General features: G+C 48.6%; 1 protein-coding gene across 1 annotated transcript; it reads left to right on the top strand.

The window, feature by feature from the left end:
• The first annotated feature begins 722 nt into the window (after window positions 1–722).
• LOC149994781 (myosin-14-like) lies at window positions 723–41,017 on the top strand. The gene is made up of 19 exons (XM_090259086.1): window positions 723–818; window positions 1,630–1,748; window positions 2,958–3,110; window positions 3,397–3,570; window positions 3,898–4,071; window positions 5,659–5,773; window positions 9,593–9,780; window positions 12,649–12,770; window positions 15,146–15,215; window positions 15,351–15,511; window positions 16,478–16,586; window positions 17,460–17,591; window positions 18,405–18,611; window positions 20,028–20,165; window positions 22,080–22,203; window positions 22,765–22,936; window positions 24,525–24,737; window positions 25,266–25,410; window positions 40,901–41,017. Exons 1-19 carry the CDS (start codon window positions 725–727, stop codon window positions 41,015–41,017), a joined length of 2,727 nt encoding a protein of 908 aa, XP_090115212.1. The 5' UTR covers window positions 723–724.
• The last annotated feature ends 19,931 nt before the right edge of the window (window positions 41,018–60,948 follow it).

Genomic DNA, 60,948 nt, shown 5'->3' with positions numbered 1-60,948 from the left:
AGGCTCACAGGAACCAAACCCTGTATGTCCCCTTAGGAGCACTCATTCGCAGTCACTACGTCAGTGTTCTTGGTGACTTTGTGGAACATTTCTGCAGATGACGAGAATCAACTGTCCTTCCTGTTTTCTGCCTTTTGTACACAGAGTACGCCATGAACACCCTTCTGCACCTCGCACCTTTCACTTGATAGTTCAGAAATCCTTCCATATCGCTCATCCATTCTCAAAGTTCTTCTAAGTCTTATCGGCATCATTTCATGAAACAGACAGTGTGAGCAGACACTGAATGGTCATACCGTGAACCTCGAACACAAAATACAGGATTCACTTATCTGTTCATGTGTTTTAAGTCCTGCCCAGTGTCACATGTGAATTTTAAGCTCAGGATGATGCTGTAAACTGACATAGGATTTTTTCTTTTCAATCCTCACCCGAGGATTGAGGGTATGTGTATTGATTTTAGGGAGAGAGAGAATAGAGAGACATCGGTCAGTGGCCTCCCGTACATGCCCCGACCGGGGACCAAACCTAGGCACGGGCCCTGACCGGGAATCGAACCCGCAGCCTTCTGGTGTACAGGACAATGCTCCCACCAACTGCACACCCCAGCCAGGGCTGACATGGGATTTTTAAGCTAGATTTCTGAAGGGACAGTGAAGACCACACACAGTGTCTGGAGCCGTAGTGATCTCTCCACCCCCCCCCCCTCTGCCGCCCCTTAGCCATGCTGCGGATGGTCTCTGCGGTCCTTCAGTTCGGCAACATCATCCTGAAGAGAGAACGAAACACCGACCAAGCCTCCATGCCAGACAACACAGGTGACACCCCCTGGCCTGCTGCCCAGCCCCGTGACCCTGCATCCCTTGCCCCACAGACAGAGCACCCCCTCCCGGCCGGGCCGCTCTGACTCCCTGCCCTTCGCTGAGTCTTCAGCATTTTCTCACCCTTCTTCTGTTATAAAAATATGTGATCCCTGCTGAAAGTCTGAACAACACCAGCCTGCCAAACAGGGGACAACAGGGTCCCCGGTCGTCCCAGCGCCTTGGAGAGACCTGCCATCAGTGCTGGGCACATCTCCTCCTGGCCTCTGTGCTTGCATATGTGTATATTTTTTCCTTTTCAAAAGCAGGATTATAGTTGATATTCTTTTTTTTTTAATCAAAATGGAAATAGTTCTGCTTCCTAATTATTATAAAATAATATGAGCTGGATGGGGAAAAATCTGACAGACAGAACAGTATAAAGACAGTCCGTTCTTTGATTCAAAGTGAAATACACGTATCATGAAATGCACGCCTCAGTTTAACATGTCATGAGTTTCCAACGTAATGAGGGTGGAACAGCCATTCAAATGGATGAACTCTGCTCCTCTAACCAATCCCCAAGTGCTGGACGTTCAGGTTATTTCCTGGTCATGTCCACTGTAAACAATGCGGTGATGAACATCCCCGTAGTCCAGTTTTGGCTCACCCGGGATTATTTTCGCCCACTGGGGGTCCCAGAGGAGACTTGCGGGCCAGAGGATGCGCACACTGGTAGGACCTGTGCAGCCTCCGGGGGGAAAGGCCGGGCAGCCGCGTCCTGGGACAGAACGCTGACCCCACCCACCTCGATGCCTGTCTTCCTCAGCCGCCCAGAAGCTCTGCCGCCTGCTGGGACTCGGGGTGACGGATTTCTCCCGCGCCCTGCTCACCCCCCGCATCAAAGTTGGCCGGGACTACGTGCAGAAAGCGCAGACCAAAGAGCAGGTGGGCGGTGTGGCGGGGGGTGGGGGGCAGGTATCGGGCTCCCGCCGCCCTCCGACTCCGGCGTCTAGGAAGTGGCTTATGCCGTTTTTCCTCGCTCGCTCACGCAGACTGGTGCTGGCTGCTCAGTTACCGGCTCCGGACTAGGCACCGGGAATAAAAGCAGCAATAGAAACGTGGAACTCAGGCTGTAGTAAGAAAACCTAATAAACGAAGATTAACAGGATGCTTGTAGACAGGGGTCGACAGGGGTGCCGTCTGCCAAGGAGGGGGTTGGGGGGGGGTCTGGCAGGCCCTCTCCCAGCAGGTCACGTTCCAGCCAAGACCTAGACCGTTCAAAGTGGAGGGCATAGCCTATGTAAAGGCCCTGGGGTTGAAACAAGCTTGGCGAGATGGGAACACTAAGGAGGTGGGTGAGGCTGCAGGCGGAGAGGTTGGTAGGGGACAGATCACGCAGGGTCTTAGGGGCCACCCTAAGGAGGTGAGTTTTATTCAGGGTGCAGCAGGAGGCCAGCGAGGGTTTAGGCCAGGGAGCGATTTGATTCAGGTTGTTTTTTTATAAAAACCCCCTTGTCTTCTGCATGGAGGGTGGAGTCCCAGGGGCGCAGGTGGAAGCAGGGAGTTGGGAGGAGGCTGCCGCCATAATCCAAGCCAATGACAGTGTGGCTCAGACCAGCGGGCAGGGCTAGGGGTAGAAAGAAGTTAACATGGGCTAGTGGTTTTCAGGATCCAGCTCTTGGGCAGAGGCCTCTGCTGGGCCCCAGGCCGGGTGCTCGAGGCCCTGGGATGAAGAAGACACAATAGGGGAGGCAAGGACCAGAGACTGGAGGTCACACTGGCCGTGATTCTGCTCTCAGGGGAATTACTATTAGGATCCATTTTACAGATGAAGAAGTTGAGGCACAGAGAGGTTTATTCACAGCCTGAGGTAACACAGCCTCTAAGTGGCAGGAGCAGGATTCAAACTCAGGTTGTTGGGTCCAGAGTCCACCCTCTTAACTGTTATGTTAATTGTTCCAGGAAGTGGGGTCAGGAGGGCAGAGGATTAATGAACTAATGAGCCCTGAGGACTTCAGGCAGTGCCTGGAGCACAGTAGGGCTGAGGAATGGAGGGCTGCTGTTAATGTCATCTTGAACCATGGTGGGGGCCCGGACAGGCCGGGCCACTCATGTGCAGGCTGGACCCTCACTATGCATCCCATCTGCATGCAGGCTGACTTCGCCCTCGAAGCCCTGGCCAAGGCCACCTACGAGCGCCTCTTCCGCTGGCTTGTCCTGCGCCTCAACCGGGCTCTGGACCGCAGCCCCCGCCAGGGTGCCTCCTTCCTGGGCATCCTGGACATCGCCGGCTTCGAGATCTTCCAGGTCTGTGCTGTGTGCCCCGCTGGGGCCTGAGGGCGCCATCACGCTGCCCTGTTCCCTCCCTCTGTGCCCCTGCCCTCCTCACCCCCTCCCTCTCAGCCTCTGTCCCCCTCCCTCTGGGTCCCTGCCCCACTTTCTCCAGGTCTCTGTCCCCTTGTCTCTGGGTCCCTGTCCCCCTCTCTCTGGGTCCCTGTGCCCCCCTCTTTGGGTCTCTGTCCCCTGTCTCTGGGTCTCTGCCCACCCCCCCAGGCCCCTGTCCCCTCTCTCACGCATCCCCTCCTCCCTGTAGCTGAACTCCTTCGAGCAGCTGTGCATCAACTACACCAACGAGAAGCTGCAGCAGCTCTTCAACCACACCATGTTCGTGCTGGAGCAGGAGGAGTACCAGCGCGAGGGCATCCCCTGGACCTTCCTCGACTTCGGCCTTGACCTGCAGCCCTGCATCGACCTCATTGAGCGGCCGGTGAGTGAGCCCGTGGCCACTCCCTCCTCGCAGCCCTCGCCATCTCACCCCGCCCCCTCCAGGCCAGGAGCCAGCCCCTCGCCCAGCTGGCCTCAGCCTCCGCATCAGTTACGTGGAGAAAACGATGTAGGTCTGTGTGACCGGTAGCAGATCAGGCCCCGGGACACGCCCGCCACAGGGCCTGGCTCCAACCACGGGGCTAATCCTGGCTGTTACTAACTGTGGTTCTCCGTCCAAGTGTCGCTTACAAACACTAAAAACCAGCCGCAACCTAAGTGTCCAGTATTTGGGGATCTGACCTACTCTCCCCTTCCTGTCAACGGTCAGGCCAACCCCCCTGGACTCCTGGCCCTGCTGGACGAGGAGTGCTGGTTCCCGAAGGCCACGGACAGGTCCTTCGTAGAGAAGGTGGCCCAGGAGCAGGGCGGCCACCCCAAGTTCCAGCGGCCGAGGCATCTGCGGGACCAGGCCGACTTCAGCGTCTTGCACTATGCGGGCAAGGTAGGGGCGGGGCCCGCCTTGGGGCCTGCGGGTGGGAGTGGTGACAACCTGGCTGCAGATGTGGGGAAGGGTGCAGAGGGACGGCAGGGCCACCGGGTGTCCACTGGGACAGGACACAGCCAAGGCAGGGGCCAGGAAAGCCCAAGGAAGAGTGAGAACTATCTGACGAAGTCAACAAAGGCTTCCTCAAGGAGCGGGTATTTGCAGTAGGCTTTGAGGGATGGATAGGAGTTTGCCTGGAGGACAATTATGTGCATTTTATCCACTCATTCAGCAAACCCGTGCCTTCTTTATTTTCTTTTTTTTTTAATTTTTAAAGTATTTATTTATTTATTTTTAGAGAGAGGGGAAGGCAGGGAGAAAGAGAGGGAGAGAAATGTCAGTATGTGGTTGTCTCACTCACCCCCCAACTGGGGACCTGGCCCACAGCCCAGGCCTGTGCCCTGACTGGGAATCGAACCAGCGACCCTTTGGTTTGCAGGCCGGCTCTCAATCCACTGAGCCACACCAGCTGGGGCTAAACCTGTCTTTTGTGCACTCAGCCCTGTGCTGAGCAAAGTTGGGGACCCAGGTCGGACATGGTTTCTGTCCTTACAAAGTTCCTTATCTGGAAGGGAGGCAAATCCAGACAACCGGGATGTAAGGCCAACAAGCGCCTTCATAGGGGCAGCGAAGGGCAGCGTCAAAGCCGACGCCCAGAGGAGGGAGGAACACCGGGGAAGTGTCCCCAGGGGAGCGTAATGCTTGATCTGAAATCTAAACCAAGGGTCGGCAAACCTTTTTTGTAACTGCTTCCCGCTCTGCGGGCCAGACACTGCCTGTCACAGCTACTCAGTTGTGCCGTTGCAGCGTGAGGGAAGCCACAGGTAACACATAAATAGATATACTAACGGGGGCTGCATCCCAATAACCCTTTACTTACAAAAAGAGGTGGCTGTCTTGACTTGGCTTGGGGGCTCTATGGTGTGAACGATGTGTAACGGGTGCCGGAGAGGCCAGGTGAGGGCGCGAGGGACTCTGCGGGCCCAGGGGACGGTGCGCATCACGGCGAGGGGGCAGGAGCCCGGGTGTCCTGCGTGCGGCTCCAAGGTGCCCAAACATTTGCTGAGACCTGCTGGGGCCCAGGCCTGTGCTGACACGAGTCAGAGCCGGGCCCTGGCCTCAGGGAGCCCCTGTCTGGTGGGCGGGGGTTGTGGTCAAGGCCGTGACGGCGGAACTCTCAAAGCAAAACCCTGCATTCTCCCAAGCAGCCGTCCGTGGGAAAGCGCACAGAGAGGGAATCCCCGGCGGCGGGGACAGCTCGGGGGGAAAACCTGAGGTGGAAATGCGGTTGCACGTGTGAGGAGGGACAGTGGAGAAGCCAAGGTGTCTGGAGTAGAATGAAGAAGGGAGAAAGTGGTGATGGACGGGGTCAGCGGTGGGCAGGGAAGGAAAGGGAGAGGAGTCCCGCGGGCGGAGGGTGCAATTCAAGGTATGGACACGAGGTGGCACCAATGTCCTCCCCCCGTGGTGAAGCCTGGAGCTGGAAAATCAGGGGAGCCCGTGAACCTCCAAGTTCACCACGCTCCAATGCCTGGTTTCATTCAGGTCGACTACAAGGCCAATGAGTGGCTGATGAAAAACATGGACCCTCTGAACGACAACGTTGCCGCCCTGCTGCACCAGAGCACGGATCGGTTAACGGCGGAGATCTGGAAAGATGGTGAGGACTGGCTTTCCCCCGGCCCTGTCCCTGGGGCTCTGGGCATCCCTGCTCCCAACCCACAGTGTGAGCACCTTTGTTTCGGGGGCTGAGTTGTCTGCTCTGACGCAGCACTTCTGCAGGCCAGCCAGTTAGTGTTCCCAGTTAGTGCTGATTGATGGATATCTCAAGCCAGCATCGTATTCAATAATAAAACACTCCTCCTTAAACAAGACAAGGCTGCCCACTGTCAGCACTGCTGTGAAACACTGCTTTGGCAAAACTAGCCTATGCAATCAGACCAGAAAAATAAATAAGCATGTGAGCATTGCAAAGAAAGCGATAACATTATTTGCAGGTGGCATGTGATCCCCTAAAAAGAGATTTGACTGGAAAAGAATTAATGACAAGACAACTCAGAAGGGTGCTGTTTATCAGGTTGGCCAACTTTCAGACTTTTCTTTCTTTGCTCTCTCACAAAGTTCCCCTTAGGGCCCCCAGGAAGAAGAAAGAAACAATGGACTGAGATATAGTTTTGGAGTTGTCTTGCTCCAACAAGACCCATGTGAATTTTTCCCATCAGTCTTTTCAGAATGACACTTCTAAGAGGCATAAGCAGAAAAGCCAAATGCCTTTGTGGTAGAACCCCATACTTTCCAAGCTGCCCCCTATCCTTAGAGGGGGTTTGAGAGATGATTTTATACAGCTGGAAGCACCAACATCTTGTTTTTTTTCTGATTTCAGGTTTCTAGAATCTGTCAGTTTACCTTAATCTTTTGTAAAGATTTTATTTTATTTTTTTCAGAGAGAGGAGAAGGGAGAGAGAAAGAAAGGGAGGGAAACACCAATGTGTGGTTGCCTCTCGTGCGCCCTCAACTGGGGACCTGGCCCGCAACCCAGGCACGTGCCCTGACCAGGAATCAAACCTGCAACCTTTTGGTTTGCAGGCTGATGCTCAGTCCACTGAGCCACACCAGCCAGAGCTTGCCTTACTCTTTGATGGGAGTGAAAAGCATAGTTGTAGATGTGCCAGTCCATGCAACTAGACAAGAGAACAAAATAAGCAAGATGAGTGGTTCCCAAAACCAACTCACAGAGCGAAAGGGCATTGGGTCCCTTGATCTTGTGAGCTGACTTAAGAAAGAAAAGTCTGATATTTGTGTCTCATGGAGTTTACACAGGAGGGATTGAAAAGCAGTGTTTGATGTTTAGCAACAAAACCGGATTCTGCTAGAAGCTCTCCTTCCGAATGAACGTCCCCCCACCCACCCTGCTTGTTTAGAATCTGTGCTTCATTTACATGATGTCCCAGTGACCCCTCACACGTCCCACCCCGCATGTGGCTGACTCAAAGCATTCCAAGAGGGAGAGTGGAAACGGCAAAGCCTCTTGAGTCCTAGACTGGAACGTGGCACAGTGATCCTTCTCCCACAGCCCTCCTGAACGCAGGAGCCCACACTCGAGGCGCTGCAGGTCCCACAGAGGGGTAGGGAGTCGGGGCTAGTTTTGCATCAGTCCCTGTGACAGCTGCCCTGAGCCCAGAGCGGGAAGCCCAGCATCCTGGCAGCCCAGGGGAAAAGGCAGATGAGGACAAGCCTCAGAGAGACCAACGCCACATGCCGGGCAGAAGCCACAAGGTCGTCCTCGAGCTTCCTGGCCGTCAGGGGGAAAAGATACCTAATAGGACATACAGACTCAACCTCGAGGGAGAGAGACCTTTTCCCTCTGGTACTAAGGCTCATGGAGGACATTTGTCCCTTCAGCTGACATTGATGCCCTCAGTGGGTAGGCACAAAGATGAACAGGACAGTCTCCCTGGTTTTAGATGTTTATGGCCAGTATTCAGGCTCTCCCTCCTGCTCTGGCCCGTGCTGTTGACTAATAACCCTCCTCTTTTTTTCCTTCCTGCCACCTCCTGTCCCTCTTCTCATACTGCTCCCTTTGCATCCCCCATCTTTTGCATCTCCCCGCATCTGTCCTCTCCCCACATCTGTCCTCATTCCCCAGAACATGGGGGCTTCCAGCAGTTCTCTTTCCTTGGCTCCTTCCCACCGTCGTCCCCGGGATCTCCAGGGAGGCGCAGCTCTGCCATTTCTCCACCAGGGGGTGGGTGCTACTGTGCATCGATGGGTGAGATTTGCCAGACGAGGCGGGCGGGCCTGTTGGACCGGGAACCTGGTTTTGAACACCCGTCCCCTCTTTTCTCCATGAGGAGGTCTCTCATGCTTCTTCTTCCTCCTTGCCAGCTCTCCCAGCAGTTTCCAGACTCAGTGCTAACTAGACTCTTCTAACTAAACTGCATGCCAAAGTACAATGGGGCTACTACCAGCTGGCATTTATTGAGCACTTACTATGTGCCTTGCATTGTGCGAAGCCCTTTTATGATCATTAACACGTAGAATCCTCTGTATGACCCACTGAGGCAGGTGTTGGTACTAGTACCCCCCTTACACAGTTGAGGAAACTGAAGCACAGAGAGGTTAAGTCGCCAATCCAAGATCACACAGCCACTAAGTGGCAGAGCTGAGATTTGAACCCAGGATTTTGAGTCCCAGAGCCTCAGCTCTTACCTGTTCTATAAGAGCGTAATAAATGGCAGTTATCATTTTGATAATAACTGTAAGGATGGTGGTGGGAGGGAGATGAAACCTGGGGAGGAAAATGCTATATCTGAGCCCCCACCATACACCAGGTCCTGCCTAAGTGCAGATGACCTGGTTGACCCATGATGACCCTCATCACTGGGGACATCAGATTCAGCCCCAGCTGTAGGATCCTGAGAAACCCGGCATGATTTGGTCATCGAATTCTAGAAAAAAGCTTACTGTGAAGGCAGATTGCCTTATTTCACAGATTGCACATAAAAGCCAGACCCTATTGCAGTTTTAAAAATCCTCACCTGAGAACATATTTATGGATTTTAGAACAAGAGGAAGAGAGAGAGAAAGAGAAACATCAATGTGAGAGTGAAACATTGATTGATTGTCTTCCGTACGCACCCCAGATGGGGATCAAACCTGCAACCTTTTGGTGCATGGACTGCAATCCAAACAATTGAGCCACCCAGCCATGGCAGAGACTATTACATTTTTTAAAACATAATTTATTTATTTCTAGAGTGAGGGGAAGGGAGGAGAAAGAGAGGGAGAGAAACATCAATGTGCGGTTGCCTCTTCTGCACCCCCAACTGGGGACCTGGCCCACAACCCAGGCACGTGCCCTGACTGGGAATCGAACCACAGACCCTTTGGTTCATGGGCTGGCGCTCAATCCACTGAGCCACACCAGCCAGCGCTCTATTACATTCTTAATGTGACTCTGTTTCATGTTCCTACAAATGCAGCTGTGCTTGTGATTACCCTTTTCCTTCTCTGTGCCTCGGTTTCCTCATCTGTAAAATGGGAGCGACTCTCACAGGCTTTTAAATCAGCCAGAGTACGTAAGTGCTTTGAACAGGGCCGGGCAGAGACTGCGCGCTAAGTCAGCATTTGCTATTGTTGTCTTCACCTGTCGGTAAGGAGAACGGAGATCATGTCCTTGAGGAGGAGAGGGGTCAGCGATCAGCCTTCGAGAGGACTCACCCTGCCTGGGTTTAAATCCTGCATCTGCAGTTTCTAAGCTGTGAGGCTTTGGGCGCTGCCTTCCACTTTTCTGAGCCTCAGTTTGCCCCCCAGTACAATGGGGCTGGTACTACCTACCTTACCAGGCTGTGGGAGGCACTTTATATATAAGATGCCAAGCCCTGTAAATAGTAAAGCCCTTAACCTTTGGCCAACTCAGCCCCTCCAAACTGACCACTGAGTCCCTTCTCACCCTTCATCTGATTTCCTCTTCACGCAGTGGAGGGCATCGTGGGGCTGGAGCAAGTGAGCAGCCTCGGGGACGGCCCACCGGGTGGTCGCCCCCGCCGGGGCATGTTCCGGACAGTGGGGCAGCTCTACAAGGAGTCCCTGAGCCGCCTCATGGCCACACTCAGCAATACCAACCCCAGCTTCGTCCGCTGTATCGTCCCCAACCATGAGAAGAGGGTGAGTGACCTGGGCCGGGGAAAGGGAGCTCTGGCAGCTGGACTTGGCTGGAGCCACATCTGGGCCCAGCTCACCGCTGACCAGATGTGTGACCCCGAGGGACTTGCCTCTCTCCCCAAATGAGTGCTCTGTTAGGAAAATTTATTTGTTCATTGGACTTACATTTTATTGAGCACCTACTAAGTGCCAGGTACTAGGGATATATTAGATAGAAGCACAGCCAACCCCTATCCTCACAGTCTAATACAGAACACATATGTTCAACTAATCACCCAAAATGAATGACTGGTTGAATTTGTAGGAGTGGTAAGTACCACGTAAGGTTTTATCTGCTCAGTGAAGTCAGGGAAGGACCCCTGGAGGAGGTGGCAACTGAGCTCTGAAGCATACATGGTATTCTGAGCAGAGAATAGTTTGTGCAAAGGTCCTGTGGTAGGTTAGAGCATGGAAGGCACAAGGGATAGAAAGAAGGCCACTGGGACTGGGGATGTCATGCAGGTTTGGGGAGACCATCTCTGGCCTCCCAGGGCACTGAAAAGTATTTTTGTGGGGAAAATCAAAGAATGGGCCTCGTAGAGAAGGGTCAACATGAGAGGAAAATGAGAGCACGAAGTTAGGGTGCTTGAGGCTTACACTGTCCTTGGAAAATAGCTGTAGTTATTGGGTTGGTGGATCTCTGTATGTGTGTGTCTCTTTCTCAGGTCTACAAACACCATATTTTATCAAATCTAAGACACATGTATTTCTGACACTTTAGCATTTCTGAACTTGGGATATGGCTTATAATCAATAGCTTGTCAGAGTTTAATTGACAGGAGTTTTGCTTTCTCGGTGACATATAAAATAGAAGTGTCTCACTATTGATGGGACTTACAGTTGATAAAATATGACATCCATAGACATCCACTTCTCCAAGAAGCCCTGGTTCTTTCTGGTGGAGAATGGTGCTTAGAGTCTAAGATCTGGGTGCTGGGTGTGCTCAGGGCTATCAGGGTGGCACTCCCAGGACCTCTCAGTAAGCAGAGCTATGTTTTTATACACAAATGTATATACAAGCACACACATAGGTTTACACATGCACACACATAAATGTATACACATGTTTACTTCTGTATTTATTTTTATAACTATCTTTATACTTTGCAAACCATGCGTTCACACTATGTCAAGTTGCAGTCCAATGCCATAGAGTTCATTGTAATTCTTTCCCCTGTACAAATTCGTAACTTTTTTTTAGCCACAGGGGAGACCTCGATCTTATAATATAGTACATATTTACCTGTTTTATTGGTCCCCTTTTATGAAATCAATCTCCTGGCCTTGCTGAGTGCTTACCCACTCAAGCCTGCCAAATATCTTGTCAAAGAGTGGGATGGAGGGAGAGAGTGGGAAAAAAGGAAGGAAGTTCTTATGAGACCGTCTTATTTATTATGTCCAATTTCCAGCTGTTTTCAGCTAATTCCTGCGGGCTCTTTCGGTGGTGAGAGAGTGCCAGCTAAGGCAGCCTAAGCGAAAGTGAGAATGTGTAGATTCACGTAATTGACAATTCCACTGTTGGGTTCAGATACAGCTGGATCCAGGTGCTCAACTGGTGGCATCAGGAACCTTTTTCCTTTGCTTGACACTGCTTTTCTGTGTGTTGCCTTCACTTTGAAGGAACCTCTCTGTGGGTCTCTTTCTCTCTCAGCACCCTCAGGGTGGCAAGGCAGCCCCCAGTGGGTCCAGCCTTCTATCTCCCAGTTCAGCAGCCCTAGGGAAAAGGGCATCTCTTGCCTCACAGCCCCAACAAAAGTCCCAGGGCAGGCTCTCATTGGCCCAGGATGGCTCTGTGCCCACCTCCGAACTGGTTACTCTGATTGGCCAGACCTAGGTCACATGACCATGCATGGAGCCAGGATGAGATTCCACCCGGTCACTCTGGACTGAGATCAGAGGGGAAGGCATGGCTCCCTCCCACAACATTGAAGCCTTATTGCCGGGACAGGGGAGTATTATATAGTCACAGACAAACAGAAACTCCCTTTTGCCAGAACACGAACAACCTGAAGTTAGGTGCTTTTATCTCCTTTTTCACTGCTCAGTCCCCAAAACCTAGAGCAGTGCGTGGCATGTGATGGATATTCGGTAAGTGTTTGATGGATGCATGGATATAAAATAATATGCCTAAATGGCTGTAGAAAAAGATCCAGCCCGGTGGTTTTCCTGAGTTAAATCCCACCACCCAGCGGTTCCAATTCTGCCCTAGGCTAGGGCAGGAGCATTGGGTGTGGGGTTTTGTGTGTGTGTATGGGGGTGGTTTTTGTTGTCTTAATTGTTTTAAGCTTCCCATGGGCCCTAGAGTTTAGCCGGGGTTGGGGACAACTAATCTAGAAGGTTCCATAGGAAACGAGGGATTGTGTTGACTGCTCTGGGGACATGGGCAAGGCAAAAGGTCTCTCTTGGAATGTATCATTTAAATTCGTGTACTGTTTACCATTTTTGCCATTCTTACCAAAAATAGTGATTTATGGGCTTTGTTCACACCACACACCTTGACCGACCATCCTCTGCGCTAAGTCAGCGCTTCCCGCTCCTGTTCTGTTCTACTGCGCACTTACCGTTATTTCTTTCTTTCATTTATTAGTCACTTCTCCGCCTGATTTGCTGTCAGTCTCTCCCACTGGACTGCGAAGTTCCCCAGGGCAGGGATTTCTGCCTGGCACGTAGTAGGTGCTCAGTAAATTATAGGTGGAACCATACGCAATGGCCAACCAGGGCTGACCTGCGAAAACGGCCGTTCCACGTGGTTTCCCCGGACGGCTGTCGTCCCGCGAGTGGCGCCCCCATGCGGGCGCCGCTGACCCTGCGTGTCCGTTCCACCGCCCACAGGCCGGGAAGCTGGAGCCGCGGCTGGTGCTGGATCAGCTGCGCTGTAACGGCGTCCTGGAGGGCATCCGCATCTGTCGCCAAGGCTTCCCCAACCGCATCCTCTTCCAGGAGTTCCGGCAGCGGTGAGCGGGGTCAGGGGCGGCGCGGGGCTCGGGTCTGGAAGACACCCTACCTGCATCCAAAGCCTCTCGCTGCTACTTCTGAGCCGGGACAGCGGGCAAGTTCCTGAGGTTTGCTGAGGCTCAGTCTTCCCCTCTGTGATGCGGGCCAGCAGTCACCCGCTCGTGCGCTCCCGGAGAGAAAGGGCAGGGAGCATCATATTGCGATCAACGTGTTGCAATTGGCATTTCTTAAAAAAAATTGCAGTGGAATAGGCTAGAATAGAAAATATCAACTTAGAAAAAAAAGAAAGCAAATAATATGGTAAATATTACAATAAAAATTACGCTTCACACAAGCTGTATATATCAATGCTGTCCATTAGAAATAGAACATTAGACCTGTATACAATTAAAATTTTTGTAATAGCCATATTTTTTAAAGTAAAAAGAGGTAGGCAAAATTAATGTCGACAACATATTTTATTTAACTCACTACATCTAAGATATGGGGTAAATTGAACATGTAATCAGTATAAAAATTAGTGGTGAGACATTGTGCATACTTTTTTTCCTACCAAGTCTTAGAAATGTGGCGTGCCTTACACTATATTTCCATTGGTCAAAGTGAATTATAGTCCTATCAAGACAATGAAGTTGTGTTAAAGAAAAACATATTTTACACTGCTTCAGTTTTTACATTTAAAGTTCAGTTAGTGAAAAGTAAATACAGTTACAAATCCAGTTCAGCTCTTGCCGGTGTGGCTCAGTTGGTTGGAGTATCGTCTGGTGTGGCTCAGTTGGTTGGAGTGTTGTCCCGTACACCAAAAGGTTGTGGGTTTCATCCCCAATCAGGGCGCTATAGGAGGCAACCAATCAATATTTCTCTCTCTCCCTCTCCCTGTCCCCCTTCCTCTTCCTCTAAAATCAATAAACAGCCCTAGCTCATGTGACTCAGTGAATTGAGCGCTGGCCTGTGAACCAAAGGCTGCCGGCTCGATTCCCAGTCAGGGCACATGCCTGGGTTGTGGGCCAGGTACTCAGTTGGGGGTGCATGAGAGGCAACCACATATTGATGGTTCTCTCCAAAAAGAAAAAAAAAAAGGAAAATCAATAAACATGTTTTTAAAAATTCAGTTCCGTTGCCCAGATGACATTACAAGGGCTTGGCAATCACACATGGCCGGGAGCTGCTGTACTGGACAGTACAGGTCTGTAGTTTGCTACTCAAAGTGTGGTCCCCGGAGCAGCAACACCAGCAGCCAGCAGCTGGTCAATATGCAAATTTCAGACCCCGCCCAGGCTTACTGAACTAGGATCTGTATTTTAACAAGACCCCTGGTGATTGAGAAACCCTGATACACACACACACACACACATACACACACATTCTCAAACACCAGTCTTAAAAATGTATATTATATATGACATATAAATGTGCATATATGTGTTTATAAATGGTATAGATAATATACATTATTTTATAGGAAATATTGAAATCTGGGGAGAGGGCACAGCAGGAGCAAGGCTCTGAGGACAGACCATGTATATGTTTATAAAATGTATTTTTTAAAGATTTTTTTTATTTATTCATTTATTTTAGATGGGGGGGGCAGGGAGAAAGAAGGAGAGGAACATCTAAATGTGTGAGAGACATCCATCAGTTGCATGCCCCCTACTGGGACCTGCAACGCAGGCAGGTGCCCCAACAGAGAATCAGACTGGCGACCTTTTGGCGCGCAGGCCAGCTATCAATCCAGTGAGCCACACTAGCTAGGGCTATAAAATGTTGTTGTTGTTTTGACATTCTGAGTTTCACTCAGAAATTGGAAAGAAATTGATGTAGAGCAGCCCAGGGCCTGACCCATAAGAGATTCAAAACATCAACTGCTGTTTAAAAACATTTTTTAAATTGATTTTTAAAGAGAGAGAGGAAGGGAGAAAGAGAAAGAGAGAAACATTGAGTTGTTCTTCCACTTATTGATGCTTCTTGCATGTGCCCTGACCGGGGATTGAACCTGCAACCTTGATGTATCACGATGCTACTCTAACCAACTGAGCTGCCTGGTCAGAGCTCAGCTGCTGTTTTTGTTATTCTTACATGCCCATTCTGAGACCCTCCGTTATTTTCTGTCTCAGTGAAAAGTGGTGGCGAGGTAATAAACGCTCATAGTCAGCATGAGGTAGGTATCCACGGAGCCGGGTCTGCTATTATCGAAGTTGGCGGCGGTGGTGCTAGTGCTCTTAGCTCAGGGTGTGGCTGAGGTCGAACGTCCACTTTTCTTACTGTTCTCGTTATTGTCATTGGTTATTGCTAGCTGTCACTCTGAGCCCAGTGTCCGGCCATGGTGACAGTTTGCTGTAACTCTCGACTCCCCACCCCTGCCCGTCCCCTGAAGGTATGAGATCCTGACACCCAATGCCATCCCCAAGGGCTTTATGGACGGGAAGCAGGCCTGTGAGAAGATGGTAAGTGTGTGTGTATGTGCGCGCGTGTGTGTGCGCATGTGTGTGTGCGCGCACGCACAACCCCAGGAGGGAGGAGAGGGGCTGGGACCTCCCCTCTCACAGTCCCTTCTTCTTATCATCCCCGATCCCTCACAGATCCAGGCCCTAGAACTGGATCCCAACCTCTACCGTGTGGGACAGAGTAAGATTTTCTTCCGGGCGGGGGTCCTGGCCCAGCTGGAAGAGGAGCGGGACCTGAAGGTCACAGACATCATCGTGTCTTTCCAAGCAGCTGCCCGGGGATTCCTGGCTCGCAAGTGAGGCACCACACTGTCTTCTGGGGTCCCGCTGACTAAGGAGGGGGGCGCACATGCAGGGAGGGGTTGACCAGATGGCCCCAGATGGCCCCAGATGTCAAGGCCTCCAAAATAGTAGAAAGGCTGAGAGGCAAAGGGAGGGAACCACCAGGTGCCCACGCCTCTTGGCTCTAAGGCCCCTGGGGCCCCTGTGAGCTAGGCCCAGTGCAAGGCGACACTAGAGACTCGCAGAGCTAGACTCTGTCACAGGGGGACCAACCCTCCCTGTTTGCCTGGGACTGCAGGTTTCCCAGGATGCATGATTTTCAGTGCTAACAGAGAAAGCCCCAAGTCCACTAGGTCGGGGTGGTCACCCTACTGGCCAGTCCCTCGAGGGACTTCAGTCTGGAGGGGGAGACAACAGAGGCACAAAGCAACATAGTCTGGGGCAAGATGTGCTTTGATGGGGGCCGTACAAGTGCATCAGGAGGCCCCGCAGAACAGGGCGCCCCCCAGGTCACACTTGATGCCCAGGGGGGCCAAGCAGGGTGGGAAAGACTCTCTGGGCTGCAGGAATGCAGGAAGTTTGCAGGAGCATCTCCTTCTTGGAACTGGCCCGGAGGAAGGATCAGCAGATAAAAGACCCCCAAATACAAGGCTGAGGGGCGGGGGCCTTGCTTGGGGTGCTAGGGAGCCTCAGGAGTGGGTGGAGAAAGACCGCTCTGGAGGCTGGGGGCCTGGGGAAGGGGCTAGGTGAGGGTGCAGGTGGTGAAGGTGAGGCTGCGGGGCTGAGGAGGGTCAAGGCCGAGAGGGTCGAGGGCGCAGAACTGATGAACTGTCCACAAGATTTACCAGGAGTAGAACGGTGCTTGAGCACAGTAGGCACTTAATAACAGTTGACGCAGTGAAGGGAGCTCTCTGTTGCTAAGGGGGCAGGGCCTGGGGGGCTGAGCGCCCACTCTCCCACGTGCCCGTCTCCCCGCCCAGGGCCTTCCAGAAGCGGCAGCAGCAGCAGAGCGCGCTCAGGGTGATGCAGCGGAACTGTGCGGCTTACCTCAAGCTGCGACACTGGCAGTGGTGGCGGCTGTTCATCAAGGTGAGGCCGCCTGAGCAGCAAGGAGGTGGGGGCCTTGTGGGCAGGTCTGCTGGGGCAAGTGACCTCCTCCGTTTGGGCCTCAGTTTGCTGCATCTGTAAAATGGGACCAATCAGCCAGACCTTTGTTCATCGGGATTCTTTAGGTAGCAAGTGACCCAAATATCCCATTTCAACCAACATGGAAAAAAGAAGTAGGACAGCTTCAGGTGCAGCTGGATCCAGAAGACCCCTTCAGAGTCAACGATCCACGGGAAGGCCTCACAGAAATCAGAAACACTGTTATACTCATGGTTGCAGTTTATTACGGTGAAAGGACACAGATTAAAATCAGTAAAGAGAAAAGGCACACAGGCCAGAGTTCAGGGGCCCACGCAAGCTTCCGTGTGTCTCTTCCAGTGGCGTCATGTAGACAGCTCCTAACCTTCCAGGCATGACGTGTGACCACACATATGGGATGCTGCCTGCTGGGGAGCCTCACCCAAGCCTCAGTGTCCAGGGTTGTCATTGGATCTGTCACATAGGGGTGGCTGAGCCCCGTGTGGATGACCTCTGTTACTCGGTCTCCAGCCCCTCCAGAGGTCAGCTGATACCATCCCTCAGATAAACCAAGTCATCCATCAGGCAGATATTCAAAGGGCTTAGCGGCTGCCTCTAGGACCCAGGCAAGGGCCCGTCCTTTCTTTGGAATGAGCAGGGTTTGGGCAGCCCAGGCCAGCTGAGCTAACCCTTTTCTGCACCGAAAGGGCCCGAAGAGTGAGGTCGGTTATCCCGCATTCTTTGGGACCCAGGAAACCGGCCGTATGCTCAGTGTGAACGCTTAGCTCCTGGGCCCAGCCGCCTCCCAGCCATTTCACCACCTTGACCTGCCCCTAGGTGAAGCCACTGCTGCAGGTGACACGGCAGGATGAGGTGCTGCAGGCGCGGGCTCAGGAGCTGCAGAAAGTGCAGGAGCTCCAGCAACAGAGCGCCCGCGAGGTGGGCGAGCTCAAGAGCCGCTTGACACAGGTAAGGGGGCGGGGCTGAGGGTGGGGCGGGGCTGGGGTGGAGCCAAATTATAAGGGGCGGGGCTTCCGGCCGAGTCCCAGGTTCCCCGGGCAGGGCTATGGCGAGAAGGGGTAGGATAGGTCAGACCCAAGGTGCACTGGGGCCGAATAGGAGTTGAAACTCTGGTGTGACTGAGCCGTGGTGTGCAGGAGGCAGGACCCTGGGGTGTAGCCAGGGTCTTGGGTACGGGGCTGGTTCCTGCCAAGCCAAGATGCTCCAGGCGTAGGGCTCCAGGATGGGGCCGAGCACGGGAACAGCTCTGTAGCAGGGTTAGGGTATACAGGTGGTCGGCTTCTCACTGAGAATTTTTCCGTTTGCTTTTCCTAAATCATGTCCTTTGGTTAAATTGCTGGGCGGGCGTAGGAGTGTTAAATGAAATGTAAGATGGTGGAAAGGCCTCTCTGGGAATGTCTGTAGGGTGGACTGGAGAGGGGGAGACTGGAGGCCCTGAGGCTGCGGAGAGTGTCCATTGGGGGAGAACAGGCCTGAGCATGTTGGGGCTATGAGGACAGAGAGGAGGGGACAAGGCAGAGGGAGTCGGGGAAAGAAGGACAGGGCCGGGGACTGACGGAGTAGTGAGGGACAGGGCGGCACCCAGGGCTCTGACTCGGTGACCAGGGGAATGTGGGGTCATCCTGAGATGGGGACCTGGCGGAGGAATGGGTTCCAGGGCTGTACCTCAAAGAGCCAAGCAAGTCAGGGGACAGGAGGGACCTGGTGTCCACTGACTGGGAGCACCGCCTGCTAACCGCTGCCCTCCCACCCCACCCCCAGCTGGAAGAGGAGCGTGCTCGCCTGGCAGAGCAACTTCGAGCAGAGACAGAGCTGTGCGCTGAGGCCGAGGAGACCAGGGGGCGGCTGGCAGCCCGCAAGCAGGAGCTGGAGCTGGTGGTGTCGGAGCTGGAGGCCCGCGTGGGTGAGGAGGAGGAGTGCAGCCGCCAGCTGCAGAACGAGAAGAAGAGGCTGCAGCAACATATACAGGTCTGGTCCCCCTGAACCCATGGGCCACCGCCCCCTCCCTTCTGTCTACCCTGCCTACCTTTGCTTTTCTCCAAACAATGTTGCTTTTGGCCATGAATTTGCAGAGAACAGCTCAAAGTGGGTTAAGCAGAAAGAACACTTTTTTGGTTCAAAGAATGGGAGACTCCAGAATGTGTAAGCTTCAGGCATGGCTGGATCCAGGTGCTGAAGTGACTTCCTCAGTACTCTGCCTCTCCCCATCTCCTGGCTCCATTTGCCTCTGTGCTGCTGCATTCACAGGCAGGCTGCTCTAGCGGGGTTGCCCTTCAAAATCTGGTGTATATTTTACATTTAAGACTCATCTCAATTTAGAGGCTGAGTTTCCATTTGGCAATTCTTATATTTCATAACTTCTGTTGAAAAAGTCGATTTACATACCCAAGTTGTTCCAAACATACTTAAAAGTATCCCACAGATTAACTGGATGTCTTATTTGAAATTTAAAATAAATAAAATAAAATAAAGCAGGACACGTAATTGCTCATTCACACTGCCCACATTTCAGGAGCTCTGGGATGTTTTCGTTGCCTCCTCTTTAGCTGGTGGGGGAGGATGGGATCCTCCCCTTCAGTTACGGAGACAGCCTGACACACCGCACCCGACCCTGGGCAGATGAGATAGACAGCAGTTTACGGGTCACGAATACTCACAAGCAGAATGAAGCAGATACCATGCCCCAGGGAGCCGCCGGGGGGCGCACTCAGGAATAGTGTGAACAACTGTGGCTGTGGGAGGCAGGCTTCGTAGTGACAAGAAGGGGAGGTGACCCTGGTTCCTGCAGGAAGATGCGATGGTTGGTTTGACTCATTCCCAATGGCAAGCCACTGACTTCCCCTCTGCAGGGACAGGCAGGCACGGTGCCTGGTCCCTGCGGTACAGAGGGCTCCTTGGCTCGGGGACCTTGTCCATGGAGCAGAGCGGGTAGGAGGGCTTATGGCCAGGATGCTATAGTTCCCCCCAATTTTACCAGATGTCAAGGCAGCTCATAATGTTGAATCGTAATTTCTGGGTTCACACCTAAGTCTCCACATGCCATAGGGGACAGTGCCCACCTACATGACATGTTTATTTATCATGTTTATGTTGATCTAAATCTTCACGCACGCACGAGAATGTAGTTTCCACAAGGACAACAGTGTTTGTCCTCGGTGCCTAGAACAGTGCCTGGCACACACTAGGCACTCAGTCAATGCCTGTTGAGCTGGTGAGTGGAACAGAAAGACCAGAAAGGGTTTTATCCTCCCCAGCCTTGCCCAGAGTGTGGACCCATCTGAGTCCCGAGCCCCAGGGGTCCGTGGACCGTCACCTCCACCCCATCCTCCCCATCACACCCCGGCCCCAGCCCTGGGGCCTCACTCGCCCTCCTCCCCATGGCAGGAGCTGGAGTCTCACCTCGAGGCAGAGGAGGCTGCCCGGCAGAAGCTTCAGCTGGAGAAGGTGACGACGGAGGCAAAGCTGAAGAAATTTGAGGAAGATCTGCTGCTCCTGGAAGACCAGAACGCCAAGCTGGGCAAGGTCAGTGACCGTGACCCCCCGGGCAGGGGGCGTGGGCATGTTGGTGGGTGTGTGGGTCCCTCTGCCTGTCTGCCCCCAGTTCACCCTGCCACAGGGTCTGTGTCCCTCGCAGTCTGGGCTGTGTTTCCCTTGATCCCTGTCTCTCTCCTTGTCTCCCTCTGTCACATGGTCACTCAAGAAGGTGCTGACTGAGCAATGACTGTGTGACTGTGTGTCGTTACCTGTCACTCTATCACAAGACACCCCAGAGCCGCACAGCTGCAAACAGCCACCGTTTCATTCTATCCCGTCGTTCTGCAGCTCGGCCTGTGGCCCTCTCAGGCGGTCACCTCTCAGGTGGCCGGGGCTGGGTGTCTGGTGTCTCCGTGCCCCTCTGTGTGGCCTGTCTCCCCATGAGAGAGCCTGGATGCCTGGCACAGCTGCTCAGGGCCCCAGGGCAGGGAAGCAGAAGCAGTCAGCATCACCTCCATTGAATTCTGTCCATCAGGTGTTGGCGAACATTTGCTCTGGAAGGCCAGACAGTGAACATCTGCAGGCCACTCCGTGGCTGTCACGGCTGCTCAATTCTGCCATCGTGGCTGAGAGCAGCTCCAGACTGTTCACAATCAGACAGGCATGGCTGTGTCCCCATAAAACTTTACCTGTAGAAACAGGCAGCGGCCTGGGTTTGCCCTGCAGACCGTGCTGTGCAGACCACCAAGCTTAAAGCAGTCACGGATTCGGAGGCAGGGAATTAGACTCCACCCCAGTATGAGGGCATGGTGAAGGGCCTGCCGCCGTCTCGAACCAACCACGGCCAGGGCTGCGTTCGGCACAGGGGACGAAAGCCACCCATGCCCTCCCAGGGGAAAGGGATGCTACATGAGTCACCACAGGAAATAAGCATAATCACACTGTGTGACTTAGTTATAATTACTGTGGCAGGAAAGAACAGAAAACTGTGGAGAGGGGTGGCCTGATCTCTTCTGGGGGTGGTCAGGGTGGCCTCAGGCTTTCTGGAGGACCCATGCCTGAGCAGAGCTCAAGGATGCACAGGAGTTTTCTGGAACCTTCCTGTGGTGCTGTGGCTATTCTATCGTACTCTGTTCCATTTCCTTCTTTAAAAAGAAAAGATTTTATTTATTTAATTTATTTATTTATTTATTTATTTATTTATTTATTTATAGAAAGAGGGGACAGGAGGGGGGAAAGAGAGGGAGAGAAACATCAATGTGTGGTTGCCCCTCGCACACCCCCAACCGGGGACCTGGCCCACAACCCAGGCATGTGCCCTGACTGGGAATCGAACCGGTGATCCTTTGGTTTGCAGGCCAGAGCTCAGTCCACTGAGCCGCACCAGCCAGGGCCCATTTCCTTCTTTTTAAGGGTCGTGCTGACCCACTGCATGGATTTCTAAAACTGCTCTCAGTTTGGAAAGCACTGCTCTGGGCTGGTGCCTCGCAAACGCTCACGAGCACAGACCCGTGCACCTGGGGAGCCTGTGCAGCAGGCCCGGTGTGCGACCGAGACCCGGCTTCTCCAACAAGCTCCCATTTGAGGCTGACGCTGCCGGTCCACGAGCCACACTTGGGGCAGCAGCGAGGGTCCAGCACTCACACACGATGCCGCAGGCGTGGGTTGCAGTGTCGTTTACAAGAGCAAATGATTAGAATCACCCTCTGGGCTCATCCGGGGTTGGTGGTCAGTGAGTGGTGCTGTATTTCCAATAACGCGAGTCTGCACCGCAGTTAACAGGCATGACCGGGCGGGCTGGGATGGGTGTACAGACCCTAGACTAGAACGGAAGGGAGGAAGGGATTGGGGGCAGGAGGATCGGAGGGAATGGAGACAAGCAGACACCCCAAAGAGAACGATGCCTGAGATGGGGGTCAGGCAAGGGCTGCCCCTGACGGCCCCACCTCCCACGGCCCTCAGGAGCGGAAGTTGCTGGAGGAGCGTCTGGCCGAGTTCTCGTCCCAGGCCGCCGAGGAGGAGGAGAAGATCAAGAGCCTCAATAAGCTCCGACTGAAATATGAGGCCACGATGGCAGACATGGAGGGTGAGTGCCCTCCCGCAGTGGGCAGCCGTGGGGGGGCTGTGCATGCTCCCTGGGGACCCCTGGGGCCAGCCTCTGGTGCCACACGGAGCCTCAGTGGTCGTATCTGCTAAATGGGGGTAAGAAGGCTTGAGACAGTGGGTGTCCTCTTAGCTCTTACGTTGTTTCTTTCTCTCGGTGCCATTTCCTTGTCTTGGGTCTCTCCCTCTCTCTGACTGTCCCACTCACTGCTTCAGATGCTTTTTTGGTCCCTCTGCCTCTCTGTCTTTTGCTATGGACTCAGAAGCAGAAGCAGAAGGGATCAAGCGCCGGAGGCCGGTGGCCGGGAAGACAGGGAGGAGAGGGCAGGGCAGAGAGGCAGTAAGCAGGAGCAGAGGCCGTCCTTGGGGGCGAGGAGAAGGGGGCACTGTCTGAGGGTCTGGCCGGGAAGCTGGAAAGAGGAGGGAGATGCTGAGCCGAGTCTGACACCTGGCAAGTGCCGGGCCGTGGGTCTCCGCGGGAGCTGCCAGGCGTGGGGCATGTGGGTGTGGCGCCCGTGTGCATGGCCCCCACTCCCGTTTCCAGACCGCCTACGGAAGGAGGAGAAGGGCCGCCAGGAGCTGGAGAAGCTGAAGCGGCGGCTGGACGGGGAGAGCTCCGAGCTGCAGGAGCAGATGGTGGAACAGCAGCAGCGCGTGGAGGAGCTGCGGGCCCAGCTGGGCCGCAAGGAGGAGGAGCTGCAGGCCGCCCTGGCCAGGTGCGGGGTCGGGGTGGGAGGTCGGCGGGGTACGGAGCACTGCACCTGGCCTGCCAGCACGGGGGCTCACCCCAGCGAGGCCCTCCCGGGGGCGGGGCCGCTCACTGGCTGTGCACCCGCCACCCCCTCTCTGAGCCTCAGTGTCCCCTGTGTGAACTGGCCTTGACGAGAGCTCCAAGCCCACCTGCTTAAGGGAACGATGAAACTAGGCCCTGGTGTCTAGTAACTTGCATGGTTCTGGGTTCAGAACTGGGGCAAGAAAATGGGATTTCTCCCTCCCCTGCTCAGCCTCCCCTCACCGAGCAGCCCAGGTTCAGCGTGACTTGAGAAGCAGTCAGACCATCTTAGGCACCAGAATCATTATAATGACACATTCATGATTATTGAACACCTCCCATGTCCTAGATGTGGTGCTGGGCTTTTCAAATGCTTTTGATCCACGGCACTTTATGCAAACCGAGACACCCTTGACTGTAGGAAAAATGTGCTTCTTAGAACTGCTGGTCCAGGGAGAGTGTGTGTGTGTGTGTGTAAGGACACGCACCCTGAGTCTGACTTCTGGGTTCAAATCCTGGCTCCTCCCCTTTCTGGTCATGTGACCTCACCCAAATGACATCACCACTGTAGCTTCAGTTTCTTCCTCTATAAAGTGGGGGTTAATGTAGGAATTAAATAAGAAGGTGCTCATAAAATGCTTGGCACACCCTGAGCCCTCAGTAACTGCTGGGTGTGTCTGTTACCACTTTTCATTACTTTATTGTTTTGTTCTTGTTATATTTTTAATAGACTTTATTTTTAGAGAGAGGAGAAGGGAGGGAGGCAGAGTGGGAGAGAAACATTGATGTGAGAGAGAAACATTGATCGGTTGCCTCTCCCACGATCGGGGAAGGAACCTGCAACCCAGGCATGTGCCCTGACTGGGAATTGAACCAGCAACCTTTGCAGGATGATGCCCAACTAAGCCACACCAGTCAGGGCAGACTTTCCTATTCTCGATAAGGGGGATCATACAGCATTCTTATTAATTTTATTGCCATTCTCACGGCAGCCCGTGAAGTAGGGTGTTCATGCCTCTCACAGACCAGGAGCCTGCTGTTTAGAGAGGTTGTCACTTGCCAGGCAGGTGACCCAGCAGCGGATACAAACCCCTGTCAGCGCAACCCCCCGTCAGAGCTGCCCCTCCATTCCACTTCTCTTTGCAAGAGGCTGTGTTCTATAGAGGTTATGGGGCGGGTCTCCAGGATCAGCTCTGCCACTTGCTGACCGTGTGCCATGGGCACATGCTTTCCCTGCTCTGCGCCTCGGTTTCCTCGTCTGGCATAAGCGTTACCATAGAGCAAAGGGCTTGCACATGGCAGGGTCTTACTTAGCAAGTGTCCCTGGGATTAGTTAGTGTTGCTCCACTTTTACAGCTCAGAAATTGAGGCTCTGAATCCTGGAGGCACATGCCCAGGGGCAGAGCTGTGTGTGAACCCAGCACAGGTCCCCCCAAAGAGGCCACATCTGGCCTCTTCGCCCCCAGAAGAGGAGGCCTTCCCTGCCCCTTGCCTGCCTCTGTAACTAACTCCAAGGTCCTGTCTGCCCCCAGGGTAGAGGAGGAGGGCGGGTCACAGGCCCAGCTGCTCAAATCCCTTCGGGAGGCGCAGGTAGGACTGGCCGAGGCCCAGGAAGACCTGGAGGCCGAGCGTGCGGCCAGGGCCAAGGCAGAGAAGCAGCGGCGGGACCTAGGCGAGGAGCTGGAGGCCCTGCAGGGCGAGCTGGAAGATACGCTGGACTCGACCAACGCTCAGCAGGAGCTCCGGTGAGGCCCGGCTGCCCGGCGCCGGCACAGCCTGGGCACGTGCAGGGGCGGGGGAGGGAAGAAGGCCTTGGGTGCGAATTCTCCATCTCTACAGAGGGTTCGTCATTCAACAGTTGTTTACTGAGTACTAGCTCTGGACCAGCTGGGGACAGAGATGAGTCAGACCCAGGCATGGCCCCCAGGAACTCCCAGTCTCGGGGGAGGCAGATTTGGGCAAAGAGCAGACCCGGTCCAGAAGAAAGTGGGCTTTGATGGAGTCATGTAGCATGGTAAGAGAAGGCCCCTAAGCCGCCTCCACGGGAGGAAGTTCAGGAAGTCATCCCTGGGAAGGGGCCTTTTGAACAGGGTTTTGAAAGATGAGTAGGAGTTCACCCCTAAAGCCACATTCCCCCCTCGGCGTACACTGAGGTCCCATTCTTGGACAGATACAATAAACGGAAGCCCAACCAGTTGTTGGGGGGCTCCCCCATAGTCCCTGCCTTCCCCTGTTCTGAAATTCTGTTCCCTGCCCCTGTCCCCCAATCAAAGGTCCAAGAGGGAACAGGAGGTGACGGAGTTGAAGAAGACTCTGGAGGAGGAGACACGCATTCACGAGGTGGCAGTGCAGGAGCTGAGGCAGCGCCACACTCAGGCGCTGGGAGAGCTGGCGGAACAGCTGGAACAGGCCCGGAGGGTGGGTTACGGCAGGAGTGGGGGTGGGGCCCAGGGAGGGAGGGCAGGATGCTGGGTTGGAGGAGGTGTCCTTGGCAGGTTCCAGGCCAGCCCATCTGCCTGGGGTTCCTTCCTCACACATCCACGTCCTCGTTCCATCTTCATTCAGCATTCGCTGGGTGCGCACCAGCCGTGAACAAAACCACCAACGAACCTTTCCCTGCGGAGCTCCTGTTTTAGCAGGAAAGGCAGAGTGTAGACAATGTAAACATATTCATAATTGATACTGGGGTAATGAGTGCTACAGGGAAATGATGAACAGGAAAGGGGGATCAGGTGCTAAGTCAGGGGCTTGTGACTTTAAATAGAGGCCATGGAGGGGCTCTGTGAGAAGTGACATCTGAGTTAAAAAACTGAGGGAGCTGAGGGTTGAGCCATCCCAGCATCAGTGGGGAGGTGAGTTCCAGGCAGGGGGCATAACCAGTGCACAGGCCTTGAGGCAGGAATGTGCCTTGTTGTTTAAGGAATAGTGAGGACTTCCAGCGGGAATAGCCAGTGCAAAGGCCCTGAGGCAAGAACGTGCCTGACCTGGTTGGTGGGGAGAATCATAAATCTTTGCTTGTTTCTCTACCCTTCAGGTTGGGGCCTTCAGGTTGGGTGGGCTGGTGTGGGGCCAGCAGAGTACTCCCAGCAGCGACGGTGGCGGAGGCGGTCGGTGTCAGCGCCCGGAGCGGCGCCGTCCGCGGTGGGAGAGCGGGGACGGCGGCGGCGGAGGTGCTATCGACCACCGCCTCTCCGGCCGCCCCCGCTCCCATCGCCTCCGCCGCCGCCGCCGCCGCTCCGGCCGCTGCCACCGATAACACCTCCGCCGGCCGTCCCCGCTCCCACCGCCCCTCCGACGGCCTCTCCTACCTCTGCCGCCACTGGGGCCGGGGTCGGCGGCGCCTGGAGCGGGGGTGGCGGCTGTGGGACCGTGGCCGGCGGTGGCGAGAACGGGGGCTGCGGCAGTGGAATCGGGGCCGGCGGCGGCGGGAGCGGCGGGAGCTGGAGCTGGGGTGACGGCGGAGGTGCTATCGGCGGGAGGGCCCGGAGCGGGAGCGGCGGTGGCCGATAGCGCCACCGCCGACGCCCCAGGTCCTGCCGCCGCCCCAGCTCACACCGCCGCCCCAGCTCCCGCCGCCGCCGCTCGCGCCGCCGCCTCCGGCCCTGGTCCCACCGCCGTCGCCCCCACTCCCGCCGCCGCGGCCCCCCGACCCCATCCTAGCGCCGCCGCCCCGTGTCCCAGCGCCGCCGCTCCGGGCCCTCCCGCCGATAGCACCTCCGCCGCCGCCACCGGGTCCCGCCGCCGCCGCCCTCCGGGTCCCACCGCGGCCACCCCCGGGTCCCACCGCGACCGCCCCGCCGATCCATCGCCGCCGCCCCCGCCCCCGCCGACCCTCAGACGGCCTCTCCAACCTCTGCCGCCGCTGGGACCGGGGGCGGCGGCGGTGGGACCCGGGGCGGCGGCGGTGGGACGGGGGCCGGAGGCGGCGGCGCGAGCGGCGGCGGTAGCTGGGGCGTCGGCAGGACCTGTGGCATCGGCGGAGGTGCTATCAGCCACCGCCTCTCCCGCCGCCCCCGCTCCCGCCTCCTCCGCCGCCGCTCCGGGCCCTCCCGCCGATAGCACCTCCGCCGCCGTCCCCGCTTCTGTCAAAGACGCCGCCGCTGATCCGACAGGCGGCGCCACCGACCCCGCTCCCACCGCCCCTCCGACGGCCTCTCCTACCTCCGCCGCCGCTGGGGCCGTCTCCGCCACCGCTCCCGCTCCGGCCGCTGCGACCCACCGCCTCCGCCACCGTCGCTGCTGGGAGTACTCTGCTGGCCCCACACCAGCCCACCCAACCTGAAGGCCCCATCCCCGCGCCCCACCGTAGGCAAGTGACCTTACGCCCTGCCCTTTGTCCCCGCCCCTGGCTGCCACTGGCCGAGGGCTTCCTTTGGTAGGCGAAGATCGGCGCTGCCATTGGCCGACAGGGCCGCCGATCACTGCCCCTCTGGCTTCCTCCTCCCCTGCGCCCGCCCACCAGACTGCCCCGCCCCGGGAGTGCGTAGAGGCTCCAGTAGCATCTGCTGCGGCCGCGGGGCGCCCGGGACACTGGTGGCGCCCCGACCGCAGGGACCCGAAGCGGCCCGGCACCTGAGAGGCGGGCCCGAGCGCAGGTAGGCAGCGGGCCCAGGAGGCCGCGTCCATGGGCCCGCGACGACCGGGCGGCAGGGACCGCGCGCTCTGTTGGGGGCGCGGGGCACGGGGCGGAGGTGCCCGGGCGCGCGGTGCAGCGGAGCACCGTGGTGCGAGGGAAGGCCCGGCCCGCATCCCGGCGCTTGCGGAGCCACCCTGCGTACGCGGCCCGGCTCTGAGGCGGCGGCCGGCCGGGGCATGCCGGGGAGCCCGCGCTGAGCCCGGCCTCCGTCTCCCGAGCCCGCCGTGGATGGTGCCGCCGCCGGCCGCCGCGCAGCGCGCCGGACCGGGCCGTCGGGCCTCGCCGAGCAGCCGCGCCGACCACACACTTGTCACAAGTGGGAAAGATACATGTGTGAGGGGAGCTCCAGGGTCCTTGAATAGCCCTGTGGCTCCGCTTTTCTGTAGTGAGAAGTTACAGTGAAAACTGGGGCCACCGAACTGGGATCCTTCATTGCAGGAGGGCCAATTGCGTCTTGGAATGGCAGGGGCCAGGAATTTCCCGAGTCTGATTATTTTCCTTTCCCCACGGCAGGGTTACATGGGTGAAAGACTGTAGGTGCCTTGGGGGAGAGGCAGGAGAAAAATTAACAGTATACAGTTTGGGTAGTGTACTGGGGTCCTTCCTCAAGGGGTCTGCCGACTGGCTCAGTGAGGAACACAGTTAAGGAGCCATGACTCTTTGTGTTGGTGATTCAATTGATATTTCTGCTTACTTGACCTAGGACTCTTCTGCTTATATAGATTAAGTAGGAGTTTAATAGACTGCCCATGTTAGCCCTGACTGGTGTGGTTCAGTGGGCTGAGTGTCATCCTGTGAACCAAAATGTTGCTGGTTCAATTCCTGGTCAGGGCATGTGCCTGGGTTGCAGGCCAGGTCCCTGGCTGGGGTGTGTGTGTGAGAGACAACTGATGGATGTATCTCCCTCACATCTTTTTCCCCTCTCTTTCTCCCTCCTTTCTCCACTCTTTAAAAACAAATAAATGAAAATCTTCAAAAGAACCAAACAGACAGCTCATCTGCTTCTCTTCCAGGAGCACCATGATCCACTAGCCAGAGCCAAAGGCGTCTGTGAATGAGATTGTCCTGGTGATGCGTTTGGCTCCGCCACCCTCTGTCTTTGACGGGTGAGGACCATTATTTGGCCCCTGCCATTCCAAGACGCAATTAGCCCTCCTGCGATGAAGGATCCCAGTTCAGTGGCCCCAGCTTTCACTGTAACTTCTCACCACAGAAAAGAGGAGCCCCAGGGCTATTCAAGGACCCTGGAGCTCCCCTCACACATGTATTTTTCCCAGTTGTGAGAAGTGCGTCCTTTGGGTCCTCCTGGCATGGGTGGGCAGGTCCTACATGACAAACCCACTCTAACAGGCTAATTTCCCTCGATGTTTCACCTTCACTTAGTGCGCATCCCCTTTTGGTCCAACGGACCAAACTAACTGAGAATGCTTTCTAACCCCTCGAGCTACAACGTCAGGTCCAGAATCTCTGCTTAGTGGTCCTAAATTAATAAAGTCGGCCTGATCCACCTGGCCCAACTTTATGTTCATTCCACTAATATCCCTGAGCTTTTCTTTAGATAGGCCTATTCATATTTACTGTTTCTTCTTGCATCAATTTTATAGAAATTTGCCTATTTCATCTAAATTACGTAATTTGTTGGCGTATGGTTGTTCATAGTACTCATTTATACTTCTTTTTATTTTGGCAATGGCATTGGCGATGTTATTTCTTTTACTTCTGACTTAAGTAGTTCAAGTGTTTTCCCCTCCTTTATGCTTAGTTCATCTGGCTAAAGATTTGTGAATGTCGAGCTTTCAAAGGACCATCTTTTGCTTTCACTGATTTTCTCTATTGTTTTTTCTACTCCTATTTATTTCTACTCTAATCCTTATACATCCTTGTTTCTGCTCGCTTTGGGTTTACTTTGCTCTTCTTTTTCTGCTTTTCGAGGTGGAGAATTAGAGAAAGAATTTAAATTAACATAAGCATTTACAGTCATAACTTCCTTCCAAGCTCTGCTTTAGCTGTTCATCCCGTAAGTTTTGGTGTGCTGTGTTTCTGTTTTCGTCTGTCTCAAAGTGCTTTCAGTTTCTCTTATGATGTTTTTGACCCATTGGTGATTTAAGAGTGTGTTGTTTATTTTTCAGTTATTTGAGAATTGTCCAGCTTTCCTTCTGTTATTAATTTCTAATTTAATTCCCTAGTAGTCAGAAATGTGCTTTATAGGACTTCAGTTATTTAAAATTTAATGTAGCTTGCCTTATGGCCTACCAAATGGCTTATCCTGGGGAATTTTCCATTTGAGAACGGGGGAATGTGCATTTGAGAAGATGTATTCTGCCTGCTGAACACCTCTCTGTGCCTGTCTGTTAGGTCTGTTTGGTTTATAATGTTTTTCAGGTCTTCTATATCCTTGCGCATCTTCTCATTTTTCCTCTTTATTGAAAGAGGAATATTGAAGTCTCCGATAATTATTGTTGAATTGTGTATTTTTTTTTTTAGTGTTGTCAATTTTTGCTTCATGTGTTATGATCCTCTGTTAGGTTCATTATATATTTATAATGGTTATATCTTCTTGTTGGATTGACCTTTTCATTATAATAAGTTCCATTATAATGTGTAGCACTTTGCTTTAAAGTATGTTTGTTATTAGTACAGCCGTTGCCGTGCTCTTGTGGTTGCTCTTTGCGCGGTATATCTTTTTCCTCTTTTTACTTTAAACCTGTTTGTACCTTTGGGTCTAAAATGTAGCTCCTTTAGTCAGCATACAGTTAGGTCTTGTTTTTTATCCAGTCTTTCTCTCCTTTAATTGGACTGTTTAATCCTTTCACACATGGTACGCTTATTGATAGAGTTTAGGTCTGATATTTTGGTTTCCATGTCTCATATCATTTTTCTTCCTTTCTTCTTTACTGCTTTCTTTTTCATTAAGCAGATATTTTTATTGTGCTATGTTAATTCTTTTACTGGTTTTTTTAATCTATATTTTTTGAGACAGCTTCTTAGTAGCTTCTCTAGGTCTCCATTATAGATTTTACCAGACTCTACTTCAGATTTATAGTATCTCAGTTCCAGCAAAATGTAGAAATGTTGCACCTGTACAATTCTAGTCCCTACTCACTGTGTTTTGTGCTGTTGTTACATGTATATGTAGATGTATAATGTTTATGCTGCATGCCCATGCCCATCAGTACATTGTTATAATTATGACTTTTTATAGTTCTGTGTATTTTAGTGAAGCTGAGAGAATAGAGAAGAGCAAGTACTTTTATGGAGTTTGTTGTATTAATCCCTTTATTTAAGAATTTTGTTTTCTTTCTTTCTGTGAATTCAAATTGCCACCTGGTGTCCTCTCCGTGCTCCCTTGTCCCGCCCACTGTTACTGGGAAGTGTGCAGCTTTGTCCCCGCCTCCTGCTGTACACGGCTCTTTCTGTAGATTAGAGGTCCAAGAACACAAACACGCACGTATGATATATGTGTTATGTATGTTTAGATATACAACATGTAATAGATACATGTTTAGATATATATATATAATTTATATCTTCACATGTGTTTAGATATCTACAGGATGGGGTAAAAGTAGGTTTACAGTTGTTTGTGTGGAAAATAATAGAATAATTAGTAAGTGATAATATGAGAATAAACTCTGTGTTTCATGTACTCAGAACTGTAAATGTACTTTTGCCCTATCCTGTATATCAGTAATTGTTTTTAAGTCAGTTAAGAGAAGAAAGGACAAATGTGCATTAATATGGTATTTTGTAATTACATATGAAATTATTTTCATCAGAGCTCTTTGTTTTCTCTTGTGAATTGAACTACTGTATGGTGCCATTTGCTGATAGTTCGAAGAACTTCCTTCACAATTTCTTGTTCACTGGGTCTGCTAGAAGTTTCTGTTTGCCTTGTAATGTCCTAGTTTCTCCATTGATTTTGAAACATAGTTTTGCCGGATGTAATATTTTTAGCTGACAGCTTCTTTATTCAGCACTTTGAATATGGCCATCCCACTCCTTTGTGGTCACCATTGTTTCTGACTGGAAGTCAGTTTTTAAACTTATTGGGGTTCCCTTGTGTGCAAGGAATTATTTCTCTTTTGCTGCTTTCAAAATTTTCTCTTTCAACATTTTGACTATGATACATCTGAAGGTGAATTTCTTTGTGTTTTATCTTCTCTGGACTGACCTTGGTGAGCTTCTTGAATGTATAGACTAATGTTATAAAAAACATTTTGGGGAATGTATTCCGAGGCTCTGCCCAACTCATTATATGTTTATAATGGTTATATCTTCTGATCGGATTGACCTTTCTATTATAATATGTTTTATTTGATCTCTAGTAACATTTTTAAAAGTTCATTTTGTTTATTATTAGCATAGCCCCTGCAGCTCTCTTGTGTTTGTTATTTGCATAGTATATCTTTGTATTTGTATAGCATATAGATTGATGGGTGGTCGCATTTCTTCAGATACTTTTTCTTGTCCCTTCTCTCTCCTTCATCTGATGTTACCATTAAGCATAATGGTGGCTCATATTTCTCAGAGGCTCCGTTTATATTTTTCTCTTCCTCTTTTTCTCTCTGTTGGCTGATTCTGTCTTCTGCCAGCTGAAATCTGCTTTTGCGCCCCTCTAGTAAATTTTTCGTTTTGTTTATTTTGCTTTTCAACTCCAAACTTTTCATTTGGTCCTTTTAAATAATTTCTACCTCTATTGATATTTTCTATTTAATGTGACACTGCCATCATACCTTCCTTTGATTCTTTAAATGTTATATCCTTTTGTTAGTTTAACACATTTGTAATAATTATTTTTAAGTTTCTGTCCAGTCAACATCTGGCTGTCCTCAAAGGCAGTTTCTTTTGTCTGCTTTTATTCCTGTGTATAAATTACACTTTCACATTTCTGTGCATATCTTGCAAATTTTTTGCCGAAACTGGGCATTTATGACAACATAGAATTTTCTGCATTGCTTTTGAGTGTATATTGCTCCACAATTTGATCAGATTAAAGTCAGGCCTTTTGCAGAGGCAAGTTGCTGAAGCCAGTCTTTGAAGCTTGTTTCAAGCCCACGACAGTTCTGACCTGTCTCCCTGTCTTCCTTGAGTCTCTTTACTGAACTTCTAACTGATCCACCATTTTGCTCACTGCTATTCCAACGCTACACATCTTCTCTAACTGCCTCACAACAAAATCTTTACTATCTATCAAAATGCTTTTTAGCTTGAACTTTTCCACTCTCTGTTGCAAGTAAAGTCAGACTTTTTAGGGAGATAAATGGAGCTCAGCTCTCCGTTCCTACAGCCTGCCTCCCCACTGAGCAGAACTTCTGCACTGCTGCTCTGGAGCTGGGGCCGGGGACAATGGCCCACTGCCCTTGGAGCGGTATCCTTGCTCCATGAGCACAACTCTGAGCATAGTGGCAATCTCTGGTTTTCTTGCCTTACTTCTTCAACCACAGAGCCTCCACCCTACAAGTGAGCTAGGCTCAGGGTGACCTGGGCCAAGTATTATTGGCCTGCTATGTCTAGGGTAGATTTTGCACCTTATGAGTGTGGGGGAGGCCCAGACCTCTGGGTTTGGGGGACACGAACTGCTGACAAGCTGCTCCTCCCAAGGGGTAACTATATCCCTAGACTGAAAATGGGGTGAGAGTGAGCCCTGTCTTCCCGGCAACATCTGCCCACAGTAGAACTTCTTTCACACTGTGCTGGTGGATGGACAGGGTGGAGAGAGCCAGGTAAGGAGTAGGTTGTGACTCAAATACCACTGGCTTACTGAGATTTAGTAGGTTTTCGTGAACAAATGTTTCTCCATTTGCTGTATGCCTTTAGAAAAATTCCCAGAGACTTTATTATTTTTTTTTTATTTTTTATTTTTTTTGGTTTTTCAATTACAGTTGTCCCCTTTTCCCCCAATTTCTCTCCCCCACCCAGCCCACCCCCTCTCCCGCAATCATATCCCTCCCTGTTGTCTATGTCCATGAGTCTTTTATACAGGCTCTTTAATTAAACCCTTCCCTTACTTATCCCCCTTCTCTCCCTCTCCCCTCCCCCCTATTGACTGCTATTCTGCTCTTTGTTCTATTTATTTCCTTTGTTTGTGTTGTTCTTTAGTTTCCTGTATTAGGTGATATCATATGGTATTTTTCTTTCTTTGCCTGGCTTATTTCACTAAGCATAATTCTCTCTAGTTCCATCCATGTTGTTGCAAATGGTAGGAGTTCCTTCTTTCTTTCTGCTACATAGTATTCCATTGTGTAAATGTACCACAGTTTTTTGATCCACTCATCTACAGATGGGCACTTAGGTTGTTTCCAGCACTTAGCTATTGTAAACAGTGCTGCTATGAACATAGGGGTGCATAAGTTCTTTTGAATTGGTGTTTCAAGATTCTTCGGGTATAATCCTAGTAGTGGAGTCGCTGGTTCAAAAGGCAGTTCCATTTTTAATCTTTTGAGGTAATTCCATACTGTTCTCCATAGTGGCTGCACCAGTCTGCATTCCCACCAACAGTGCAGTAGGGTTCCCGTTTCTCCACATCCTCGCCAGCACTTGTTGCTTGTTGATTTGTTGATGATGGCCATTCTGACTGGTGTAAGGTGGTATCTCATTGTGGTTTTTATTTGCATCTCCCTGATGGCTAATGATGTTGAGCATTTTTTCATGTGTCTATGGACCTTCTGTATGTCCTCTTCGGAGAAGTGTTTGTTCAGGTCCCTTGCCCATTTTTTAATTGGGTTGTTTGTTTTCTTGATGTTGAGTCGTATCAGCTCTTTATATATTTTGGAAATCAGTCCCCTGTCTGTGATGTCATTGGCAAATATGTTTTCCCATATGGTTGGTTTCCTTTTCAATTTGCTGTTGTTTTCTTTTGCTGAGCAGAAACTCTTCAGTTTGATGTAATCCCATTTATTTATTTTTTCCTTTATTTCTCTTGCTTTAGGAGATGTATCCGTGAAGAGATTGTTACGTGAGATATCTGATATTTTCTTGCCTATGTTTTCCTCTAGGACTTTTATGGTGTCACGGCTTACATTTAAGTCTTTGATCCATCTTGAGTTTATTCTCGTGTGTGGTGTAAGTTGGTGGTCTAGTTTCATTTTTTTGCAGGTCCCTATCCAGTTCTCCCAGCACCATTTGTTAAAAGGCTCTTCTCACTCCATTTTATGTTCCTTCCTCCTTTATCAAAGATTAGTTGACCATAGAGGCCTGGGTTTATTTCTGGACTCTCTATTCTGTTCCACTGATCTATATGTCTGTTCTTATGCCAGTACCATACTGTTTTGATTACAGTGGCTTTGTAGTATTGTTTGATATCTGGTGTTGTGATTCCTCCTGCTGTGTTCTTCTGTCTCAAGATTGCCTTTGCTATTCGGGGTCTTTTTTGGTTCCATATGAATTTATGGAGTATTTGTTCTAGGTCTGTGAAATATGTCATTGGTATTTTAATAGGGATTGCATTGAATTTGTAAATTGCTTTGGGTAGTATGGCCATTTTGATGATGTTGATTCTTCCCATCCAAGAACATGGTATTTGCTTCCATTTATTTGTTTCTTCCTTAATTTCTTTCTTCAATGTTATGTAATTTTCAGAGTACAGGTCTTTTATCTCTTTGGTTAAGTTTACTCCTAGGTACTTTATTTTTCTTGTTGCTATAGTAAATGGTATTTTCTTTTTTGTCTCTGTCTCTGCTATTTTATTGTTGGTGTACAGAAATGCCTTGGATTTCTGTATATTTATTTTGTACCCTGCGATTTTGCCAAATTCACTTATTATATTGAGTAGTCTTTTAGTGGAGTTTATAGGATTTTCTAGGTATACTATCATATCATCTGCATATAATGAAAGTTTCACTTCCTCTTTCCCAATTTGGATTCCTTTTATTTCTTTTTCTTGTCTGATTGCTGTGGCTAGGACTTCCAACACTATGTTGAAAAGGAGTGGAGAGAGTGGACAACCTTGTCTCGTTCCTGAGTTCAGGGGGAATGCTTTCAGTTTTTGTCCATTGGGTATGATGTTGGCTTCAGGCTTCTCATATATAGCCTTAATTATGTTAAGATATGCTCCCTTTATTCCCATTTTGCTGAGTGTTTTCATCATAAATGGGTGTTGAACTTTATCAAATGCTTTTTCTGCATCTATTGATATGATCATGTGATTTTTGTCTTTCATTCTGTTTAGGTGATGTATTATATTTATTGATTTGCGAATATTAAACCATCCTTGCATCCCTGGAATGAAGCCCACTTGATCATGATGTATGATCTTTTTGATGTGTTGCTGGATCCTGTTTGCCAATATTTTATTGAGGATTTTAGCATCGATGTTCATCAGTGATATTGGCCTGTAGTTTTCTTTCTTTGTTGTGTCTTGACCTGGTTTGGGGATTAGGATAATACTGGCTTCATAGAAAGAGTTTGGGATTTTCCCTTCTTCTTGGATTTTTTGGAACAGTTTGAGGAGGATAGGAGTTAGTTCTTCCCTGAATGTTTTGTAGAATTCGCCTGTGAAGCCATCCGGTCCAGGGCTTTTGTGTGCCGGGAGATTTTGGATTACTGTTTCAATTTCCTTCTTTGTTATTGGTCTGTTGAGACTTTCCACTTCTTCTTGATTCAGTTTTGGAAGGTTGTATGTTTCTAGAAATTTGTCCATTTCTTCTAGATTGTCAAATTTCTTGTCATACAGTTGTCTGAAGTATTTTCTAACTATCATTTGTATTTCTGAGGTATCAGTCGTGATTTCTCCTCTTTCATTTCTGATTTTGTTTATTTGTGTCTTCTCTCTTTTTTTCTTGATTAGACTGGCTAGAGGCTTGTCGATTTTGTTGATTTTTTCGAAGAACCAGCTCCTAGTTTCGTTGATCTTTTGGATTGTTTGTTTAGTCTCTATGTCATTTAGTTCTGCTCTGATCTTGATGATTTCATTCCTTCTTCTTGCCCTAGGCTTTGTTTGTTGTTGTTGTTCTAGTTCTTGTAGCATTGTGGTTAGGTTTTTTATTTGAGATTCTTCTAGCCTTTTCAGATATGCCTGTATTGCTATAAACTTCCCTCTCAGGACTGCTTTTGCTGTGTCCCACAGGTTTTGGGTTGTTGTGTGCTCATTATCATTAGTTTCTAGAAATTTCTTGATTGCTTCTTTGATGTCATTGTTAACCCATTCATTATTTAATAGCATGTTATTCAATCTCCATGAGTTTGGGTGTCTTTGATTTTTTCCTCTGAGGTTGATTTCTAGTTTCAAGGCATTGTGATCTGAAAAGATGCTTGATATGATTTCAATTTTCTTGAATTTGTTGAGGCTTGTTTTGTGACCTATCATGTGGTCTATCTTTGAAAATGTCCCATGTGCACTTGAAAAGAATGTATATTTTGCTTCTTTGGGGTGAAAAGTTCTATATATATCAGTTAGATCCATGTGGTTTAGTGTGTTGTTCAATGCCTGTATATCCTTGGTGTTTCTTTGCTTTGATGATCTGTCTATTGTTGATAATGGAGTGTTGAAGTCCCCTACTATGAGTGTGTTGTTGTTGATATCCTTTTTGTGGTCTTCTAGTATTTGCTTTATGTATTTGGGTGCTCCTATGTTGGGTGCATATATGTTTATCAAAGTCATATCTTCTTGATGGATTGTTCCTTTAAGTATTATGAAATGTCCTTCTTTGTCTCTTTTTATTGTCCTTGCTTTGAAATCCATTTTGTCTGATATGAGAACTGCTACCCCGGCTTTTTTTTCCGGTCCGTTTGCTTGGAATATTTTTTTATATCCCTTTACTTTCAGTCTGTGTAAATCTTTTGTTTTGAGGTGTGTTTCTTGTAGACAGCAAATATGTGGGTCCTGTTTTCTTATCCATTCCGTTACCCTATGTCTTTTAATTGGAGCATTTAATCCATTTACATTTAAGGTTATTATTGACGTGTATTTATTCATTTCCCTTTGTACCTCTGTTCCTCTCCTCTCTTGTTTTTTCCTAGAACAGTCCCTTTAGCATCTCTTGCAATGCTGGTTTGGTGGAGATGTATTCTTTCAGTCTTCCTTTGTCTGAGAAACTCCTTATTTCACCTTCTATTTTGAATGAGAGCCTTGCTGGGTAGAGTATTCTTGGTTGTAGGCCTTTGTTTTTCATTGCTTGAAATATTTTTGACCATTCCCTTCTGGCTTGTAATGTTTCTGTTGAGAAATCAGTTGATAGCCTTATCGGAGCTCCCTTGTATGTTATTTGCTGCTTTTCTCTTGCTGCTTTTAGGATTCTCTCTTTGTCTTGGAATGTTGCCATTTTAACTAAGATGTGCCTTGGAGTGGGTTTTTGGGGGTTCCTCTTGATTGGAACTCTCAGTGCTTCTTGGACTTGCATAGCTTTTCCTCTCATCAGGTTCGGAAAACCCAGAGACTTTAGATTACTGTGTTTATAAATTTCACCGATAATGGTTATTCCCCTGGCGAGAGTGCTATGAGCTGAATCTGTCTCCTCCAAATCTATATACACTGAATCTTATCTCCCAAACACAGTGTTGTTAGTAGGTGGGGCCTTTGGGAGGTGACTGGGCGGAGCCCTGGGGGATGAGATGACTGCTCTATGAAAGGAGCCCCAGAGATACCCTTCAGCAAGCCCCCCACACCATGTGAGGGTACAACAAGAAGTCTGGGACCTGGTAGAGGTCCCTCATGACTATGCTGACAGCACAATCTTAGACTTCAGCCTTTCCAACTACGAGCAATAAATTTCTGTTGTTTTAAAGCTACCCAGTCAGTCGTATTTTGTTACAGCAGCCTGAACAGACTAAGACAGAGGAGGCGTGTGGAACTTCCCAAGCTGCCATTCTAGGAGTGCTGCTTGAATACTGCTGTGTTTCTGTGTTGACCTCCTGTCTAGGGATCTTGCTGAACCATCTCATTCATTCATTCATTTATTCATTCATTCATCTACTCATCAACTTAAATATTTGTTAGTTTAATTTCCTTTAGCTTTCTGTATAAATGAGCAGTGTCTCTCCAAAGCATAGCAACTCTTTCTGTTTTTTCAATCTTTGGCCTTCTTTAAAAAGATTTTATTTATTCTAAGAGGAGAAGGAAGAGAGGGAGACAGAAAAACATTGACATGAAAGAGAAACATCGATCAGTTGCCTCTCGCATGCTCCCCGACTGGGGACCAGGCCTGCAACCTAGGCATGTGCCCTGACCGGGAATCAAACCAACTGGTGGCCGTTCACCTTGTGGGACGATGCCCAACCAACTGACCAAAACTGGTCAGGGCAATCTTTTGCTTTTTTTTAAAAATCTTAGTGAATTGGGTAAGACCTTCCAAACTGTGGTCAACAGTAGTGGTTAAAATGTGTATCTTTGCTTTATTCCCTACCTTCTAAAATGTCTTCATTATGTAGTTTGTTTGCTATAGGTTTTTGAAAGATAAACTTCATATCCCTATCCTCTGAAGTTTTACTAAGAATGTGCTGACTTAAATAAAGTGATTTCTCATTATTTATTGAGATAACCATGACTTTTCTGTTTTAAATTTTGAAGTGGATTGATAGATGTTATAATGTTTAATAATCCTCCAATATCTGGGGTGAACTATTATGATGACTTATTTTTAAATATATGTTACATTCTGTTAGTCAGTGTTTTATATTTCTTTTCTTTACTTTTTTTTTGTATTTCTAAGTGAAATGGACCTACAATATTCTCTCCTTGTATTGTCCCAGTTTTGTTTTGACATCTAGATTATACATTTTTCCTTCTTCAACATTATTTTTTAAACTTTTTTATTGACTTTATTGAAGTGACATTGGTTGATAAAAGTACACAGCTTTCAGGTATACAGTTCTGTAATACATCATCTGTATATGTGTTATGGCTTCACCACCCCAAGTCAAGTAAACAACCTTTTTATTATTATTTCTTATTAGGCAACTTGTATAATATAAGGGTTATTTGTTGTTTGAAGTTTTGATAATACACACCTGTAAGTCCCTCTGTGCCTGGCTTTTGTGTCTGGGTGTGAGTTTGGGGAGAAGGCTTTTTATTACGTTCTCGTTTTCTTAAATATTATTTGTCTGAATAAGTTTTCCATTCTTTCACATTAAAATTTTTTCATTTTTATACTTTTAAAACAACATACCCATTGCTTCTGGATTCTGACGTTTTCTGGTGTTTGTTCACTCATAATATTTCCTTAAAATTATTAAAACATCTCCTATGTCTGTAGTTATTTTTCCCTTTCTACTTACTGTAGTGTTTATTTACATCTTCTCTTTTCTCTTGAACATTCTTCCCAAAGTGCTATCTTAAGACCATTTTCTATGAGCCAACTTTTGGTTAGTTAACCGTCTATCCTTTTTGATTGCTTGTTTTGACCCTTATTTTATGATTTCCACTCTCTTTATTTCTAAAAAGTCCTCCATAATTCAGCCTCAACACTGATGAGTTCATTAGACTCTTTCATATGTAAACAGCTTCTGAGAAATGCTCCATGTTGAAGAAAAACACAAATGTTTTAAAATATGGAATGATAATAGTCCTTAGAGATCATCTCTTTCATTGAAGGCAGATATTTGATGTGCTTATTTTGAAAGCATTTTACCACGTTCAACTTCCCCCCACGGAGGCTGAAGTATCCCCAGCACTCCCACCACGGCTCTCCTCGCAGGCTCTACCAACGGACGGCGGGTACAAGGAAAGGGAGCCCTGCCGTCCGGGATTGTTTTCGTACTTAAAGTGAGGTTCTCGGGTCAACAGCATGAAAATCACCTGAGTTTGTTAGAGACGTGGAGCCTTGGGCCCCCTCCAGTGTTCTGATACTAAATCAGAATCTGTATTCTAACAGCATCCTCAGAGGCATCGCTTGCACATTCAAGTTTGACAAGCACTTGGTCTTACACTTTCATGTTACAAGTGAGAAAGTGAAGGGCTTGAGAGGTAAAGTCATTTACTCCAGATTATGCACAAGAAGAGGAGTTTCATAGGATAATGAGGGGGAGAGAGAGAGAGAGAGAGGAAACCAAGAGTGTGGGAAATGAGAAAGAAAAGCAAGAAGAGACGGGAAGGCAGTGCCCACCCACGCACAGTTCATCTAAGGCCGACCTTTGCGCTTGTGGAAGAGCGGGGAGACGTTGTAGCCACAATAGCAGAAGTTTGTCTAGTGCGCTTGGTGACAGATTCGAACGGCTGTAAGAAAACACACTCAGGATTCAGTGACCCTCAGGGTCTTTTCCTGGCTGTAAGAGTAGCAGTAGAAACGCTAGAAAATGGAAAGGTGTCCTGTGGCCCTGGGGTGCCCAGGTGTCCCACAGCCCTGGGACCAGCCGTCCTTTCATCGTGGTGCTGCCTCGGACCTCCCGCCGTCCGCGGGCCCCTGCGCTGGCTGTGCGAGCCGCGGCCTGGGGGACGCGCTCATAAATCTGCAGTGACCCTACGCTGTCCGCACACACAGCTCCTTTCCAGGAACATGCGGGGTTATTTATGGCCGCCCATAGACTTCTCTGTAAGGTTTCAGCCCAGATGCAGGAGATGCATGTTCTATTTCTGTTTGACATCCCATGTCAGGAGTGAGCCCTGGGAGAGGCGTAAGTAATTCAGCATTGTATACAGAGGGTGAAGTTACGTGGTTATATATCAACACCAGGCACTGGAAGTCCTTGGAAATCAGGAGAGTATAATTTTAGAATGAATGTAATGAAAATGTAAAAAAGCGATCCATTTTTCTCTTCTGCTTCTAAGATGTGCCAAAAAGTAATTGGAAGAATTTTTCCAGTGTGGATGAGTGCCTCATGCTGGAGCCACTCCTGCAGAGGATGCCGAGGTGGGACAGATGCATCCATCTCACCAGCCTTAACCTCTCTGCTGTTCCAAGACCAGACTTCTAGCTGCTTCTCAGGCGTCTTCCCAGGAAAGTCCTGCCAATAGCACCTCCGGTTCACCATGTTTGAAACTGACCTCATTATTTTCCTTCCGAGTTCCTCCTCCTCCTCTATTTCCTATCTAGGCTCCTGGCACATTCAGCTACCTGTTGCCCAGCCTCTAAGAAGGTGTCACCCTTGACTTCTCTCTTTCCTCCACTCCTTCTAGCCAAAGAGTGGCTAGTTCCCGACAATGCTGCCTCCAGACAGGTTTTCAGATCCACGCTCTTTCCGTTCCAGCCACAGCTCTCCTAATCCAGGCCTTCATCTTTCACGTGAATCACAGCAGTGACCTCCAAAGAGACTCCAGTCTCTGTCCATGCCGTTGCCAGGGTTATCTTCTGCAATTACCCAACAGACTGTATCTCTGCCTCCTCAGAGAGCTGCGTCTCCAGCAGAATGAAGGACACACTTCAGAGCATGGAAAACAGGCTTCCCTGTGAGCTGGCCCCACCTCCCTTGTTCACGCCCTCTGCTTTGGCCGCCTCAACCCACCTGCTCTTCCTCAGACTCTCACCCCTTTAACACCGCTGGGCACCCTGTTCCCCGGGTCTGAATGCCTTTTCGTCTTCCTACATATTAAAAAACTATTATTTTAACAATTCTGTTCTTCCCCCCCTCAGCTGCCAGGCGATTGTTCTTCACACTTCGAGAGAGTCCTGGGGAGCCAACAGAGTCAGCTAGCTCATTCTTAACAATTAAATAGTTCTCCTGTCATTTTTAGCTTCAAGAATAGCCTCATTTTAGTAATGAATATATCTAGTTCATGCACATTAATATATTCGTGTGCACATTGGGTGGGGAGTGAGTGGGAAGCTTCTGTTCAGTTTTACACCTTGTTTCTCTCTGCCTCCTGTCCTGCCCCCAGCTTACTAGATGAGGCTTCTGACCCTCCAGGTCTGAACAGAGGAGGGAGGAGAGGTGAGGGACAGGAAAGGGCTGGTGTGCCCGGTGTTCATGGAATCAAGTGTTGACTACTTTGGACTACAGCAAGTTAGTAGATGAGCAAAACTGACTTCACTTATTGGGGTACATTTGTGGGTTTCTCTGGGTCTGTACTGGGAATATTACATTTTCTCTGAGTGCCAGTTCTGTTTTTCTCCCTCTGCTCTTAGGAATCTAGGTCTGGCCACTCACCGCTGGTTGGGGTCATCAGGCCTCCTGGGGCAGATCTATCTCTTGGGCAGAATTTAAGCAGTTCTGCAAAGGGCCTTCCTCTCCTGTGGCTCATGTCTGATTCATTGGACACACTCATGCACGTTTGCCCTGGACAGAAGAGGACATGTCTACGTCTCTGGCGCAGACCATAGCAGCTCCTGTTTAGGAAGAGGCACCATTAGAGGGAGGTTGAAAGTTCTTGGTGTCCTTCAAACTCCAGGTAACGCAAGGGAAGGACTCCATATGGTTCCTTGATGTCCCGTCACTGGGCTTAGATGAAGACAGAATACATCTCCAGCACAGGGCTGGGAAGGGTGCTCACTGCTCATTAAATACTCTTACAAAGACAACTTTTCTCTGATTTCCAACTTCAATTCTTTTTAGCTGTTAGGTAGGTCAAGGTGAGCTATGGGTCACAGAATCATTCAGTTATATCCCGTGCAAGTCCGGCAGAGTCGGCCAAACCCCTGACTTTGAAGCGTGGAAGGACTTGCTTCCAGTTACCATGGGCATCTGCTGGAATGCCAGCTCTTGGACCTCCAGCCACAGGACCATCAGTGTTTTTGCCCCGGAGTTGTTCCTCAGAGCAGTGAGGCTTCCATCCTTCCTAAGTAGAAATGATGCTGGTGGGGGGTTTCCTGGCGTGAACCGAAGTTTCTTGTACCCTAAAAGGACCTGGGAACTGCAGAGCACAGCTTTGGACTGGCTTAAGTACACAGCCTGTCTTTTTAGATTATTCAGCAGTGCCCAGAAAAATACAGATGTGCCAGGTTTGCCCACCCATGAATGGTCTACCTCCCACAAGGTTGCCACCTGGAATATCAAAGCAGAAGTGGAGACTTGTTTGAGATTTGAGGCCTAAGTGGGTGCAACAGAGAGCCAGGTGACAACGACACACCCCGTCATTCCACAGCTGGTTTGGGCAGTGAAGGGCCAGGCTCCGGGCTAAGCATTGAGGACACGATGATTAGCAGAAAACATAAAGACAGAACTAGCTCTTCTACATTCAAGAAAGGTGTGAGTTCCCCACCACAACAATGAAAAGCTGCTATGATTTCTAGTATTTTCCAAACCAGAGCCAGTTAGTGATTGAGAGGCCAATCCAGGTATTAATATGCTTTTTGGATCTACATGATATTATAAGATAAACTGAATTAGTTGGTGATCTTTAGTAATTGAGCGCTTTTATGTAAAAATCTGTTTGGCTGGGTTCTCTTGCAAATCAGCAGGTCTGGCAAGACTGGGTCCTCAGTCCCTCAGAGCTACAGCTCACTGGGGCCCTGTGGTAGCTGCCCCATGGAGGGCGTATAGACCCTCCAGTCGGCCACAGTCCCCACCACCCCCTTTTATATATTCGCCAGCCTGCTTAACACATGTAGGTTTTCTCTCTGCCTCTGTAGAGGCTAAAATTTGGGCTCTACCTCTCAACTAGTCATTTTAAAATTGTTTTTAGTAAGAAGATGGTTTTTTTTTTGGTCTTAGAAAAAGAGCAATGAGCCTTGTACAACCCTTAGGATACAAACCACTGAAAGTCAGAGATGCTTTGGGTGAAGACAGAGTCGCGCAGAGTCTCATAGACCCATCCCTTCACGTCCTCTGTGGGAACTTGGGAGCTCTGCAGGATGGCGTCTGAAAAGCCCCACCCCACACCCGGGGAGCCCGTCTCAACTCTGGCCCTGCGACTGCCTGCTGGTTCTGGCCCCATGCTGTAGCCCTGAGCAGCAGCCAGCTAGCCCTGTGACCCGCCCTGTTCCTTCTCCGGCCCTGCCCAGCCCTGTCTGGTGCTCAGCGCTCTCCTCGCTCTGGCCCTGAGCCCGGGGCGGAGTGGCCTCACGGCTGCTGTGGTCGGTGAAGAACTTGCAGAGAGACCTTTTCACAGAATGCTCTTCGGGTTTCCTGTCGCTTTTCATAGCACTATTGGATTTCACGGGACTTCGGTCACTGCCTAATGAATCTAGGCGAATGAGGCAAATAGGAATCAAATACTCACATGAAATGGAAACAATTCAGGAGGAGGGCCCTTGGTCTACATACGGAATAGTCCCATCCTCCAGTTTCTTAAATATTTTCAATTCTGTATCCCAAAGGGTGAGCACGTGGATAAAGAATGCAAGCTTGGAAGGTAAAAAAAAAATTGTCTCTCTTGTTCTTCAGATGTTTGGGGCCGAGGCCAACGTGAGGCCTCGTGTGTGGCTTGGGTTCAGATGGGGGCGCTAGTTTGCTCTGTACCTCAGTTCCTCGTCTGTCTTCCTCAGGGTCTGTCTCGGAAGGAACGGTTGCTTTTTTGTGCAAGATGACACCGTATGTGTGACTCCTCAGGTGGCCTGAGGCTAGCTCAGTGATCCCCCCCCCCATCTTCATCATCCTCCCAGTTTGGCTTAAAGGCTGCAGGAGGGCAAAATTGTACGACTGCTTTGAAAAAGAGCCTGGAGTTTCTTATAAACATTCACCTACCCTATGAACAGCTGTTTACCCAAGTGAAAGAAAACCTAAGTCCATTCAAGGACCTGTCACAGCAGCCTTATGCAGAATGGCCCCAAACTGCAAATCACCCAAGTGTTCGCATGTAGCTGGGTTAACCGATGTGGTGTATCTATACCATGGAATACCGCTCAGCAGTGGAAACAGACAAACTGCAGACATGTGCAAGAACACGAGTGAATCAAAATCATTAGTCTAACCCAAAAGCCAGACCCAAAGACCAAATATTGTGCGATTCCATTTCACATAGCTTCTTTAAAGAAAAGCAAAACGAGAGGACAGAAGGCAAGGGGAGAGTGGGGAGGGGAGAGCCGACTGCACCGGGGTATGGGGGAGCATTATGGGATGAAGTTCTGTAACGTTAACTTTCTCATTTAGGTCTGCGGTCCATTAAGAGTAAAATTTTGTGTATGGTGTGAGGTAAAGCTTGAATTTTTTTTTTTTTTTTTGCATGTCCAGTTGTTCCAGCATCACTTATGGAAAATTCTCATTTCCCCGTCAAATTCCATTTGCACCTTTATAAAAAAATCAACCGACCATATGTATATTTCTGTGGTGGTGATTATTTTAAAAATAATATATTTTAATCTAAGTTTGTAATTTGAAAAATTCTGAGTCTTTTTTCCTAGTTTCAGCCTCTGCCTTTTACATCACTGCTTCCTAGTCGTAATAACTAGTAATGGTGACTAGCTAATGCATATTAAACAGACCTGGCACCATTCTGAAGCTTTTATGTATAGGAACTAATATAATCCTCACTACTACCCTGTCAGGAATGTTTTGTGCTCTCCATTGTATAGATGAGGACCCTGAAGCTCCGTGACGTTCAATAATTTGCCCATGTTCCAAAACTAAAACCCAAGAGCTGGGACTTGGTTCCTGGCAGCCACTCGAGTCTATGCTGCTGAAATCCCACATGCCACCGCCTGTCTCTTCCCAGCTCCTGGCATATAGGAAGTACTTAACAAATACTACTTTGATGGAATTAGTGAATATAATTATAGTTACACCACTGCATTTTGATTGTTTACTGGTTTGTCATTACTACCTGATCATATGCTCCTCTTTTAGGGAAGAAAATGTGTCATTTAATTCTAAAACGTATGTAAGGCTTACCATTACTGTAAACGCTGTTCCGGATGGGAGGAATGCAAAGATCAGCGAACAGAAGAAGGGTGAGATGAATGAACACATTGGTTTCAACTGGGAGGTTTCATTCCCAGAATGGTTGACTTTACTCATAAAATCAGTCCTGTGATGTAGAGTCCCAAAGGGAATCCCACTGCTTGCTGTGTTTCCTGCTTTTCTGACTTCTTATTTGATCATCCATCACATGGGGCTAATAAAACCTGCCCTGTGCATTTCTTAGGCTTATTGAGAGGCCAAATTAATGCTGCCTATGAAAGAACTGAGGGAAATGTACAGAGCTAAGCAGATGCCAGAAGCTATTACCTTGACCTGAAACTTGGCCCAGATGGTGTGAGGCCAGCAGTGTGCTCTGCTCATGTGTCGTGGTCAGTGGCTCCTGTTTGGAGGTGTGGGGGCTGGAGAGCAAGACTAGGGATGGGGCACAGGCGCCGAAAGGGCAAAGGAATCTGGCCTGGAAAGTGGCCCAGTGGTTTTTTGCTGGCCACCTGAGCAGTGGCAGCTCATCAGCACACTTCGGTTCGTGGTCTGAATATAATGCCCACAGGTTGTAGTACTAGATGAAGATACGCATCAGGTGTCTCAGCGCCTGGTACGGCAATGGACAGACAAACGGCTTCAAAGCCTCCAATGGAAGACTGAACGGAGGCTTTAAAGTCCTTTGGGCTTTGGGGATAGGCATCAACTGTGTCACTACCGGCACGTTTTGATTAGAAATAATGTTAAAAAATGTTTATCTAAAGCCAAGAATACTCAACGGGGAAAGAATAGTTTCTTCAACAGATGGTGCTGGAAAACTAGACAGCCACATGTGCAAAAATGAAATTGTACCCCTGTCTTACACCACTCACAAAAATTAACTTGAAACACATTGAAGGCTTAAACTAAGATCTGATACCATAAAACTCCTAGAAGGAAACATAGAGGAAAGAAGCTCTTTGACACTGATTCTGCCAATGATTTTTTTGGACATGACACCAAAACCATAAGCAACCAAAGCAAAAATCAGCAAGTGTGACTCCATCAAACTAAAAAGATTCTGCACAGCAGAAGAAACCATCGACAAAATGAAAAGGCAACCTATGGAATAGGCAAAAATACTTGAAAACCATATACTGCGTAAGGGGTTAATAACCAAAAATATATAAAGAACACATACAATAACAACAAACACAAACATTTCAATTAAAGAATAGGCAGAGGATCTGAACAGACATTTTTCCAAAGAAGACATACAGATGGCTAACTGGTATGTGAAAAGATGCTCAACATCCCGAGTTATCAGGAAAGTGCAAATCAAGACCACAATGAGATGTCACCTCACACCTGTCAGAATGGCCATCACCAAAAAGAAAATAAATAAATGGTGGTAAGGATGTGGGGATAAGTGTTGGTAAGGATAAGTCTTGTTTTAGGGTGGGAATGTAAATTTATATAGCCACTGTCAAACATGCTACTGAAGTTGCTCAAAAAATTCAAAATACAACTACAGTATTCCCTTCCTTATTGCAGGTATTATGTTCTAGACCCCCCCGCCCCCGCGAAGTAGGAACCTTACATTTATTCTACACTCTTAAACCTATGTAACTTTAACAGCATATATATACACCACTGCAAAATCCCATGATATAGGAAAAAATCCGCGATAAATAATTAAAAATAATATTTTAAAAAATCTCGCGATACAGTGAACCACAATATAGAGAGGGACTACGGTATATGAATTAGCAACTCATTTCTGGGGACATATTTGAAGAAAATAAAACCACTACCTTGAAGAGGTATCTGTAGCCCATGTTCATTGCAGCATTCTTTGGAAGCAACCTGAGTGTTCTTTAATGCATAAATTGATAAGGAATATATGGTGTATATCTATGCAATGGAATATTATTCAGCTACAAGAAGGAAGAAAATACTGACATTTGCAACAGCATGGATGAACCCTCAAGGACATTACGCTAAGTGAGATGAGCCAGACAGAGAAAGAAAAATACCGAGTGGCGTCACTAATATGTGGGATCTAAAAACGTCAAACTTGTTGCAACAGAAAGTAGAACAGTGGTTCCCAGGGGCTGGGGGATGGGAAGATTGGGGAGATGTTGGTCAAAGGGCGCAGATTTGTGTGTAGAAGACGAATAGGTTCCGGACACCTAAGGCACAGCATAGTGATGATAATCAATAATATTGTATTATATACTTCAAAGTTGCTAGGAGACTAGATCTTAAATGTTAAATGTTCTCACGACAAGAAAGAAATGATAATTATGTGATGAGATAGAAATGTTAGCTAATGCTGTAGTGGTAATCATATTACAATATAGAAATAGAGCAATGTACACCTTAAACTTATATAATGTTGCATATCAATTATATCTCTAGATAAGGATCCATATTAATACAATTCTATTCCATAAATGTTTAGTGGACACCTACTATGTGCTTGACATTGTATTAAGTAGTACGGGGACCATAAAGATGGGCAAGACCCCAAGCATGTCCATCTGTAACAGGTGTGCCCCCTCCCCGTTAACTGAGGCTCAGGGGAACATGACTTCTAAAGAAGCGTGCCCCATTGAAGCTCATCCTCCAGGTCTCCATGGGCTCACCCAGTTTTTAGCTGCTTCTTGACCTTCACTTAAACCCCATCCTCTTCCTTGGCCTCCGAGGAAAACTTGACACAGTAAATGTGCACCAGCTAAGCATTCGTAAACAAGTTCGGTGCTCTACTGAGGGTTTGTGAGGTCGTGGTGGAGAGAGCACGCTCTTCGGCACGTCTGTCTAAAACATTCCTGCCTGACGGGTTCCTCCCAGCCCCAGCCAGGGGGCCTCTCCGCTTTACCCTTAACCCCACAGTGCTCTTCCCAGCTCCTTCCTTTCCCCCTGGGAGGGATTTCTTTCCTTGCACCGGAGCCCTGGGTCCCAGGCAGGCTGGGGGACGCATTCCTCCTCCCACAGCTCACTCGTCATAGCAAGGGTCTCCTCGAGTGAGGAGGGTCCTTAGAGCAGCACTCTGAAAATGCACACATCTATAGGATTTAGTAGGTGTTCTTTTTTATTGTGGTAAATACTATAACATAGCACTCATCATTTTAACCATTTAAAATGTACAATGCAGTGATTTTAGCTCACTCACAATGTTGTACAACCACCATCACTATCTAATTCTAGAAGTTTTCATCACCTCAGAAGGAAACTCATTAATGAGTCTCTCTCCCCATTTTCCCCTCTAGGACTTGCTTTTCTCGCTGACAGGAATCCAGAGACATCCGCTGAGTCCGAAGCTCCCGTCCTTTGACGGAACCGCGATACGGTCACAGCGTCTGCCTGGACCGCGATCGATCCCGCCGGCGCCTGCTCGCTCCTCCCGGGTTTCTGCCGCTGCTCGCTCCTGAAGGCTGAGCTCTCAGGTGAACCCGCGTTGTCAAAGGCTGTATGTATTTTTCAATTTAATAGATATCAGCATATGACTTTCCAAATAAAAAAAAAAAGCAATTATTTTTGTATCAGGTGACATTTTATTTCCTCTTCCAAATACTGCACACCGCTTGTGTAGTTTTGCACATTTTTGAGGTCTCAGTGGCAAATGTTAAGTCTTCATTTCCACGTGTTTGCGCAGATCGGGTCTGGGGAATGAAGCGGACAGGGGGGTTTGCCCCTGGGCTCCGGGTCCCTCTGCTCCCTCTCCTGAGGCAGACGTGGTTGGCAACGACCGTCTGTCCACCTCATTCTCATCGGCTTTGACTGTGGAGGTCCTTCCTGTTTTCAATAACTCTTTCATTCAGAGCAGTTTTAGATTTACAGGAAAGTTGTAAAGACAACACGGAGGATCCCCGTGTCCCTTGCACCCAGTCTCCCCCCATACCGCCTCACGCTGCTTGGTCCATTTGGTGCAATTCATGAACCAACGCTGACTCTCACCAGGAGGGAAACTGCAAACCTTGTCCTTATGTGACTCCTGCTTCTGCCCCAGGCCCCACCCCGGCCCCCGCGGGACACTGAGCTGCCGTGTCCCCCTGGTTTCCTCTCGGCTGCGATGGTCTCTCAGACTTGCTTGCCTTGGAGGACCTTTGTGTTCACTTCAAGAGAGACTAGTTTTCTATCTTTTCCGAAATAACATGGAGACCAGAGAGAGACGGCTTCTGCCTGAAACAAGCGAGAGGCCTTCCTGGAGACTGTGGTGGTGAGCCTGCGGGATGGCTTGGCAGGCGGGGGTGGGACGAGAGCGTCCAGGCAGAAGGGACTGTGTGCGGGAAGGCCTGGGGGCGAGTGTGTGCCAAGCGAGGCGACGGGTCCAGCAGGGGTGGGGCTGGGGGCCGACGAGGAGGCCTTCAGTGCAGTAAGTGGGTCTTTCAGGGCACACGGGCACGGCTGATTTAGAGGGCTCTCCCCCACATCCCCCACTTTCTGCTCATCGTTTTCTTCTGGCGTGGCAAAGGAAGTGGCTAGTCAGGGAGAGAGCCCACTGCTCCGCATGGCCTGAGAGCAGTGTTTTGGTGGAGCGGTGGGGGGGCTTCCTACCCGGATGCACTCTGCTCTTGCCCGCCTCATAATGAAGAACCCACTCTGTTTCTCTCTTGTTTGCAGAGATCTGTGGCCCCTGTGGGGTTAATAAGGGGCACAACTTTTAAACTGTATTAGGGGTTACTTTAAAAAGTCATAAAAATGCACAATTTTACTAACATTATATTGCAGCTGCTAAAAATATCACATGACCATTGGTTAGCTCTGAGCAATAGATATCCCACAGACTAATTTAATCACTGGCAGAAGGCCATGCAGTCAGTCTCCAGACAGGATCAGAATCAAACTGGGGGCTGCTAAATATAGAAATATAAATTTGGGTTTGTTTAGAATCATTTGAAAATTGGAAGAACACATAAGCCAGGATGCAAGCGTGGTGGACTCTTCCCAAGGTGCAGCTCGCAGTCTCCCTTCACCACCTTGTGTTTGGGGCTGTTCTGTACCCCAACCCTGCTCTCAGCATCTCAAAGGAAATATGAGACAAGTCTCCTTGCTTGACAGTCACAGTAGACTTTTGAAGTAGCCCAGGCTGGACATCCCTCTTCTAGATGTAATACAGGTGGATTTCAAAGATGACTGCCGTGATCCTTGTAGACCTCACGCTCTTTGACATCAGTTCTTTGCACTTTTTTTCCATCCTGATGTGAGAATGAGTGTCTAAAGGTTCTCCTTGGAGTTTTGTCCGGGACCGGGGGAATAACGGGTCTTGTAGGGCACCATTGCATGGGGACAGGGCTAAAGGAAAAAGGTTCCGTTGCAATCACTGTACCCTACACATCCCTCTTGTTCCATACTTATTGCAATAAGGTACCTCAATGCAAAAATACACTTACCCAGAGAAGCTTTGCTTAGGTCGGGATTCAGGTGAACATAAATCAGGTGTGGAAAGGAGAGTGGGGCGGCTCGCTCATGCTACTGTTTGGGACATTGCCTCTAAAAACCTTGAGGAGGCCCTGGCTGGTGTGGCTCAGGGGCTTGAGTGCTGGCCTGTGAACCAAAGGGTCACCAGTTCGATTCCCAGTCAGGGTACATGCCTGAGTTGGGGGCCAGGTTCCCAGTTGGGGGCATGTGACAGGCAACCACACATTGATATTTCTCTCACTCTTTCTCCCTCCCTGCCCCTCTCTCTAAAAATAAAGAAATAAAATATTTTTAAAAACCCCAAAACCCTGAGAAAATCAGGGAGAGGTAAAGGGCTCTTGAGTACACACCAGGACGACTGGCCAGTTTAACCAGTCCAAGTACTTTCAAGGCCTTACAAATCGGTCCTCTGGCTGCCTCGCTCCTATCGCATGTGACTGCTCTCCTCCTGGCCCACGATGCTCCCATCACACCAGCCCCTTAGCTGTCTTTCAGCTATGCTGGATCCTTCCATCTCCAGGCCTTTGCCTTCCTACCCCGCCCAGGAAGCTCTTCCACCAGATCCTCTCCTGGCCTCCGAATGTCATCTGCTCAGGGAAGCCTTACTGAAGCCACAGAAAAAAGCAACTCTTTCGTACCCACCCTCTCCCTGCTGTATCCTCTTTGCTATAACTAATTGCTACTTATTTTAGATCACGTAATATCATAGCAAGCATATCCTCTTCATTTATTATCTGCCTCCCCCACTTCAATGCTTATTACATCAAGAGGCTAAAAAATATTTGTTGAATGAATAATGGGTTACAGTACTGTTCATTCCTTACAGCTGGAGAACTCTGTTCTGCACATTGACCCACGTGTGCATGATAATTCCATTAAGAATTCACACTCATTATTTTAGTACACTCTTTATCCCTCTCATTGTATGGTAACCACACTTGCGAATGTGTATTATGGATGGAGACACAAGCTCTGAAGGAGGGCAGTCAAGACCTAGAGAAGAAGGCCACCCAGAGGAAGAAACCCTTGAGCTGGGAACTGTAGAGCAAGAGGAGTTGACTCCGTGAAGGGGAGGGAGATAACACTCCTCATGGTTTCATTTTTTAAAAAATTCTCACCCAAGCATATGTTTACTGATTTTAAACCGAACGGAAGTGGGGGGGGGAGAGAGAAACGGGGAAAAAAAGGAAATCTTTCCTATTGTGACAGCATGGATGGACCTGGAGAGCATTATGCTGAGTGAAATAAGCCAGTCATTAAAGACAAATACCGTATGATGCCACTGATATGTGGACTCTAATGAACAAAGCAAACAAAATAGAAACAGACTCATAGATACAGAGAACGGACAGAACTCTCAGGAAGGAGGCAGGTTGGGAGGCTGGGTTCAAAAGGAGAAGGGATTAATTAAGCAAGAACAAACAAACAGAAGGGCACAGACAACAGAATGGTGATGCCGGAGGGAAGGGGGGGTGGGGAGGCGGAGAAGGGCAAGAGGGGACCCACGGGGGTGAGAGGAGTCCTGACTTCCGGTGGTGAGCACAGAACAGGCAGTGCAGATGAGGTATTATGGAGCTGTGCACTTGAAACCTGTACGGTTTCATTAACCAATGTCATCCCAATAAATTCAATTTTCCTGAAAAAAGGAACAAAAGGGAAAAAGAAAAAAGGAACGTGCGGCATACAAACTTCACATCTGAGATGACGGGATCTTTGTATCTGTCACATTCCAACACATATCTTTTAGACACTGGAAATGTCAACTAGGTCACTCTCTAGGTCCAAAGAACATTCATTTGCCTTTCTGTCGTGGGACAGTTAAGGAAAACGAGCAGACAGTTCAGACTGTCCGAGACGCAGCGCACCGGGCCGGTTCTGAGTAGCAGGCTTCCCAGCTCACACGGCACGCTGAGTTGCAGGTCTGACCCAGACGGAGCCGCGTAAGGGCTGCCTGTGCCTGCCCCGCTTCACTGCTGTTGCCCTGGGAATCAGCACCGTGCCTGGCACACAGAACACGCACACACTTGAATAACGTGAATGAGTCTTAGCATATGTTTGTTTTAGAAATATTTATTCAAAAACAGGTCACAGAATAGTAAAGAAATACATTCAATAGTACTTAAAAGACATCACTACAAAACACATCACTTCATTAAGGTGCAATTAAAATATTCCAAACGCCACATATCTCTATTATTTCAAGCCAGTATAACAGGTTTTACATTTTTTAAACCTAGCTTACTTAAGTCTTTAACAAGTCCAAAGGTTTTTCTCTTTGCGATTATTTGCTTTAGCCCATATCTACATTTTTAGCTTTTCAAGTTAGGGATACTCCATGGACTTGTATGATCGATTTACTACATTGTGGCCTTAATATCCTTACTTTAGTTTTCCAAGTTTTACTTTCCCCAGGTGTAAACTGAAATAACGCTGCTAATCTTGCAAAAGATGCTGCATATTAACGCACATCAGGTACTCAGCATACAACAGATATTCTGTAACTAATGTTTTATAAACCTAAGCACTGCTCATCTGTTCTCGGTAAATTCCTGTGCTATTTATTTCTAGACAGTGTTCCAGCTTGTCAAAATCTTTTAGAATTCTAATTTCCTTACCTATAATTCCCCTACTTCTGTTATCTGTATATTGGGTAAACTTTTCAAAGCCATTAGTAAGAATATTTGAACAGGACAGAAGCCTCATGGTACACTATTAAAGGCTGAAGAGTCAGTTCACGATGTTATTCAAAGCTCTTTGGATACATTTATTAGCAAGAATTAGTTACAAATTCATTTACCTATACTATCATCTAACTGATCACTTTTTATTCATTCATGAAGATTTCAAGGCTTTCTTAACTAAAGACATTCGAAATTGCATACATTCCTTTGATTTACTAATCTTTGGTATATAATGGTAGTTTTATGACCAGTGAAGTCAGCCTAGAAGAAGAAGATACACCGAGATGAGTTTGCAAGTGGAAAGGAAAAATAATATTAAGAACAGCGCTCCAGAAACCAAACCAAGAAATTTATAGTCTACAAAGTGCTAGAGATTGTTTGAGGGGGGGAGGAAGATGGGGAGCTAAGAGCTGAGTGAGTGCTTGCTATTGGCAAGAGACAGAAACGCTAACCCTTCAAAAGAGAAACAACTATTTACATAAACTGGTTACCTAAACAATACGAGGAAAGTTCAACCACCCGTTTCTTAATCTCTGCAGCAGAAACGAACACCTTCCTAAGGGTGGAAGAGGAATTCTATTCACCAATAGGTAAGTCAGTAGTTTTACTTGTTATCTGATGACAGTATGGATACAGGAAAGTGTCCCATTTCTAGCTGTGGAGCAAACTCGATAGCTCAACTCTTCCTCTGCAACAAAACACAGAAATGCTGAAGAAGATGTAAGAAACAATCTATTACATGAAGAGGAGAACTTACAAGAAAGTAAGGGGACATCCTGAGGGCCAAAATGGAAGGAAACTGAAAAGTAAACACATAAGCTGTGAGCTGACTTTCTGGCTCTCCTACCTGGCCTGGCACAATTTGCCCATCTCATCACCAACCTGTGGGTTTCAGCTTGAACAAGCTATAAGGGAACACATGTAACCTAGGCCTTGCAAAAGGCAGCAGGTAGGAATTAAATGCCCCTCCCCCGAAGCCCTCCATAAACAGGAGGCAAATCGCGGATGACCCCTCAGTGAAAGGGAAGTCAAGAGAACACTCTGCCACTAGGACAGGCAGGTGAAGAGGAAAAGTGTCTGTCCTGGCCTGGGGGGGCCTTCACATTCCTCGAGGTCTGGAAACTCTGAAGCTGAGAAATTAAAATAATAGCGGTCCTTTGTCGGTAACAGCCCTGGGAATAGGACGTAAAGAGACACGAAACTTATCCAGAAGGCACTATTCTTCACACGTCACTCAAGAGTAGTACAGAGAAAGCCCTGCTGAAAATGAGCTCCTCTTTCAAAACTACAAAATACCTGCGTAAACAGTCTACCAGATATGAGAACCAACACATACAGACAACAGGAAATTGTTTTAATAGAACCATTAGGGACACTATAAAATGAGCATGTATAAAGTGACCACTGACGTAAAAGGAACTGAAAAGTTAAGAAAACCAACTAGGCACCCTGAAACAACAGGCAGATCTGAAGAATGATACGCAGCTAGAAATTAACAGCAACCCAATGAATAATTTTAGGAGGTTATATGAACAGCTGACAAGCTAATTCATGAACTAGAAAACAGAGAAAAAGGCATCACCCAAAGAGAAGTAATAGGAAACACAGAGAGCTTCAAAGATAAAGAGAAAAGAATGAGTAGGTCCAAGATACATTTTTTAAAACTAGTAACCATACTATATCTGTGTCTCTGAAATGTGTTCTCCACAATATAACAACTCTTTATCCAGTAACCTTGCATGATTTTGCTATTGAAAATCCAAAAATACTTCTTAAACACTAACTTGTTTTCAACATTGCTTATTTTTAAGGTAGTTTGACCATGCTATATAGAGGTGGTTACTATTTTGAAGGGGCTTTCTTCCTTTTACATACGAATATTGAATATCTTTCATTCACACGTAAAATCGGGGAAGCAGGTTGTAAGGAAAGGCCACCTCAAAACCAGCAGGACATTTGCTGTACTCATCCTGGAGGAAAAGCTGCCAGTGACGCTCTTGCTTTCCTGCCGCCTCTGTTTCAGCTGAAGCGTCAAGTTAGAGATTCTACTGAAAATGATACAGCGTGTACTTGAGAAGAAAAACAAATAGCTGTTTAGCCAAGAAACGGAGCATGAATGACAATTATGTCTGAAGGGCGCAAGAAGAGATGTTCCTTGCGACCCTCAAAGCATGTCTAAGTGACCCAAGTGAGAAGTTCACATTTTTTTAAAAAAACACAGTAGCTAGTTTGCTTAGTTAAGGAGTAATACTATATATTCAACGTTATGTGCGTGGGTTCGAGATAAGGCCAGTGTATAATTTCCAAAGCTTGAATTCAAGAGTGATTCATATGCTGAATATCACACGCAAGTTTTCCACCCTGGGAAAGGTCGGCGGAGGTCTTGGGGGTCCATGGCCTCTTGTAGGAGTAAACTGGCTCGTCCACCCACACTGAGCACAGCTCCTTCCTCCACTCCTTTGAGCTTCTCTTGTATTCTCATCAAGAGATCCTCAGGAACTTTGTTGAAACTCTGGCCAATTTCACTAATGACAAGAACACAAAGGCATTAATGAGGCAGATCACTTCAAAGGGCCTCGGGAATAGGAAAATCTGAACAACTGACCGCTCTTCCTAAAACACTGCTCACCGGAGACTGTTTGCGTTCCTGGTCGTCCGCATGCAGAGTGAAGTGGAGCTCAGTTTCATCCCCAGCCCCTGCTGTGAATACAAAGCTTTCGAAGGGTTCATGGTCCAGTCACACAGAGGAGCATACGGGAGGACCTAGAAAGGAGAACATACGTGTTAGAAGAACAAAATGCACCTTGATGGCGTATTTAGCAACAGCAGGAACAGTGTTATAAAACTAGCAGAGGCCAGGCACGTGGTAGGTGACTGGGGGAGGGACACACTCACTGCGCGCACAGGCTTCTTGTTTCTTTGTGGGGGGACCTACAGTGTACGGGGCTCCGGGCTTCTCACCCCATTCTGAATGAATTCCTTCCCGGGCCACTGTTCGGGGCAGTGACATCCCTCCACTCGTGTTTCCTCATGTGGTGAAACTGATCTATTAAAAGGAGATAAGCGCCAGTCACTTTCTTTCTCCTCTCTCCCTGTGCTGGGTGAGGGCGTTTACATTGCAGGCCCAATTCTCACGCACGACGCTAGGCCAGGCTACGAGTGTGACAGCACTGGCAACCCTGCTGACCTCACTCCTGAGTCTTGTTCTCCAAGAGCTTTAATAGCAGCAACCTGACATTTTGATCTCTATCCTATTCCCATTCCCAAGGCTCTTCTGTGGGGTTTTTTTTTCCCCTCTCTTTTTTTCCCCCTCAATTAGTTCCAACTTTGAGTGAAGAGAAAAAGGTCTAACTTATTGAAAGCTCCTCAAAACACAAGATCTAGTGCTGTGGTTGGCATCTTAAGTTATACATGGAGAAACATTTTAATACCAAAATAACTGGTATGGCCAGAGCAAGTGGCTTGACATCACAAATTTTAGTAAGGGAGGTCGTGAGGGATGGATGACCTTGACAATTCAGAACAGCTAACTGCCTCTGCTGTTTATAAGCACCAACATTTTTTAAAACGTATCTTAGCAAGTGCTTACCACACAGGTCTTAATAAAAACTGAAGACTCAATTCTAGGTATGAGGGACGTTGCAGGATACTCCAGCATTATAAAGTTAAGAACGCTTTTTTTACTGATGGCTTTACTGCGTTTCCCAGCAGGTCTTCGGGCTGAGACTGGACAATGTATTTAGCATTACATGTTTAATGCGCTGAATCAGCAGTACCAAATCTGGTGTCTGTTTATGCGGTTCTGAGCGTCCTCCAGGCCCATTAAAAAGTGTGGCGGGACCGACTGTGAATATAAGTGGTTTGTCCACAAGTTCAGGGCCCCTATGTGATTTCAAGTTCAGCAGTGACATGGCTTTAGATTTCAGAGATCCAAACCAGTTTCACCGCCAAAGGAAGGACTCTTTTACTAATCAACTAATGAAAAGGAATGAAGGCCTCAATTATAAAGAGACTCTATGGTCTTCTTGGGTTGGAGTAGAGAAACAACGCAAAGTATTTCCAACCCAAGGATGTGTGTTAGGAATCACATATGCAAACTCTAAAATCAAGAAGGAAGTGATTTAAAAAACATACCGCAGTCTTACCTGTTAGAACAGAAGCGGCTGAGAGAAGACAACGCGGGAAGAGAGGCCGACTAAGCTGGGGCGGGGTGTCTCAGTCCCGGCGCTGTGCGCCTTTTGGGGCTGGACTGTAGGGCGCGGTGAAAGCTGAAGTTCCAAAAGGAAGGCCGGCTCGCTTGGCCGGGATCAGGGATTTGCAAGGTCTTGTCTGGCCGAATACGAGGGCTGGAGCCGCGCCGGCTGGCAGCAGCAGGAGCAGGGGACATCCCGACTACTAGGTTAGAGCAGGAGCTACTTGCCACTAGATGATGGTCAATCTAGTACGGTATGTAAATGTCGGATCCTTACGTCGCCCAGCACCTGAAAGTAATGTAAGATGCTATGTCAACTATACATTAATTAAAATATCTGCAAATATAATGATACAATAGTACAACATATTTCTTTCAGTCACTCATGATGGTAATTATTAGTTTACTTTGACTAGACTCTGCCCCATTAAAAGCTGAGTATAGAGACCTATGGTGGGAAAGCTACAGGGAACTGCACATTTCTTGTAGCAGACATTCGAGGTGGACCGTAAGCTCCTTTGGGAAGGCATATGAGCCCGACTGTGAGCGCCCGATAGGAGTTTCAGCAGTAAAAAAGAAGAGTTAGCTAGAACAGAGGTATTAAAGGCAAAGGTGGGAGGCTTCCGGAAGAAGTTGGGAAAGACAGTCCATAGGATATACTGGAAGAGGTCCCAGGTTATCTGAAAGAAGGGGAAATGATAATGATTTTCACCCAGGGTCTGGCCCTTAGTACTGGCAAAGCACTGAGATGTAATTCTAGCAATGAATTCTATAACCTATAGAAATCGACTATCCAAATAATCGTGGCGTCAAAAATCGTCTTTACCTTACGTTCCATCACTTACCTTCCGAAGATGCCTTCAACACCAGTAATGCCCATCCCATCCACGATATCTCTGGCGAGTCTAAAAGGACTGTTCCGGGAGCAAGAAGGAGTTCACCTGGTTCAAAAGCAACTTCTAAGTGAAAATTACAGTGAGGTTCGGAGGCTCCACAGCTAACTGACTTTCTTCCCAACTGGCACATAAACTTTGCAGAGGCACCAAATGACTCGTCGCCCGATCCCCTCAGTACTACAGCGCACACTAGTTTATTCTCTTTCTGCTCTGCCTGACTTCCTCATCCCTACCACTGTTTAGAAGGTCCACCTCCAATAAAACACACATGAACTACTTCTGGACAGAATTAGAGAAATCTTGATTAAAAGGTGATTTCAAAAATGAAGTAGTTGCAGGTAGAATTTAAAATGCAGAGGACCGATATATAAAGTCATTTTATATTCATAATATCCTTCATCTCTTTCCAAGGTAATTCCATTTTACTCTCTTTCAGTAAACCATTTATGCGGATTATACTGTATAGTTTCTAATTTCCGAAAACTACACCTGCTTAGAAATCTTAAGTTCCACATTCTAATCAAACCTCTTCTCCCGCACACTTATTAAACAGTCTTCAGGCTCATCGAGAGTTTGAGTCTATTGGCCTCGCCTCCTTCTCTGCTCAGCTCAGAGCACAGACGGCACGGCTGACTGCTCTCACTGTACCTGAGAAAGCCATGCCCCGCCGCACCTCTCATTTCAAACTCAAACTTAGACTACTTATGTCTTTTGTATTTAAAATACAGAGGTTTCAGTGACAACCAAAAACGGAGGACTAGCACTGAACTACAGCCCCATTCAGCAGATGCCACACCCCCGACCTGCCGCTGCTCCGTGGCTCAGGCCCTGGCTTAGAAACGAAGACCCCGGGGCTCAGGACCCGACGCAGCTCAGGGTCAGAGCAGGCGATGGTCAGCACGGCTCACGGCGCGTCTGCAGGTGACCTGCCCCTGCTCGGTGGCCGCATTCCATCTGAGGGCCGGGCTGAGCACCGTAAGGTAATTACATGCTTAAAAAAAAAAATTACATTAGATGATGACATAATATACTCCTGCCACATTACTATTTAAAAGGAAATAAAGGGCTTGATGATACTTTTTGTTTGCTTAGAGGAACACAACGAGAAGTCTCATTCTTATCTCAAAGTAGTAAGGATTTAAAGGGGAAGCTCTGATTCTGAACAGAAAAAGCAATATCATTATTAAAGCATGGGGAGAAAGATACTGATAAGTGAGGGCATATAACCAAAAACGACAGCAGCTTATAGCCATCGTACAGACCCAGCAAGAAGAGGGATGGATTACGGGCAAGGCATTCTATGGAGGAAATGGAAGCCTTTTCACTTTTCACTCCAAGGGCACAGTGAGTAACTAACACCATTCTAAAACACTTTTGACCCTAAAAACTCTCAGCTACTCAGTTAAAGGACTTGCTTCTCTACAATTCTCTGCAACAGACGATTACCCAGAGAAATCAAATAATGAAGTCAGTGCAGTCATTTATTATCAGTCGCACCAAAGGATA

This window comes from Furipterus horrens, unplaced genomic scaffold (assembly GCF_987537825.1).
Source record: "Furipterus horrens unplaced genomic scaffold, mFurHor1.1.pri manual_scaffold_13, whole genome shotgun sequence".
NCBI lineage: Eukaryota > Metazoa > Chordata > Mammalia > Chiroptera > Furipteridae > Furipterus > Furipterus horrens.
Note: the sequence above shows the minus strand (reverse complement) of the source record. Positions and strands in the feature narration are given on the sequence as shown.

Bases quoted from the DNA above. Each gene is read 5' to 3' on its own strand.
- LOC149994781 (XM_090259086.1), top strand. From the start codon at position 725: ATGCTGCGGATGGTCTCTGCGGTCCTTCAGTTCGGCAACATCATCCTG. The intron at 3,111-3,396 runs GTCTGTGCTGTG...TCCTCCCTGTAG, and splicing joins CCGGCTTCGAGATCTTCCAG to CTGAACTCCTTCGAGCAGCT. The intron at 18,612-20,027 runs GTCTGGTCCCCC...TCCCCATGGCAG, and splicing joins GGCTGCAGCAACATATACAG to GAGCTGGAGTCTCACCTCGA.